Source organism: Zea mays, chromosome 10 (assembly GCF_902167145.1).
Source record: "Zea mays cultivar B73 chromosome 10, Zm-B73-REFERENCE-NAM-5.0, whole genome shotgun sequence".
NCBI classification, from domain to species: Eukaryota; Viridiplantae; Streptophyta; class Magnoliopsida; order Poales; family Poaceae; genus Zea; species Zea mays.
Genome location: NC_050105.1, coordinates 63,139,205 through 63,211,293, shown reverse-complemented (window position 1 = coordinate 63,211,293; position 72,089 = coordinate 63,139,205). Strand labels below are relative to the sequence as shown.

General features: G+C 42.4%; 1 long non-coding RNA gene across 2 annotated transcripts; it reads right to left on the bottom strand.

The window, feature by feature from the left end:
* Positions 1-37,445: 37,445 nt before the first annotated feature.
* On the bottom strand, positions 37,446-40,624 carry LOC103641138 (uncharacterized). 2 transcript variants are annotated; one of them, XR_560134.4, is made up of 4 exons: positions 40,029-40,605; positions 38,077-38,255; positions 37,878-37,998; positions 37,446-37,713 (listed from the first exon to the last, which is right to left on the bottom strand). It is a non-coding gene; the product is annotated as an uncharacterized lncRNA (long non-coding RNA). The 2 variants fall into 2 exon arrangements; XR_560133.4 differs by having other exon boundaries at positions 37,446-37,998; positions 40,029-40,624.
* Between the last annotated feature and the right edge of the window lie 31,465 nt (positions 40,625-72,089).

The window sequence follows — 72,089 nt, the reverse complement described above, 5'->3', positions numbered from 1 at the left end:
TTAGCACTTAAATCATCATTAGTACTTCTTAAGCTAGCCACAGTCTCATGACAAGTAGATAATTAACAAGAAAGCACTTCATTTCTTTTAACTTCTAAAACAAGAGACTTTTGCACACTTACAAATTTATCATGCTCTTCATATAAAAGATCTTCTTGCTTTTCTAAAAGTCTATTCTTTTCATCTAGAGCATCAATCAATTCATTGATCTTTTTTACTTTTGCTCTATCTAGTCCTTTGAATAAACTTGCGTAGTCTACTTCATCATCACTAGATTCATCATCACTTGAAGAAGCATATGCAATAGTATTTCGAGTGCTTACCTTCTTCTCCTTTGCCATGAGGCAGGTGTGATGCTCGTTGGGGAAGAGAGACGATTTGTTGAAGGCCGTGGCGGCGAGTCCTTCGTCGTCGGAGTCGGACGAAGAACAATCCAAGTCCCATTCTTTTCCAAGGTGTGCTTCGCCCTTAGCCTTCTTGTAAACCTTCTTGTTCTCTCTCTTCCCATTCTTTCCTTGTTCCTGGTCACTATCATTATCGGGATAGTTAGCAATAAAGTGACCAATCTTACCACACTTGAAGTAGGAGCGCTTTCCCTTCGTCTTGCTCTTGTTGGGATGCTCCTTGCGACCTTTGAGCGCCGTCTTGAAGCGCTTGATGATGAGGGCCATTTCATCCTCATTTAGCCCGGCCGCCTCAACTTGCGCCACCTTGCTAGGTAGCCCCTCCCTGCTGCTTGTTGCTTTGAGAGCAACAATTTGAGGCTCGTGGATCGGCATTGGGCCATTCAATGCCTCATCAACATATCTTGCCTCCTTGATCATCATTCGACCGCTTACAAAATTTCCGAGTATTTCCTCGGGCGTCATCTTAGTGTACCTAGGATTTTCACGAATAGAGTTTACAAGATGAGGATCAAGGATAGTGAAGGATCTTAGCATAAGCCGGACGACGTCGTGGTCCGTCCATCTCGTGCTTCCATAGCTCCTGATTTTGTTGACCAGAGTCTTGAGCCTGTTGTACGTTTGAGTTGGCTCCTCCCCCCTGATCATTGGGAACCTTCCTAGTTCGCCTTCCACCAACTCCATCTTGGTGATCATGGTGGCGTCGTTCCCCTCATGTGAGATCTTGAGGGTGTCCTAAATTTGCTTGGCATTATCCAAGCCGCCCACCTTATGATACTCTTCCCTGCACAAGGATGCTAAAAGAACAGTGGTAGCTTGTGCATTTTTGTGAATTTGTTCATTGATAAACATGGGATTATCCGTACTATCAAATTGCATTCCATTTTCTACTATCTTCCATATACTTGGATGAAGAGAGAACAAGTGGCTATGCATTTTGTGACTCCAAAATCCGTAGTCCTCTCCATCAAAGTGTGGAGGTTTACCAAGAGGAATGGAAAGCAAATGAGCATTGGAATTTTGCGTAATATGAGAATAATCAAAAGAAAAGTTTGAGTTGACCGTTTTCTTTTTCTCGTCGTCGTCGTCTCTTTGGGAAGAAGAGGACTCGTCGCTGTCATAGTAGACTATCTTCTTGATGCGCCTCTTCTTCTTCCCATCCTTCTTCTTATGACTTGATCCCGAGTCAGTGGGCTTGTCGTCTTTTGGCTCATTGATGAAGGACTCCTTCTCCTTGTCGTTGATCACCATCCCCTTTCCCTTAGAATCCATCCCTTCGGGCGATTAGTCCCTTTCGTGAAGAGAACGACTCTAATACCAATTGAGAGCACCTAGAGGGGGGTGAATAGGTGATCCTGTAAAAACTTAAAACTTATAGCCACAAAACTTGGTTAAGTGTTAGCACAATGAAAACAAGTGGCTAAGGACCGAGCTCTTGTGAAACACAATAGTCACAATGAGAACAAGCACAAGAGACTCGATGATTTATCCCGTGGTTCAGCCAAGTATAACATTTGCCTACTCCACGTTGTGGCGTCCCAATGGATGAGAGTTGCACTCAACTCCTCTCAAGTGATCCAATGATCAACTTGAATACCACGGTGTTCTTCTTTCTTTACTCTTTTCCGTTTGCGAGGAATCTCCACAACTTGGAGTCTCTCGCCCTTAAAATAAGGATCAAAGTGAAAGCACTAGAGTAAGGGAGGGAAGCAACACACATAAATCCGCAGCAATACACACACACAGCCAAGACTTGAGCTCAAATGAATAGCACAAAGTTCACCACTAGAACGGAGCTCAAATCACTAAGAAATTCAATCAAGTGCGCGAAGACGGAGTGTGAATGATTAAGAATGCTCAAAGTATGCTTGGATGACTCCTCCATGTGCCTAGGGGTCCCTTTTATAGCCCCAAGGCAGCTAGAAGCCGTTGGAGGCATTCTTGGAAGGCAATTCTTGCCTTCTGTCGGGTGGCGCACCGGATAGTCCGGTGCACCACCGGACATCCCCTGTTCACTGTCCGGTGCAGATCGCCTTCCTAAATTGGTGCAGCCGACCGTTGAAGACTTGGAGCCATTGGCGCACCAGACACTGTCCGGTGCACACCGGACAGTCCGGTGCCCCCATCAGACCGTTGGCTCGGCCACGCGTCACGCGCGGATTGCGCGGCCGACCGTTGGCTCACCGGACAGTCCGGTGCACCACCAGACAGTCCGGTGAATTTTAGTCGTATGCCACCGATGAATTCCTGAGAGTGACCAGTTGACCAGACGCCAGCCTGGCGCACCAGACACTGTCTGGTGCACCACCGGACAGTCCGGTGTACCCAGACTGCACAGAGTCTTGGCTGTTCCAGCCAAGTCTTTTTCCTTCTGTATTTTCTCTGATTCTAGCACTTAGACAAATATGTTAGTACACAAAAACCAATGTACTAAGTCTAGAAACATACCTTTGTGTTGATTTGCACTTCATCCACCATTTGGCACAATTTAATACTTGAACCATTTGTGTTGGGCACTTAATCACCAAAATATTTAGAAATGGCCCAAGGGCACATTTCCCTTTCAGTTTCTAGTCCTAGAGGTGCTTTGCCTCAGGTTGCTAGGCCTCAAGTAGCAAAACCACATGATTGTCGAGCTCAATGGGTTGTTAGTCATGTGCCATATGACCAAGTACCTTGTGGTAGAGGCTTTGGTTCCCACCAATTAGCAAACAACGACTTCCCTCTCATGGAACTCGCTACCCTCCTTTGGAACTAGGGATGTTTCACGTTTTATCTAATGCTTTTTAGGGGCAAATGCTATGACACTTGTAATCTTCATAGTTAACTAACCCCAGTGTTGTGCCATTTGATCACCCCATATTCTTATCTTGATGTAGGATAGAGGCCTAGAGAACATATGGCTCACAGACTTTGGTTGTTCACGCCACATGACCGAAAACTTAATATGGTTCTCTAGTCTTTACTTTATGATCTTAAATGAGTACATCACTATTGGGGACAATTCCAAAGGTAAGGTTATCTCTTGTGGCACCATTCGAGTTAATAAGATGTTTCTTCTCAAGGATGTTGAATTGGTTTCTAATTTGCATTTTATTTTTGTGACACTATAAAAATCATTAAATAAAAATAATGCAATTAGTTTATTAATATGGTAATAAATTTTTCATTGAAGTGTCTATTATTTATTTCATTTGGAATAATTTTTGATTGCGCATGATTGATTTTCTGATATTTAATAGCATTTCGTCTTAAATGAAAATACTAGTAAATAATATATAATAATATTAGTCCAAAAATAAATATTTTATTTATAAATAATTTTGGTCTAATTATTATGATTTTTAGGGTTATTAAAAATGTATTTCAAATTTGGAAAAGGGAATAGAAAAAAAGAAAAAAACAAAAACCTAACCTAATCGGCCCATTAGGCCCAGCTAGGAGCCGCGCCCCTGCTCCCAGCCAAGCGCCACCACCTTCTCTCTCCTCCCCTTGCTTTCTCTTTCCATTTCCCCTGCTCTCTCTGCCACACACCGAGACGCCAGCCGTGCGCGCGCCCAGTCGCCCCTCTCTTCCCTTCCCTGCCCGCACCGCCAGAAGCCAGGCGCGCCCCGACCGGCGCCCAAGAACCCGCGCCTTGTGCCCAGGCGCCCAGCCACCCGACGCTCCAGCTGCCTCGCGCACCGGCGACCCCGAGGACCGAGCATCCCTGCACGCAAGCCATCCGATCGAGCTAGAAGCCGTGCACCGAGCGCCTGACCGAGCAGCCGAACCGCCTGCGACCTCGACCGCTCGTCCGTTTCTCTCCTGCGTTATGAAACTTCAATGCCTCCGTTTCTTCCCCATTACTCCATGAACCGACGCCGTTGATGACAGCCTTGAAGACCCCGATCGACCTTTGCTCTTCCTGCCTCTCCTATATAAAATCTGACACCAAGCTCCTCTCTTCTCCCTCCCACAGCCGAGCTCGCCTCTCTCTCTCTCTCACTCTGTTGCTCCCCGTCAAACGTCATCGCTGGAGTCTATGGAGCCTCGCCGGAGTTCGTGCTCACCATCCGTGTTCCCCACCGGAGCTTCGCCGTCCACGCAGCACCCCGGCCGGACCTCGCGCCCGTTCCCTACCCGCCAAACCACTCCCCCTCGTCGACGTTCGTACGAGCGAACCCAAGGTTGAAGACAACCCCAACCCGTTAATTTATTGTCTAAATCATGTGTTGAATTAATTTATGAATTTGTGAATTATCGTTGTAATATTATGCGACTTGGCGATTCATGCATGATTTTAGAGATTCCGATGTATACGTGTATCCAAAATCGAACCACGCGACAATATTTTAAAATGCGTGTGAGTTTATAATTCTAAAAATGAACACGATCACTATTCACTACTTCAGTGATTTCATACTAGAAATGTTTATAATTAATTTCGCTTTAGTGTCTGGAGCGATAATCGATTAGTATTGATATAAGTATAATTTTAGTGGTATAAGAAATTGAAATAGAAATTTAGCCACGTATTTCCGGTCAAATGAAAAAATATATATTTTACTAGTCATGATAAATGTATTCATAAGTATGACACTTAATTACTTAGAATTAGTAAGATATTTATTTATATCATAATAACCATGAATATGTAATTAAAAGTCTCATTTAGTAATTTACAATTACTCCTTAGAATATTAATGTTATAAGAATTAAGTAAACAATTTTAGTTATACGTATAAATTCTATTTAGAAAAGAAAGGAGAAAACCGAAATAGTAGAATTTTATAATAATAACTAAAATAACTTAATTAGGCACTCATGCTTTCCTAATAAAGAAATTGATAGTTATGTTGGTAAATATAGGTTTCTTACTAAAGAATTGGATAATTTGTTTCTAGTTTAAAATGACCTTTTAATAGATATCATGTTTTTGATTTAATAAGGTTCGTTATAGATGTTTAAGAATAGCCGTATTAAATAGAAACTTAAAAGAATATGTAGACCATATGTTTCTTATTAAAAATAGAAGATAAATATATGTCCAATTAATAGATTATTTATATTTTCTTAATTAAAAGATAACAAGTGTCATTGCATTTATAAACTAAAATGATAGCTTATACATAATTTCCTTTCTAATAAATTAAATCATTTAGATCATTTGTTCCTATAATAGAATTAAAGATGATTAATAGATTAATTATCCTTTATCATAATTTATTAATTAAACCGATAGTCAATTTATTGTTAACTAGATTTATGGTATGATTAATGATTTCATAGAACTTAGTCCACATTATATACAAATCACTTAGCTTTTCCTAAAGGATAAAATAAAGTAATAAGAGTTTAAGTTTCTTTATAACTTAAAATTTTATTTAATATTGACTTCAAATATAATAATATAGGCTATATGTTTTCTAATGAAAATAAAAGATAGTTATTTGTTTATTATCTTTTGCATAAAAATCCACTTAAGGCCCATAACCTAACTCGTCTTAAATAGGTGGTTAATAATATAACTATGATCTTTTCACATAAAAAGCTGTTTAAGCTATCTATGAGCTTGTTATAAAAGTAATGTTTAATAATGTGTTTTATAACTCATTAACCTTAGATATATAACATATATTTTCTCTAGAAAGTTAAAAAGGTTTAATATTGTTATTACATGTTTTATCGTCTTATAAACCCTTAATCTTAGACATATCACATATGACGATTTATAAAAGATTAATTTGGTGAAGCTAATAGTTGTATATTTTAATTAAGATTAAGATATTTTAAGCTTATGTCTTGTTTTATAAAGTATCGATCACACATTTTTGAAAAAAGAATACCTTTTAGCTTTGCCTGTGGTGAATATTATATGTTATTGAGTGGTGTTTGTTCCTTCTTGTTTGTTTATGTGATGTTCAGTGATTGATCAAGTAGTTAAGAATCAAGATCTATTCTATGGAAGAATCTCAAGTTTTCTATAAGCAAGGCAAGTGGACTTCTCCCTCTGCGTATTCTATTTGATCCCAAACAATACATTTAATAAAGTTTATTCTTGGATATATATGTGCATAATTTGATGGGATACCTATTTAGATACCCCTAACCTTTCCAACCTTATTCCTTGATCAAACCTGGATATTATACTTTACCTTCGTAGCTATGTTATTGCTACAACTTAACTTTATGCAGTCACTCCTGTTGTGATATTAATGTTCCAAATGGTAAGTTTACATTATTGTTGTTAACCCGATGGTTAAACAAGATTATTGCATATTAATTGGAACATGGAGTGACCACCCGAGAAAACAGTGCTACCATGAGAACTATCATGGCTCTGGTCTTGGCTAAATAACTAGGGAAGTCTTATGTTGGGTGCTGGTCGTGGTCGACCGGAACCGGGGCATCTGGCAAGCGCTTATAGTTCCGGCTCAGGCAGATTGGATATGGGCATAGTTCCTAAAGCTTTACCCTGTAGTCTGGGCTATAAGTTGGTTACGGTAGGTGTACCTTATGCAGTTGACCATTTCCAGCATTTGCTTAATGAGGACTCTAGGGAGAAGCCTCGTAGTGAGACCCTGGCCATTCACCTCAGAAGTGAATACGGGTCTAGCTAACCCGGGCTAGAAGGGAATCTCGACTCATAGGTAAAGAAGCGCCACCTCTGTAGAGTGTAAAACTAATATATCAGCCGTGCTCATGGTTATGAGCAGCCTGGACTCCTCACATGATAATTGAACTTGAAGATGGAAATAAATCGAGATCCGATGATCTGCCAATGGTTTTGCTTAAGTGGTTTCACTCAAGTGTCCTTGATATATGCTTATACCTTTGTTTAATGGGAATACTTGGGATTCACACTTATTAGTAAGACAAGTGTTGTTAATAAAATGTTGACCAACTAAAATGCTTACTGCTCAACCTTAGCCTCACCTTGTTAAACCCGGATTAGTTTTTCCCCCACTTGCTGAGCCCCGACCATAAGTGAGCTCACCCTTGTTTAATTTTGATCAGAAGTTGCAGATGAAGATATGATGCTGAACTCCATGGATGCTAGTCTAGTGATACCCCCAGTCATCTTCCGGTGGATGGATGTCCATGTTCGCTGTACTTTGATGAATAAAGGTTAATACATTATGTCTGTTCGAAGTGTAATATGTTAATATAATCATTATTTACGCTTTTATGCATTGTTCTTTTGTTATATTACACTTGTGACGTCAACATATGTGTGGAAATAGATCCTGGCACACATATGCGATGCACCCGGCTCTGCCCTTAGAACCGGGTGTGACAGAAGTGGTATCAAAGCAATGTGACCGTAGATCGCTAGATTAGTTAGAAATGGAAGGCCCAGTCAGTCTTCAAAGCCTGATATATTTTTCTCCATAAAAACTTACTTTATATCAAAACTCGTCTCTTTTATGTTCAACCCTTCTTGTCTGATTCTTCATCTATCAGAAGGTTCTAATGAGAAGCATTGCAAGATCATCAAGCTAGGATTGCGGAACTTGAAGCGAAGTTTGCCAGAAGAAACCCTTTCGAAGCTATTGACGATGCCCTATTCTCTGTCTTATCCCCACTCCGCAAGAAGTTTTGTTATGGATCCCCTGGATCTATTATTTGACTTCTTGGCTAAGGTGATAGGATTGTTCTTTAGCATTAAGATTTTAAACTAGTTCGGTAAGGGCGATATTATATCATAGTGGTTTTCTAATCTCTAATATTGCTATATAACCCTTGACTTCTTATACTTTTTGTTTTCTTGCCATTGTATTGCCACCCTTGCGCAATATCTACCTTGATATATTATACTTTTGCCTCTCTACTTTTCTCCTTGATAATGCTTTCTCCCTATTGAATTCTTATACTTTTGCTTTCGTGCCATTGTATTGCGACCCTGGCGCAATATCTACCTTGATATATTAAACATTTGCCTCTCTACTTTTCTCCTTGATAACGCTTTCTCCCTAACTCACTTTATAACCTTGGTTGTATCATTTATCCTCACTTTAATAGTTCATGGTTACCTTATTTCACTCTTGGCCACCAACAAATATGTCTTGTCTAACTCCTTGATAATTCTTACCCAACTCCTTGATGTTATAATATCTTTCTTATTCCAAACCCTATCTCACCTTTTGTTTTGGTTGAATGAGTAGAATTGGATTGTGTTGTGCTGGTATGCTTAAGTTCATTGTCCTTTGTGTTCATGTTTGATTTGCTTCTTTGAAATGATTTTTGGTGTATTGTGTGACTTTTGTCCACAATGACGTCAATTAGCTAGGTAAAACCTTAGATAGATGGGTTCTCTTTGCTCTCTAAAATCTGTCTTTGCTCAACCCTTTCGTCCCTTCGATTCTTCCATACCCATCTAGATGTCAGACCTTGAAATGTCAACTACATGTGATGTCACTAAATGCAAAGAATGCGGTGTGTTGGCAAGTCAAAACAACACTCTAAATAAAACAGCTGATGAACAGACATTGAAGACACAAAAGGATGCACAACCAAACCAACAGACAAGTGACCTTGGAAAATGTTGTTGTTGTGAGTACTACAGAATTCCTTGTTGCTAGATCAGTACAAACGAAAGTGAAACTACAAAAAAGTAGAACTAGATTTTATTTTCTGGCATTAAAAGACAGATGTCTCCCCCTGAACAACTAATAGCAGAGTCTCTCATACCTAATGCACTGTCAGTTGATGAATTGCGAAGTATTCCAAAAAGGAAACATCACAAGGATGCCTAGCCCCAAGAAGAAACACATGAGTGTTACACTGATGGATGGACTATCACCTGCACACAGTTTCAGCCTCGTTGTCGCATCAGGTCCAAGAAACAAAAAGGGAAACATGGAAAAAGTCAAGAAATAACTTCAAGAAAAGCTTGCTATCAATGTGGACGTGAAGGTCATTACTTCTGTAACTGTCCTGAGAAGAGTTCACTACATATCACCTCCGAGATGAAGCTATCTCAGTCTTTAGACATGGAATATGAACAAAAATTCACAGAAACTTTTACCAACAACGTAAAGACAACTCCACCATGTAACTTATCAAGTCGTGCTTGCTTTGGCTGTGGTGATACCGGCTATCTTGTTAATGGTTGTCCTAAGAAGGATGTGGAGACCAATAAGGTCCAAAAGAAAAGACAAACACCCTCAAACCCATGCATCAACAAAGAATAAACAACGGAAAGAGACCATAGGAAAGATAAGTTATGCGGTGACAGGAACCATTCCTTATGAAAATGCAGTAATTTTTGGAACACTAGTCATTCACATAACCATCGCCACCGTGTTGTATGATCCTCGTACAACACATTCTTTTATCAGTGCCCAGTTTGCAACAAAGTATGGTATCTTTAAGTGTCCCTTGAGATCAAGGAAGGCCATCAGTGCACCTGAAAGGAAAATGTTAGTGAACTACATATGTCCAAAAGTAAGTATTAAAATCAATGGGATAGATTTTCCAGTTGATCTTATAGTGATAGAATCAATGGGAAAGGATGTGATTCTTGGAAAGAATTGGTTACAAAGAACTAAGGCAGTAATTCAACATACTGAGAGAACCATATGTTTGGAAACTCCATCTGGAGAAAAGAATAGTAGTTGAAGACAATCGACCTCCAGCTCTGATTGGTGCATCTGACAAGGAAGAATAATATATCATTTAGCTAGAAGAAGGAGTATGTCTCATGAAAAAAATTATCAAAGTGTTGCCCCTTTCAATCTTTGTAATTGTGCTAAGTGATATATGAATAAATTTGGAGAATCTCTCGCACCTATTGTGTTTTGCCTCTTTATAAAGAAAATAAAGTATGGTGTCATCTGCTATATACAAACAATGTGATACTCTAGTTGCCCTAAAATCCCGCTCAAGTCTTTCTCCCAATTTGTGCTCAAAGAAATATTGTTGGATCAGAAAGATGATTTGGATATCATGCTCTGAAATCTATAAAGTTCAAAAGATCTATGTTAAGGATTATAACACTTGTACGCTCTTGTAGTATGATGAAGCTAGGCGGAAATCTGAAACCATCCTTGTTCCTTAACTAATCTTATATTGGAAATCAAAATGGTGCTCTTTATCTTAATGTCATGCAAGCCTCTTATGCAGTCTGTCTCACTAACTCTTTTACCCTCTGACTAGATGATGAACCCCAATGGAAATGAAGTAAATGATGCCAACGACAATATTCCTACCTTAACAATTATGAACGAGAAAAATGAGTCACCGAGATATTCAATGAATGGAATGAAGAACAACAAAAGGAATAGAAAAATGTTTGGATACATGATTAGTTCACCTCAACCACAAGCAAAAGCCACAAAACATATGGATACCCAAACTGAAGAATCAAGTCAGGCTCAGCTATATGAGATACAGACACCCAATCAACCCTCACCCCCTGTTGGTCAAGCAAAGTTGACTCGCAAAGAACTCAAAGCAAGAGGTGCTTGCTACTACTGCAAAAATGAAGAACATATTATTCGCGAATGCCCCAAGAAGCGCCGAGACCAACTAAAGAAGTAGACGGTGAAGCAAGACCCAAGCCATAATCCAGAAGACCAACCCATTTATAAGTACGATGATTAGTATATATTGCAGAATGAAGAAACAATAACTTCCTTATATTTAGATGAGTTAAAGCGTGAACCAAGAACCTACGAGTAACCATATATCACCATTGTTTTCTTGCTAGCCTTTTCTAATCTCGAGGACGAGATTCTTTTTAAGAGGGGTAGATTTGTGACACTATAAAAATCATTAAATAAATATAATGCAGTTAGTTTATTAATATGGTAATAAATTTTTCATTGAAGTGTCTATTATTTATTTCATTTGGAATAATTTTTGATTGCGCATGATTGATTTTCGGATACTTAATAGCATTTCGTCTTAAATGAAAATACTAGTAAATAATATATAATAATATTAGTCCAAAAATAAATATTTTATTTATAAATAATTTTGGTTTAATTATTATGATTTTTAGGTTTATTAAAAATGTATTTCAAATTTGGAAAAGGGAATAGAAAAAATAAAAAAAAATAAAAACCTAACCTAATCGGCCCATTCGGCCCAGCTAGGAGCTGCGCCCCTGCTCCCAGCCAAGCGCTGCCACCTTCTCTCTCCTCCCCTTGCTTTCTCTTTCCCTCTCCCCTGCTCTCTCTGTCGCACCCGAGACGCCAGCCGTGCGCGCGCCCAGCCACCCCTCGCTTCCCTTCCCTGCCCGCACCGCCAGAAGCCAAGCGCGCCCCGACCGACGCCCAAGAACCCGCGCCTTGCGCCCAGGCGCCCAGCCACCCGACGCTCCAGCTGCCTCGCGTACCGGCGACCCAAACGGCCGAGCGTCCCTGCACGCAAGCCATCCGACCGCGCCAGAAGTCGTGCACCGAGCGCCCGACCGGGCAGCCGAACCGCCCGCGACCTCGACCGCTCGTCCATTTCTCTCCTGCGTTATGAAACTTCAATGCCTCCGTTTCTTCCCCATTACTCCATGAATCGACGCCGTTGATGACAGCCTCGAAGACCCCGACCGACCTTTGCTCTTCCTGCCTCTCCTCTATAAAATTCGATGCCAAGCTCCTCTCTTCTCCCTCCCACAACCGAGCTCGCCTCTCTCTCTCACTCTGTTGCTCGTCGTCGAACGTCGTCGCCGGAGTCCGTGGAGCCTCGCTGGAGTTCGTGCTCACCATCCGTGTTACCCGCCGGAGCTTCGCCGTCCATGTAGCACCCCGGTCGGACCTTGCGCCCGTTCCCTACCCGCCAAACCACTCCCCTTCGTCGACGTTCGTATGAGCGAACCCAAGGTTGAAGACAACCCCAACCCGTTAATTTATTGTCTAAATCATGTGTTGAATTAATTTATGAATTTGTGAATTATCGTTGTAATATTATGCGACTTGGTGATTCGTGTATGATTTTATAGATTCCGATGTATACGTGTATCCAAAATCGAACCCCGCGAAAATATTTTAAAATGCGTGTGAGTTTATAATTCTAAAAATGAACACGGTCACTATTCACTACTTTAGTGATTTCATACTAGAAATATTTATAATTAATTTCGCTTTAGTGTGTGGAGCGATAATTGGTTAGTATTGATATAAGTATAATTTTAGTGATATAAGAAATTGAAATAGAAATTTAGCCACGTATTTCCGGTCAAATTAAAATATATATTTTACTAGTCATGTTAAATGTATTCATAAGTATGACACTTAATTACTTAGAATTAGTAAGATATTTATTTATGTTATAATAACCATGAATATGTAATTAAAAGTCTCATTTAGTAATTTACAATTACTCCTTAGAATATTAATGTTATAAGAATTAACTAAACAATTTTAGTTATACGTATAAATTCTATTTAGAAAAGAAAGGAGAAAACTGAAATAGTAGAATTTTACTCTTGTTGTGATATTAAAATCACTTATGGTCTTGGCTAAATAAATAGGAAAGTCTTATGTTGGGTGCTGGTCGTGGTCGACCGGAACGGGGGCATCTAGCAAGCGCTTATAGTTCCGGCTCAGGCAGATTGGATACGGGCATAGTTCCCAAAGCTTTACCCTGTAGTCTGGGCTATAAGTTGGTTACGGTAGGTGTACCTTATGCAGTTGACCATTTCCAGCATTTGCGTAATGAGGACTCTAGGGAGAAGCCTCGTAGTGAGACCCTGGCCATTCACCTCAGAATTGAATACGGGTCTAGCTAAACCGGGCTAGAAGGGAATCTCGACTCATGGGTAAAGATGCGCCACCTCTGCAGAGTGTAAAACTGATATATCAGTCGTGCTCACGGTTATGAGCAGCCTGGACTCCTCACGTAATAATTGAACTTGAAGATGGAAATAAATCGAGATCCGATGATATGCCAATGGTTTTGCTTAAGTGGTTTCACTTAAGTGTCCTTGATATATGCGTATACCTTTGTTTAATGGGAATACTTGGGATTCACAATTATTAGTAAGACATGTGTTGTTAATAAAATGTTGACCAACTAAAATGCTTACTGCTCAACCTTAGCCTCACCTTGTTAAACCTGCATTAGTTTTTCCCCCACTTACTGAGCCCCGACCATAAGTGAGCTCACCCTTGCTTAATTTTGATCAGAAGTTGCAGATGAAGATATGATGCTGAACTCCATGGATGCTAGTCTAGTGATACCCCCGGTCATCTTCCGGTGGATGGATGTCCATGTTCGCTGTACTTTGATGAATAAAGGTTAAGACATTATGTCTGTTCGAAGTGTAATATGTTAATATAATCATTATTTACGCTTTTATGCATTGTTCTTTTGATATATTACACTTGTGACGTCAACATATGTGTGGAAATAGATCCTGGCACACATATGCGATGCACCCGGCTCTGCCCTTAGAACCGGGTGTGACAATTTTTCTTTATGTTTAATAACTCCTTGAGGATGGTTTTGTGGTGCACTTTAAGAAGAGCCATTTTCGTATTTTGGGTTTCAGGGAAATCTTGTTTGTCATATTATTCCTTATTTGAACAAGTTTTGTTAGTTGATTTTCCCATTCTTTTGGCCTTTTCAATGTCTTGTGGTAGGATCTTCCTTTTAGATTTAAAAGTGGCATAAGAGGTCAAGACATATGGGCTTTGATCTTTTGGCTCAATTAAGCTCACTTGGGCTTATCCAAGGATCGTGTTTGTCACCCTTGTCATCATAGAAAAATGGTTGTCGTGTCATATTGCCCAATCACCAAGCTGACGCCTAAGCAACCCGACGAGATGCTACACATGGACATAGTTGGTCTTTTTGGGTAAGTGGTATGTTTTGGTGATTGCTTATGAATTTTCTTGCTACTCTTGTGTTGTGGTTTGGGTTGTTAGCCCATTTAATCGTGAACTCAAGGTTGACTTGTCCCTTGTATTTTGGGTTGATGAGGAGTGATTGTCAATGGGTAATGCTTTTTTGTGAGTCTTGGAATAACTAGAGCACAAGAGCTTGTGTTGTGCAACCATGTCTATTGACTTGTCATGTGCAGGTCTAGAGCACAGGACAATGGTCGATGGTGAAGGTGACTAGCCATGGTGGCTGACACTTAGGACATGCATGGCCATGAGGACGTGGCAGAGCGGATCATGTCTAGGTAGTGTGGTACACGAATGGGGTGCACTACTCACGTCGGTTTCAATGGTTTAGCCTCAAAACCACCTAGCTGCTGGTTTTGCTGAGTTTGGGCTTCAAAACTCGGCAATGTGGTTTCGGCAAGAATCAAAGCCAGCACGTGGCATCATCGTGAAGGGTGCGTCGAGGCAAAGAAACTTCGTGTGGAGCGCATGGTCGTCACATAAAAATCTTACGAGTTGGTCCATTTCGCCACCGGCTAAGTAGATAGGATCTATGTATCTAGAGGTAGTTTAGACTAGTGAAATAACCTATATAAATAGATGGGTGGACTATTGTGGACAACCATCTGTTTGGCTACCACTCTAGTATTTTTTTTAGAATACCCTAGTTTTTAAGTTCAGTCTAGAACCAAAGGTGTTTTGGTCTCATCTATGTGCTTGTAATTTTCAACTATGCATCCAAAGGACAGGTGGCCAGATCCATCCACAGAGTAGTTTGAATCGTGTACTCAGTTTTATTTGTCTGCAATTTTATTCAAATTTGTCTCCATTCTCATTTCCTCCCCTCTTGTTTGAGAAAATCTCATTTCCTAAACCCTAAACCCTAACCATCTGGTTTGAGTAGTTTTTGGTTGTGATCGAATCTGAACTCGTTTTGAAAACCCCAACTAAACCCTAGTCTAACCTGTGTTTTCTGATCTGCGATTGATTTACAAATCCGTTTGAGTTAAGAATTTGTGGAGACCTTGGAAACTCTTGTTTAAAATTTTAGGTCAATTGGAGTCTGTTTGGATCTGTTTTGTACCTAAAAACGGAATTTCGAGCTGCTGAAAACAACACTAGATATCGACACGATTTTCGACCGATTCAGACTTTTTGCTGTCTGATTATTGATCTATTCATTTTATTGGTCTCATGTGAGTTTTAGAAACATTTTGGAATCATGAGATCACTGGTTGGCTAATGTGATTTTGGTTTGATCATTTTCTTCATCTCAATTGAAGTTAAATAATCAATTTTTGTTCGTAGCAGCAAAATTTGTTTGGCTCTCATTCATCCCCCCTTTGGTCGCCTCACTGGTCCTTCAATTGGTATCGAAGCTGGTTAAGGATCTCTCCACCTTAATCGGTTTAGATCCTCATAAGGCGACATGGAATGAGGCAGGAAAACCTCTGTTCTTTGATGGGATGAACTACCCATACTAGAAGATTAACATGTCTACGTATCTTTAGATTATTAGGTATCATGTTTGGGAGATTTGCCTCGATGTTACTTTCGAGGCCAAGGTGATTGGATTACACATCTATAGATAAAGGCGCATGATTTGAACAACACGGCCTGAAATGCCTTGTTCTCATGTCTCTCGCTTGCTAAGTTTGAGCGAGTTGGACATTTGGCTACGGCTCACGAGATCTAGTCCACCCTCGACAAATTCCATGAGGGGAATGATCAGGTTAAGATCAGACTCTTTGAGAAGTACCGACAAGACTACGAGAACTTTGTCTAGTTGGCTAGAGAGACCATAGACACTATGTTTTCTCGGTTCCAGTCGATTGTGAACAAGATGTGTGCCAACAAGGCGTGAATTCCCTATGATGATCATGAGAGAGCACTTAAGCTTTTACATGCTCTGGATCGGAGGGTTTGCAAGGTGAAAGTCTCGTCGATTATCGAGTCACCCAATTATAGGACTCTCACTGTGGATGAGCTTTTCAGCAAGCTCAAGTCCACCTAGATTGACCACCAGACCCTAGCCAAGATTGAGAACCCTAGTGCACCCACCATGTCCCTGGTCTCTTTAGGTTGTTCTGCTTCTAACCCCTCAACTGCTTTATTTGATCTATCCTCTTCTTTGTCTATCATAGAGGAGAAGGTGGAGTCTCTTGGGGATGAGGAGCTGGCACTTGTTGCTAGTCGGTTCACGCAATTTTACAACAACTGCCAGAACTAGCGGTGTGGTAGGTCCAAGGATGTATGCTTTAACTACAATGACCTCGACCACTTCATCGCCAGTTTCCCTAAGAAGGGAAAGTCTCAAGCTGACCTACGTGACCACAACTCTGGTCTGTGCAAAGGCAAGCAGGAGTACACCTCGGGAAAGCACAAGTCTAGGGGGAGGTTTGATAATGAGGCACTTAAGAAGAAGTACCTCTAGAAGGCAAATATCAAGAAGCGTGCCTTCCTTGTCTCCTAGAGTGACCTTGACCATGACTCCGATGAGTCGGTCTCATCTTCGGGCGACAAGGAGCCTGAGAGAAGCATTGAGGACAAGCTCAATAGGCTGTGCTTCAACGCCAACACCACTGGTGACCTCTGCACCATGACACTTGGTGAGGAAGCGGTGGGCGACGATGGCAAGGACATCAGCGATGATTCCACCTCTGAGGTGTCACACTGCACCGATGATCTTGCTACTGAGATAGAGAAACTGATAGCTACTTTGGCTAGTTAGTATAAGCCGCTTAGGCTTGCTGCTCATGAGAGGAAATATTTCAAATTTAAGTATGAGAGCACGCTTAAGGATCTTGAGTCTGCTAGAGCTTCTATCATGGTGTTCGATGAGATAGAGTGTGATGAGTGCTCTCTTCATGTTGAACATCACCATATTGTAGACCAAGTACACCACCCTGCTAGATGAGTACGATGAGTTAAGATCTAGGTATAGCTTGTTGGGTGCGTGTTAGACTTGTCCGGACTTGCAGACTAAACTAGCAGAGAGAAACACTAAGATAGCCTCGCTCGAGAAGGCTTGCACAGTGAGTGTACATGCATCTGCATAGTGTAATACTCAAATTTGTATACAAAGAATATAGAGAGGTCTCCTCATTTTATGTGCCATATATGCAACATAAAAAGAGCACACATATAATTGAGAGTGATTAATTAAAACCAATTATACCAAAATAAAAGAAAATGCATCATGTGGAGTTTATATGTTTGTGCATTAAATAAAATAATAATAAGATAATAAATACTATAAATTGGATTAAACCCTAATTTGAAATTAGGCTTTGGAAAATAAGAACAAAAAAGAGAAGGGATACAAAAAATAATAATATAATATTTTTAAATAAATATTCTCAAACTTAGTACTTTTAGTGCACAAATAATTTTGTAAATGATGAGCCACAAAAGTTTGAATCTAAATTGAAATTAAAATTAGGATTTAAAAGTAAAAGAGAAAAAGAAATATAAAAGAAAAAGAAAAGAAAAGATAAGATAAGAAGAAAAGAATAAAAAGCTACCTAGGCCGCGGAGCACCAATATGGCCCAATACCCATTCTCTCTTCTCTACCTCGTGCAGCCCACTCTTCCATGGACGCTGACAAACGGGCCCCGCCCGTCAGGCTATAACTCGTGCGCCTTACCCTGGACACTGCACGCCGACAACAGGCCCAACGGATCAGTCTCCTGCTCGCACACTCATGCACGTCGTCGGCCTGACAGACGGAGCCCACTAGGCGGCCTTACACTGCGTTCGTGGGACCCACATGCCAGAGTCCTCATATGTGCGCGCGCCTGTAGAACCTTGCCCACGCCGCCATGACACGACCTCCCCCGAACGCCAGCCGCTAATCTCGCCACCAGCGGGGAAGTAATGGGTTCCCTAACCAACTCGCCTCGGTCATATAAGGTCTCGCGCGCCATCACCCCCCCTTATCGCCATTCATCTGCGCACCCACGACCATAACCGAGAGAACGTGAGGGCATAGGAGTCGCCTGCTTCAAATTAGTGAGCCTCGTTGACGTCATGTCCTCGAATTCATGCTCGGGTGATCCGTCGTGCCAAGAGGAACGTGCCGGTGGCCTCGCTGCTGCGGATCGGAGAAGGGGGGCCCCGGAATTTGTCACCGGAGCGTAGTCTTCACCACGGGCGCGCCTACCATCATGGCTGAGCGTCAACAATCGGGTAATCGAAGGTAATATCTTTCTCATCCGATTCAGTAGGCTGTGAATTGCGCGTAGAAAGTTTGGGGAGGGATTTGAGTTTGTGATCGGTGGAAAATCCCTCGCCGGAGGACCGCCGACGTAGGTAGCTGGCGTGGTGGCGCTCAGGTTAGGTGGAGACGACGATCGAATGATCGTTAGATCGGATTGAGTGGCCAGGATTAAATCTGGAGTCCCCCTGGGTCGGGAAGTCCGAGACCCTCCGATGGCAATCGTGGGGTCGAGATTAGATCTCAGCATTTTAAATCGAGACCGACGAATCGACCGCTGACGGTTAGGATTAGAGTTTTGATACCGCTTTGATCAATAGAAGCTCAATCGTTCGATCCGCATCTAGCGGACGAGATTAAATCCTGGGCGCGTTGCTTCGCGTACTTGATCTGGGCCAACGATCCTCGATCGGACGGTACCTGTTCCTTTCCTGTTCACACCACTGCGGATCTAATGAGGCGCGTAGAATTCTGATCTGGCGGTCAGGATTTCCCGATACCCGTTCGCGGGTTAGTTTTACACATGTGCCCCTGTGTTTTTCCTATATAGAACCCGCCGTCCACATACATTGTTCACTGAGTCTAGGATTTTATGCGAGCAGCCCCCTGACCTTTCTGGAAAATGAGGCCGAGTCTAGAGGACAGAGAAACCGTAGAAAATAAAATAGAAATTGATTTTTAATTCATAAATAAATGTTAGAATCTATTAAATTCCTAGAAAACTCATACTTGCTCCAAATTAATCCATTCCACTTCCTATAATTTTGTAATTTTATTCTCTATCAAATTGTGCCACTGTTTTGACATGAAAGACAATTTAAAATTTATCTATCACTTAATCCTGTATTAAGGGCCTGTTTGTTTACCCCTCAGATTATATAATCTGGATTAAATAATCCTAAGAGGCAAACAAACAGTCCAGCTTATTTGCCGAGATTATATAATCTAACCCCTTGGATTATGATAATCCATAAGCAAGTGAGGAGGTGCTTATTTCAGATTATTTTTTTTCCACTTCCCCACTACCCTTTCAAGTTTCCTAGAAATTACCCATCATTGCCATTATAACCCACCATTGGCATTCTTGTCTTCCTCGTACAAAAGAATTCTATTAACAACTCAAATAATTTGGGTAAACAAACAGGACTACTCAGATTATATAATCCAGATTATATAATCTAGATTATATAATCCTTAAAAAATAATCTAGATTATATAATCCATGAGGGTAAACAAACAGGCCCTAAATACATAAAACCTTGGAAAATTCATATCTTAAAATATATAACTCCAAATTTAATGATTCTAGTTCCAATGATCTTATTTTAATGTCTAGAATATTATTGTGTATTTTTAATTACATGTTTGGTGTGATGTTAATTTTTGATATACTATGTATGTATTGTGTTGATGCGAGTAGACGAGCAAGGCACTGTGGATTCTGAGGTTCAGCAAGTAGAAGTAGCTGAGCAGGTGTCACACCCGGGTTTCGGGGCACCAAGACCCGGGCGCGAACATAATCACCAGGTGTGGTGGGACCAAGTCTCACACATATGATGAATCATGGCATAGGATCGAATGTCACATCTTTACTAAATAACAGGAGTTCTATACAAAATAAATAAATAATTACATTATAAGGAGACAATGGTCCAGCAACCTAAAGTTGACTAGGAGACGACGGCCTAGACCTCTCACGAACACATCGCAGCATCCTCCATGCGCCTCGTCCTGTGGTACCTGTTCTTGACCTGTGGGGGGTGTGAGACAGCAAGAGTGAGCTCACATACGTTCATCGCTCAACAAGTTGTGGGGAATAATGTGCATGAACTCGCCAAAGGTAGGAGCTCACGTGATGTGTAAGACTTACCAAAGAGGATGGTTAGAGCTGAGCATTGCTTTTAAAGTTGGTCAAAATTTTATTAGCAATTACTTAGTATAAGTAAATACCAACCCAATTAAGTAGTAGAACAAAAGTAACAACATCACATGCGATGCAATGCATATGACAAATTGAGTTTAAGTTCGAGTTGCTCATGACCGTGAGCACGGCTAGTATACCAGTTTTACACTCTGCAGAGGTTGCGCATCTTTACCCACAAGTCATGTTACCCATCTGCCAAGAGACGGCCAATCCCATACACCTCTACCGAGGAGGCGAGGCAGGGTAACACTACGAGGCCTTTACAAAGTTCCACTAGCTTCAGAAAACCCGCTACAGTTTATAGGAAGCTCCAGTGCAGGAGTCCCTCGACTGACTGCCATCGCAGCAAAATCAACCAAGGACCTCCCTACACTGACCACTCCCCTACTGCCCTTGCCCCTTTCGGGTAAGGTAATCATCCACTAGCTTTCCTAGTTAATCAGCCAAGGGCGTCCATAAACCCTTGTGGTAGCACTGTTTTCCCGGGTGGTTCTCCATGTTCCAATTAACATAATGATTTTAACATGAACAATAAATAACAACTGATAACAAAAGTATAATCGTGAATAGTGTAATCTTCATACCCAAAACCACATAAAGCAATAGCAGGTACTACCCAAAAAGTTTAGTGGAGTCAAGGTATAAAGATAATCAAACTAGGGTAACCTGTTGGGTCCCATCAAAATTAACCTATGCAGATCATTATGATTAATCAGAACATGACTGGGTAAAAAGAAGTGATCAAGGGCACAACTTGCCTGGGACTTGAGATTCCAAGTACCAACTTGCTTTTCAGATGACTCGTGACCTCGCGCTAGTCGTAGCAATACAAACAAATATGGTATAGGCAAAATTAACATTACACCAAACATATATGCAAAATACATATTAATAATCTACATATTGAAATAAGATCACATGAACAGAGATTATTAATTTTGGAGTTATAGATTTTAAGTTATGGATTTCTAAAGATTCTAGGTGTTTTGTACAAGATTAATTAGCATATCAAAATTAATATGGCTTTCATGTCAAAACAGTGACACAAAATGATAAAAAATAATATTACAAAATTATAGGAATTGGAATGGATTAATTTGGATTTCATATGAATTTTCTATGAATTAATCAAGTTATGGAATTCTTTTTATATTGGAAATTCATTTTCTAAATTCATTTCTCCTATTTTCTCTAAGTCCTGGGCTGTGCACACAATAATAGAGAACCAAGGGTCTCACTCATAAAATCGCTTAAGACACGGTTTTCCCCCCGCACAGGATGACGGGTTTATTTTAAAGTTAGCGAGGGTCTCTTATGCAAAACATGCGCACCGAAAGGGTATCTGTCCATCTAATCCATAGGATCAAAATCTTGCGCCCACGATCAAACAAGGGTTTTGATAAAGCGGTACGCATTCCAGCCACCGGATCCTGATCCAAGGAACCAGAATCGCTGAAGCGAAATGGTTTACGAGGCCCCGATCTGAGTCGTCCACTAATTGATCAATGGTCACGATGAGACATGAGCGTGCTGGCTCACTAGATTGAATCTAGGTCGCCCATCATCTGATGAACGGCCACCGGCAATCTCCTACCTCAATCCACGCAGAGCAACGGTGGCCAGTCCCAACCGCGACAGCGCCATTGGCCGCGAACGGGGTTTCACGCGTCCATGCCCAAAACTGTTACCCGATTGGTTACAAGTGATGCGGGGGTGACGGCGGACATCAAGGTAATGATCTTACTGCTATTAGTGAAGTACATACGACTACTGTTGGTGGTGTACGGACCCGCAGTAGAGTAGGTACTCTGGCGAGTAGTTCTGTGATCTCCCACCGTTCATCATAATTTGATGGTCACCGAGGTTATCTCCCACCTTCCCATCTGTGCACGACGGCGCGGCCAGATCCATGGCGGTGGCAACACCCTCCCCCATACACCGGCCAAGCGCGTAGGCACACGCCCAGCGGGCGCCACGACAAGGGGGCAGCAGCGCGCACCGAGGGGAGGGCGTGCCGAGCAGAGGCACCAACATGACAGAGATGCCTGGGCGGCTCTCGCCGCCAGATCGAGCCAACGATCTAGGCCCAGGCGCTGTCCAGTGGACAGAATGCTGGGGTGGGGCGGCACGGCCACCAGAGGGCGACCATGGCCAATGGCCAAGGGAAGGAGTGCTCCCCTGCGCTAGCAGAGGAAGAGGGGTGTCCAGCAGAGCTGGAAAAAGTCGTGGAGGGGGAAGATGCCATGGATCCAAGGGAGCTTGTATACGAGGGAGGCTGGGTGTTGTTTTGGTCCATGGGCACCGTTGACATGGGCGGCGAGGCGGGTGAGCTAGAGGCTGCCAGGGTACGATGGAGGAGCCCAACCGCTGTGGGGTGCTCGCCATGGGGAGGCTGTTGGGGAGGGGGCTCGACTTTATAGCTACCGAGTGAGCTGACGATCGATCGGTTCGCGGACGGATTCCTCGCGCCGACCGCGGCGGAGTTTGTTGCGCGTTCTGTTTGAGGTAGGAGAAGCCCCTGACGATAGGGTCCCACACGTAGGTGACACCGGTGTGGGCATCAGTGACTTACACGGACGACCCACCGGTCAGTGGGACAGGGCGTGCTGGGCTCCGGCTCTAGGCGCGCGTGGAACTGGGCCGGGTAGATTTGGCCCATTCGGCCAAGGGGAGTGTTTTTTTCTTCTTCTTTTATATTTTTCACTTTCTAATCCCCTATTTTGTTTTCTGTTTTAATTTTTTTAAATTTTGTGAATCTCCAAATTCAAATTTTCATTCAAACATTCTCATACAAAACAAAAATTTAGCATGAACTACAATTATATTTTTTTATATTATTTATTTGCTATTTAACTATTTTAATTCTCTTAATTGAGTGTGCACAAAGAAAAGGAAATAATTCCTAAAACACTTTTATATAAATACATGTATTTATTTATTATTATTATTATCCTTATATCAATTTTAGGGCTTTACAAATCCTACCCCCCTTAACAGAAATCTCGTCCTCGAGATTTGTAAGAAAAGGGATGTAGAAAGCCATATGTTTTGGTTGTAGTTTAGCTTCGAGTGTTTTTTGAAGTGGTTTTAAGCACACATGTTTTCATAATAATTTTTTTATAAGGAATTGATTAGGAATGCATGGGTATCTTCTATACCTAGCCACTTATTATGTAGGATAAAGGATAGGTAAGTTAGGGCAAGAATAGCCTGGGGTAAGAAAGTTTAGGGTGAAAAAGGACTCCGTGTTGAGTGGCAATGCAACTGAAGGTTGAGTTTGACTTCTCTCCTTCCTTGACGAGGTTGATCTCTTCTTTTCCGACCTTGGTGTCTTTATCCGAGTTAACGGGAAAAAGAGTTATTAGGTAGCTGATTAGTCAGAATTTGGTTCGGTTGTTTGCTTCTATATTGGTTGGATAAGTTATGTAGCCTGTCATGTAGGTCAAGTTGTCGTGTATGGCCGAGTTGATCTAAGTCACCAATTTAGGCTTAAGTCAATTAGGGTATGGCCATATCCTTTGTACCAGCAATAAGGAACTCTTACTAGATTAAATCATATTAGATTAGATATGATCTAGATTAGATTGGATATAATTAGATTAGACTAGATCATATCTAATTACTTTGGATTAGATCATGATCAGGGTGGGATAAGTCGTGTGGTTTTAGTCAGACAAATATAACTTAGATCTGATATCATTATTTTGGATTAGATCTTGGTTGTTACTTTAGGATAAGATAAATATAATTAGGGCAAGATGAATCCATAAGGATAAGGTAGAATCTTTTGAGGTCAGTTAGATCTATTAGGATGACATAAAATCTTTTCTAGATAAGATGAATCCACTAAGGTAATAGAGTATCCTTTAAGATAAGATGGATCTATTAAGATAAGAGAGAACCTTGTAAGATAAGATGGCCATTAAACTAGATATATTTTAATGGGGGATATTCTTAGTTTGTATAGTCATCTTATGTTTTTATTTATTTATTTATTTATTTATGCCTATACATATATGTAGATGTAATCGTGGACATTACTCCACAACTCATCACAATCAATCAAAGATTCAAATCAGACATGTATCACAAGAACAAACATTCAAGCATATAGATACAAAAAAAAACAGTTTTCTTTTTTTGTTCCTAAGAGTAGGTCTCCTATTCCTAAAAGTCACTTTAGGCACCAGATTTCAAAGTGTGAAATCCACTTTTGTCTTTAGAAGTGAAAAGGTGAGAATAATCAGAGTAAAGCGAAAATAGACGAGAAAAGATTAAGATGAGTTTAGAAAAGAATCAGAGTAAGGAAAGTAAGTATTGGTTGTCCAGTTCTATCTAGGTTTCATCCTACAGTCAACATTCCTCTGATACCACTTCTGTCACACCCGGGTTTCGGGGCACCAAGACCCGGGCGCGAACATAATCACCAGGTGTGCTGGGACCAAGTCTCACACATATGATGAATCATGGCACAGGATCGAATGTCACATCTTTACTAAATAACAGGAGTTCTATACAAAATAAATAAATAAATACATTATAAGGAGACAACGGTCCAGCAACCCAAAGTTGACTAGGAGACGACGACCTAGACCTCTCACGAACACATCGCAGCATCCTCCATGCGCCTCATCCTGTGGTACCTATTCTTGACCTGTGGGGGGTGTGAGACAGCAAGAGTGAGCCCACATACGTTCATCACTCAACAAGTTGTGGGGAATAATGTGCATGAACTCGCCAAAGGTGGGAGCTCACGTGAAGTGTAAGGCTTACCAAAGAGGATGGTTAGAGCTGAGCATTGCTTTTAAAGTTGGTCAAAATTTTATTAGCAATTACTAAGTATAAGTAAATATCAACCCAATTAAGTAGTAGAACAAAAGTAACAACATCACCTGCGATGCAATGCATATGACAAATTGAGTTTAAGTTCCATAAATTAATCATGTGAGTGTCCGAGTTGCTCATGACCGTGAGCACGGCTAGTATACCAGTTTTACACTCTGCAGAGGTTGCGCATCTTTACCCACAAGTCATGTTACCCATCTGCCAAGAGACGGCCAATCCCATACACCTCTACCGAGGAGGCGAGGCAGGGTAACACTACGAGGCCTTTACAAAGTTCCACTAGCTTCAGAAAACCCGCTACAGTTTATAGGAAGCTCCAGTGCAGGAGTCCCTCGACTGACCGCCATCGCAGCAAAATCAACCAAGGACCTCCCTACACTGACCACTCCCCTACTGCCCTTGCCCCTTTCGGGTAAGGTAATCATCCACTAGCTTTCCTAGTTAATCAGCCAAGGACGTCCATAAACCCTTGGGGTAGCACTGTTTTCCTTGGTGGTTCTCGATGTTCCAATTAACAAAATGATCTTAACATGAACAATAAATAACAACTGATAACAAAAGTATAATCATGAATAGTGTAATCTTCATACCCAAAACCACATAAAGCAATAGCAGGTACTACCCAAAAAAGTTTAGTGGAGTCAAGGTATAAAGATAATCAAACTAGGGTAACCTGTTGGGTCCCATCAAAATTAACCTATGCAGATCATTATGATTAATCAGAACATGACTGGGTAAAAAGAAGTGATCAAGGGCACAACTTGCCTGGGACTTGAGATTCCAAGTACCAACTTGCTTTTCAGATGACTCGTGACCTCGCGCTAGTCGTAGCAATACAAACAAATATGGTATAGGCAAAATTAACATTACACCAAACATATATGCAAAATACATATTAATAATCTACATATTGAAATAAGATCACAGGAACAGAGATTATTAATTTTGGAGTTATAGATTTTAAGTTATGGATTTCTAAAGATTCTAGGTGTTTTGTACAAGATTAATTAGCATATCAAATTTAATATGGCTTTCATGTCAAAACAGTGACACAAAATGATAAAAAATAATATTACAAAATTATAGGAATTGGAATGGATTAATTTGGATTTCATATGAATTTTCTATGAATTAATCAAGTTATGGAATTCTTTTTATATTGGAAATTCATTTTCTAAATTCATTTCTCCTATTTTCTCTGAGTCCTGGGCTGTGCACACAATAACAGAGAACCAAGGGTCTAACTCATAAAATCGCTTAAGACACAGTTTTTCCCCCGCACTAGACGGCGGTTTTATTTTAAAGTTAGCGAGGGGCTCTTATGCAAAACATGCGCACCGAAAGGGTATCTGTCCATCTGATCCGTAGGATCGAAATCCTACGCCCATGATCAAACAAGGGTTTTGATAAAGCGGTACGCATTCTAGCCACCGGATCCTGATACAAGGAACCAGAATCGCTGAAGCGAAATGGTTTACGAGGCCCCGATCTGAGTCGTCCACTAATTGATCAATGGTCACGATGATACATTAGCGTGCTGGCTCACCAGATTGAATCTGGGTCGCCCATCATCTGATGAACGGCCACCGGCAATCTCCTACCTCAATCCGCGCATAGCAACGGTGGCCAATCCCAACCGCGACGACACCATGGCCACGAACGGGGTTTTGCGCGTCCATGCCCAAAACTGTTACCCGATTGGTTACAAGTGATGCGAGGGTGACGGCGGACATCAAGGTAACGATCTTACCGCTGTTAGTGAAGTACATACGACTGTTGTTGGTGGTGTACGGACCCGCAGTAGAGTAGGTACTCCGGCGAGTAGTTCTGTGATCTCCCACCGTTCATCATAATTTGACGGTCACCGGGTTATCTCCCATCTTCCCATCCGTGCACGACGGCGCGGCCAGATCCATGGCGGCGGCAACACCCTTTCTCCCTCCATACACCGGCCAAGCGCGTAGGCACACACCCAGCGGGCGCCACGGCAAGGGGGCAGCAGCGCGCACCGAGGGGAGGGTGTGCCGAGCGGAGGCACCGGTGTGACGGAGATGCCTGGGCGGCTCTCGCCGCTAGATCGAGCCAACGATCTAGGCCCAGGAGCTGTCTAGTGGACAGAATGCAGGGGTGGGGCGGCACGGCCACCAGAGGGCGACCACGGCCAAAGGCTAAGGGAAGGAGTGCTCCCCTGCGCTAGCAGAGGAAGAGGGGCGTCCAGCAGAGCTGGAAGAAGTCGTGGAGGGGGAAGATGCCATGGATCCAAGGGAGCTTGTATACGAGGGAGGCTGGGTGCTGTTTTGGTCCATGGGCACCGTTGACATGGGCGGCGAGGCGGGTGAGCTAGAGGCTGCCGGGGTACGATGGAGGAGCCCAGCCGCTGTGGGGTGCTCGCCATGGGGAGGTTGTTGGGGAGGGGGCTCGACTTTATAGCTACCGGGTGAGCTGACGATCGATCGGTTCGCGGACGGATTCCTCGCGCCGATCGCGGCGGAGTTTGTTGCGCGTTCTGTTTGAGGTAGGAGAAGCCCCTGATGATAGGGTCCCACATGTAGGTGACACCGGTGTGGGCATCAGTGACTTACACGGACGACCCACCGGTCAGTGGGACAGGGCATGCTGGGCTGAGGCTGTAGGCGCGCGTGGAACTGGGCCGGGTAGATTTGGCCCATTCGGCCAAGGGGAGTGTTTTTTTTCTTCTTCTTTTATATTTTTCACTTTCTAATCCCCTATTTTGTTTTCTGTTTTAATTTTTTTAAAATTTGTGAATCTCCAAATTCAAATTTTCATTCAAACGTTCTCATACAAAACAAAAATTTAGCATGAACTACAATTATATTTTTTATATTATTTATTTGCTATTTAACTATTTTAATTCCCTTAATTGAGTGTGCACAAAGAAAAGGAAATAATTCCTAAAACACTTTTATATAAATACATGTATTTATTTATTATTATTATTATCCTTATATCAACTTTAGGGCTTTACAGCAGGAGCTCATTGAAGGCAAGTTGTGCCCTTGATCACTTACTTTTTCCCAGCCATTTTCTTATTAATTATAATGATCTGCATAGGTTAATTTTGATGTGATCCTTTAGGTCACCCCAGTTTTGGTTATCTTTATACCTTGTTCACCACTGAAATATTTTTGGGTAGTACCTGCTATTGCTTTATGTAGATTTGGGTATGGAGATACACTATTCATGATTACTCTTTTATCATCTTTTTATTATTACTGTTCATGTTAAGATCATTATGTTAATTTGGACATGGAGCGACCACCCGGGAAAACAGTGCTACCACAAGGGTTTAATGGGATGCCCTAGGCTGATTAACTAGGAAAACTAGTGGATGACTTCCTTACCCGAAAGGGGCAAGGGTAGTAGGGGAGTGGTCAGTGTAGGGAGGTCCTTGGGTTGATTTTGCTGCGATGGCGGTCAGACGAGGGATTTCTGCACTGGAGCTTCCTATAAACTGTAGTGGGATTTCTGAAGGTAGTGGAACTTTGTAAAGGCCTCATAGTGTTACCCTGCCTTGCCTCCTCGGTAGAGGTGTATGGGATTGGCCGTCTCTTGGCATATGGGTAACATGACTTGTGGGTAAAGATGTGTAACCTCTGCAGAGTGTAAAACTGGTATACTAGCCGTGCTCACGGTCATGAGCAGCTCAGACCCTCACATGATTAATTTATGGAACTTAAATTTAATTTGACATTTGCATCACATTTGGGATTATTTTATTATTACATTTCTTTATTATTATTAGTGTTTGGTATTTACTTACACTTAGTAATTGCTAATAAATTTTTGACCAACTTATAAAAGCAATGCTCAGCTTCAGCCCTTACTTTGTTGATCAACCTTACACTTCACATGAATTCCCACCTTTGGTGAGTTCATGCACATTATTCCCCACGATTTGTTGAGCTATGAACGTATGTGACCTCACTCTTGCTGTCTCACACCCCCCCACAGGAGAAGAACAGGTGGTCGAAGAGGAGCCGCCTAACACTGAGGCATTCGGCTTGATCTAGGTGGCGTCTCCCAGTCAGCTTTGTTGCGCCAGGGAATAATATTTAGTTCGCTTTACTTTATCATTTATTTTTGTAAGACTTCCGCTATGTAATAAGTACATTTATGTTATTTATGACATTTATCTCTATGCACTCTGTTATTATGTGTGTTGTTCTTCCTTGGCGCACATATGAGATGCATCCTGATTTGTCACTTAAATCCGGGTGTGACAGAAGTGGTATCAGAGGAAATATTGACTGTAGGACGAAACCTAAATAGAAATGGACAAAACCCTTACCTACTTACCTTATCCTGATTCATTCTATACTTACTTTACTCTGATTCTCTCTATTTTTACCTTGATCCTGTCTCACCTTCTACTGTTCTACTCTGATCATTCTTATCTTTTCTACTCTAAGACAAGATGGATTTCACACCTTGGAATCCTACACTTACGATCTTTTAAGAGATAGGAAACCTAAGACAAAATTAAAACTATTTTCTCTATTAAAAAATGTTGGTTGATTGTGCCGATGATCAATGCCTGATTTGCTTCTTTGATTGATTGAAATAGTATAGACGGGCATCTTAGCATGTACCACCATAAGGTAATGAATTAGCTTTAGTAGGTGACACACTTAGCTAATAAATCCCCAAAGTAACATGCTTCGTAATCACTGCCTTGTCTACAATCCTTTCTTTCGTCCCCTGTGTTTCTAACCTAGATGGGCTACCCCTATAGTGTTAGAAGAGAGCACTATAGACGTGATCCTTGGTATGTCGTGGTTAAGAAAGGTAAAGGCAATTTATACACTGTGCTAAAGGAACCATAGAACTCACCAGTTCCAAAGGAGAAAGATTTGAAGTTGGAATTGCAGTAACTACCGCCACCAAACTATCGGCATTCTTAGTCGATGGGAAGTTTGTTGGTGACAACATCCGTGTGGTTAAGGATTTTCCGGATGTCTTTCCAGAGGAGTTACCAGGGATGCCACCAGATACGGAAGTTGAGTTTGTCATAGATCTCTTACCTGGAACTGCTCCTATTTCTAAACGGCCATATAGGATGTCTGTAGAAGAGTTAAAAGAACTCAAGAAGCAGTTAACGAAATTACAAGAGGCTAGTTACTTACGTCTGAGTTCCTCACCTTGGGGAGCACCGGTACTGTTTGTATAGAAGAAGGATGGATTGCAAAGGATGTGTGTAGAGTATAGGTCCCTTAATGATGTTATCATGAAAAACAAGTATCCGTTGCACCGCGTTGAGAATTTATTTGATCAGAGGAGAGGTGCTAGGATATTCTCGAAGATTGATCTCCGATCGGGTTACTATCAAATGAAGATTAGGCCATCGAATATTCCCAAGACGGATTCCTCGACCCGATGTGGTTTATATGAGTTCACCGTTATGTCATTTGGACTAACTAGTGCACCAACCTATTTTATGGATCTGAAGAATAAGGTGTTCATGATCTGGACAGATTCGTCGTGGTTTTCATCGATGATATTTTTATTTATTCCAAGAGTGATAGTGATCATGAGGAACATCTGAGATGGGTGCTACAGAAGCTACGAGATAATTAAATCTACGCCAAGTACTGTAAATGCGAGTTTTGGTTTGATGAGGTGCCATCCCTTGGACATATCATTTCTAATGGAGGGATATCAGTGGATCCTGCTAAAGTCAAGGAGATAGTGGTGTGGAGCATACCCACTACAGTTACTGAGATTCGAAGTTTCGTGGGACTTGCAGGATATTATCGGAGATTTATTGAAGGATTTTCTAAGGTTGCTAAGCCTATGACCTCACTTTTGGAGAAGGGAAGAGAGTTTAAGTGGGACGAGAAGTGCCAAGACAGCTCTGATCAATTAAAGAAGCGATTGATGTCACCACCGGTGTTGGTTATGCTAGATCCACAGAAGGGATTTGATATTTATTGTGATGCATGTGGCCAAGGCTTGGGATGTGTGCTCATGCAAGAAGGACATGTGATCGCCTACGCGTCTCGTCAATTGCGGAAACATGAGTTAAACTACCCCACTCATGACTTAGAACTGGCAGTCGTAGTGCATGCACTTAAGATTTGGAGACATTATATTATGGGAACCAAGTGTCAAGTGTACACAGATCATAAGAGTTTGAAGTATATATTTACTCAGAAGGATCTCAACCTTAGTCAACGTCGTTGGATGGAGCTTATTAAGGATTATGATTTGGAGATTCACTATCACCTAGGCAAGGCAAATTTGGTTGCAGATGCCTTGAGTCGAAAGGAGCAAGTTCATTCATCTGTTGTTGCCCAGCTACCCGATGAGATTGTTGAGGATTTCACGAGACTTAACCTGGGGATAGTTACTCACATTGAAGGAGTTACTATTGAAGTGGAACCTACTTTGGAGCAACAAATCCGCAAAGGACAAATTGGTGATGCTAAGATACAAGAGATTAAGGATCTGATTACTGAAGGTCGAGGTCCGGAATTCATGAAAGATGAACAAGGCATTGTGTGGTTCAAGGACACGATATCTGTTGCTGAGATTGATAACCTTTGAGAGACTATACTAAAGGAAGCCCATGACTTAGATTATTCTATTCATCCTGGGAGTACCAAGAAGTATGAGGATTTGAAGCTGAAATACCGGTGGTATGGATTGAAGAAAGATGTAGCTGCACATGTGGCTATGTGCGATGTCATGTCAAAGAGTTAAGGCTAAACACCAGAGGCCAGCTGGACTATTGCACCCACTAAAGATACCCGAGTGGAAGTGGGAAGAGATTGGTATGGATTTCATTACTGGATTGCCTTGTACCCGGAAGGATATGATTTGATATGGGTGATTGTGGATAGACAGACCGAAAGGACTAACCAAGTATTGGAAGACATGTTGAGAGCATGAGCTCTTCAACATGGAGGAAGTTGGGATAAAAGTTTACCCTATGCTGAGTTCTCATATAATAATAGTTACCAGGCCAGTCTGAAGATGTCACCGTTCGAGACTCTGTATGGCAGGAAATGCAGGACTCCTCTATATTGGATCAGACTAGGGGAATACAGTTCTTTGGACCTGAACTTATTCAAGAGGCAAAAGAACAAGTTTGTATAATTCGGGAGAATTTGAGGGTAGCTCAGACCAGGCAAAAGAGCTATGCTGATATTAGAAGAAGACCACTGGAATTTGAGGAAGGAGATCATGTGTACCTCAAGGTGTCACCACTACGTGGATTGAGGAGAGTTAAAGTTAAGGGCAAATTGTCCCCTCGCTTTATTGGACCATTCGGAGTTTTTAGGCAAATTGGAGAGATGGTCTATCAACTCGAGCTACCTGATAATCTATCTGATGTGCACAATGTATTCCATGTGTCTCAACTTAAGAAGTGTCTCTGTGTCCCTAAGGAACAGTTACCAATTGGAAGAGCTTAGTGTTCAAGGTGATTTGACTTACACGGAGTATCCTATCAAGATTCTTGATACACTGACTCGAGTTACAAGAAATAAGGTGATAAAGATGTGTAAAGTGTAGTGGAGTCATCACGGAGAAGATGAAGCTACTTGGGAGAGAGAAGAAGAGCTTCACATAGATTTTCCCCATCTTTTCCCTAGACCTTCCTAAATCTCGAGGACGAGATTCTTTGTAAGGGGGGTAGGATTTGTAATACTCAAATTTGTATACAAAGAATATAGAGAGGTCTCCTCATTTTATGTGCCATATATGCATCATAAAAAGAGCACACATATAATTGAGAGTGATTAATTAAAACCAATGATACCAAAATAAAAGAAAATGCATCATGTGGAGTTTATATGTTTGTGCATTAAATAAAATAATAATAATAAGATAATAAATACTAGAAATTGGATTAAACCCTAATTTGAAATTAGGGTTTGGAAAATAAGAACAAAAAGAGAAGGGATATAAAAAATAATAATATAATATTTTTAAATAAATATTCTCAAACTTAGTACTTTTAGTGCACAAATAAAATTTGTAAATGATGAGCCACAAAAGTTTGAATCTAAATTGAAATTAAAATTAGGATTTAAAAGTAAAAGGGAAAAAATATAAAAGAAAAAGAAAAGATAAGATAAGAAGAAAAGAATAAAAAGCTACCTGGGCCGCAGAGCACCAATCTGGCCCAATACCCATTCTCTCTTCTCTACCTCGCACAACCCACTCTTCCATGGACGCTGACATACGGGCCCCGCCCGTCAGGCTATAACCCGTGCGCCTTACCCTGGACACCGCACGCCGACAGCAGGCCCCACGGATCAGTCTCCTGCTCGCACACTCGCGCGCGCCGTCGGCCTGACAGACGGAGCCCACTGGGCAGCCTTACACTGCGTTCGCGGGACCCACATGCCAGAGTCCTCATATGTGCGCGCGCCTGTAGAACCTTGCCCACGCCGCCATGACGCGACCTCCCGCGAACGCTCGTCGCTAATCTCGCCACCAGCGGGGAAGTAGCGGGTTCCCTAACCGACTCGCCTCGGTCATATAAGGTCTCGCGCGCCGTCACCCCCCTTATCGCCATTCATCTACACACCCACGACCATAACCGAGAGAACGTGAGGGCATAGGAGTCGCCTGCTTCAAATTAGTGATCCTCGTCGACGTCGTCTCCTCGAATTCGTGCTCGGGTGATCCGCCGTGCCAAGAGGAACGTGCCGGTGGCCTCGCTGCTGCGGATCGGAGAAGGGGGGCCCCGGAATTTGTCACCGAACCGCAGTCTTCACCATGGGCGTGCCTACCATCGTGGCCGAGTGTCAACAATCGGGTAATCGAAGGTAATATCTTTCTCACCTGATTCAGTAGGTTGTGAATTGCGCGTAGAACGTTTGGGGAGGGATTTGAGTCTGTGATCAGTGGAAAATCCCTCGCTGGAGGACCGCCGACATAGGTAGCTGGCGCGGTGGCGCTCGGGTTAGGTGGAGACGATGGTCGGATGACCGTTAGATCGGATTGAGTGGCCAGGATTAAATCTGGAGACCCCCTGGGTCGGGAAGCCCGGGACCCTCCGATGGCAATTGTGGGGTCGAGATTAGATCTCAGCATTTTAAATCGAGGCCGACGAATCGACCGCGGACGGTTAGGATTAGAGTTTTGATACCGCTTTGATCAATAGAAGCTCAACCGTTCGATCCGCGTCTCGCGGACGAGATTAAATCCTGGGCGTGTTGCTTCGCGTAGTTGATCTAGGCCAACGATCCTCGATCGAACGGTACCTGTTCCTTTCCGGTTCACACCGCTGCGGATCTAATCAGGCGCGTAGAATTCTGATCTGGCGGTCAGCATTTCCCGATACCCGTTCGCGGGTTAGTTTTACACATGTGCCCCTGTGTTTTTCCTATATAGAACCCGCCGTCCACATACATTGTTCACTGAGTCTAGGATTTTATGCGAGCAGCCCCCTGACCTTTCTGGAAAATGAGACCAAGTCTAGAGGACAGAGAAACCATAGAAAATAAAACAAAAACTGATTTTTAATTCATAAATAAATGTTAGAATCTGTTAAATTCCTAGAAAACTCATACTTGCTCCAAATTAATCCATTCCACTTCCTTTAATTTTGTAATTTTATTCTTTATCAAATTGTGCCACTGTTTTGACATGAAAGACAATTTAAAATTTATCTATCACTTAATCCTGTATTAAATACATAAAACCTTGGAAAATTCATATCTTAAAATATATAACTCCAAATTTAATGATTCCAGTTCCAATAATCTTATTTTAATGTCTAGATTATTATTGTGTATTTTTAATTACATGTTTGGTGTGATGTTAATTTTTGCTATACTATGTATGTATTGTGTTGATGCGAGTCGACGAGCAAGCCACTGTGGATTCTGAGGTTCAGCAAGTAGAAGTAGCTAAGCAGGAGCTCATTGAAGGCAAGTTGTGCCCTTGATCACTTACTTTTTCCCAGCCATGTTCTTATTAATTATAATGATCTGCATAGGTTAATTTTGATGGGATCCTTTAGGTCACCCCAGTTTTGGTTATCTTTATACCTTGTTCACCACTGAAATATTTTTGGGTAGTACCTGCTATTGCTTTATGTGGATTTGGGTATGGAAAATTGGAGATACACTATTCATGATTACTCTTTTATTATATTTTTATTATTACTGTTCATGTTAAGATCATTATGTTAATGGGAACATGGAGCGACCATCCCGGGAAAACAGTGCTACCACAAGGGTTTAATGGGACGCCCTTGGCTGATTAACTAGGAAAGCTAGTGGATGACTTCCTTACCCGAAAGGGGCAAGGGCAGTAGGGGAGTGGTCAGTGTACGGAGGTCCTTGGGTTGATTTTGCTGCGATGGCGGTCAGGTGAGGGATTCCTGCACTGGAGCTTCCTATAAACTGTAGCGGGATTTCTGAAGCTAGTGGAACTTTGTAAAGGCCTCGTAGTGTTACCTGCCTCGCCTCCTCAGTAGAGGTGTATGGGATTGGTCGTCTCTTGGCAGATGGGTAACATGACTTGTGGGTAAAGATGTGCAACCTCTGCAGAGTGTAAAACTGGTATACTAGCCGTGCTCCCGGTCATGAGCAGCTCGGACCCTCACATGATTAATTTATGGAACTTAAATTTAATTTGACATTTGCATCGTATTTGGGATTATTTTATTATTACTTTTCTTTATTATTATTATTATTAGTGTTTGGTATTTACTTACACTTAGTAATTGCTAATAAAATTTTGACCAACTTATAAAAGTAATGCTCAGCTTCAGCCCTTACTTTGTTGATCAGCCTTACACTTCACATGAACTCCCACCTTTGGTGAGTTCATGCACATTATTCCCCACGACTTGTTGAGCTATGAACGTATGTGAGCTCACTCTTGCTGTCTCACACACCCCCCACAGGAGAAGAACAGGTGGTCAAAGAGGAGCCGCCTAACACTGAGGCATTCGGCTTGATCTAGGTGGCGTCTCTCAGTCAACTTTGTGGCGCCAGAGAATAATATTTAGTTCGCTTTACTTTATCATTTATTTTTGTAAGACTTCCTCTATGTAATAAGAACATTTATGATATTTATGACATTTATCTCTATGCATTCTGTTATTATGTGTGTTGTTCTTCCTTGGCGCACATATGAGATGCATCCTAATTTATCCCTTAAATCTAGGTGTGACACATAGTGTGCTCTTTGTGAGGGTTTGCAGTCTGCTCTTAAATCTTGCAAACACGACAAGACAAGGATCAAAGAGGAAAACAATACCTTCGATCAGTCTTGAGCTAGGTGTTTAGCAGTGAGCCCCAATTGGGCATGATGGTCAGTCGGAGGGGAACTGTCGGACGGGGTTAGGCTTTGCTGTTAGGGCTAGGAGTGATGCTCGATTTGGCAAGGTTGATGAGTCCAGTGGTTTGAGCCCCTCATAGAAACCTTCAGCCATTCCAAACTTGTCAAAACCACTCCACCCAAATCTGCCACCCCTATTGTGAGAGATGAACTGTTTGTTGAACCTCCAAGAGCCCCTCATTAGAAACAAGTGTGGTGTCCAAACTTTAACCATCTCAGGAACACACTTGACACCCTTCCTAACATCTCTAGTGATCCCTTTCCTAGAGGACCATAGCCACCCAAAAAAGCCCCACTCCCACAAACAGATTCCACCTAACTAAGAGGTGAGTTACCATTGTGAGTATTGTGAGAGTGATGGGCATTTGGCTGCTTTCTGTTTTAGGAGGAAGAGAGATGACTAGAAGGAACATGAACCACCTTTCTCATGGTGTTCATGGTTCTCTTGTTCAGAGGTGTCCTATGAGGCCTAGAGGTGCTTTTCCTCATGCTTCTAGGCCTCAAGCAATGAGACCACGTGGTGGTCATGCCCCGCGGGGTGCTAGTCGTGTGCCATATGGCCAAGGACCCCATACCGAGGCTTTGGTTCTCACTTCTCTAGTGGACCACAGTTTCCTTCTCGTGGTGATCACTATCCCCCTATGGGGCTAATGATGTTTGGTGTTTTCCCTAACACTTTTCAGGGGTAAATGCTGCAGCGCTGGTATTCTTCACAGTTTACTAAGGGCATGTTTGTTTCATATTATAGATTATATAATCTAGATTATAATCTAGATTATATAATCCAGATTATAATTGTCTAGATTATAATCTGTATATATCTGTTTGGTAGTCTGGATTATACAAATGCAGATTATTGTTACCTAACACACAAAGTCAACAATGCCCTTGTTTTTTATTTGATTTATTTTTTGTAGGTATGTCATTCTATCGATTCATATAAATATTTTGAAGATACAAAAATAGAAGTCTGTCAGTTCGTACATCTTATTTATGCACAAGAAAGTATCTATAAATAAAATTACATTCTCCTAGCAAACAATGCATTTGCAATTTGATCTTGAATATTATTCATGTCGACCTCTCCCTCATCATCTCCCAATTGACTTGTACTATCTTGTTGTGTTGGATGAATTGTCATATAGTTCTCATCTCGATCGCACCGATCAAACTCTTCGTCGGCCAGTTTGCTGTCTCGAAAGAAATTATGTAGAGCCATACATGCATGTATTATTTTTGACTGCTTCGACATTGGATAGTTTGGTAAATCTAGTAAAATTCTCCATTTCATCTTCAAAACACCGACGAAACGCTCGATATGATTACGAAGAGAGGAGTGTAATTGGTTGAATACCTCTTTTCTTCCACTTGCCCGTGGTCCCGCTCTAAACTCTGGCAAATGGTATTTCACACCTTTGTATGGAGCTAGATAACCCTTATGGTTTGGATATCTAGAGTCAAGAGGTAAAATTTTCCTACAATTTTATTTCCAACATAAAATTAAAAAACATAGTTTTTAATTCAAAATAAAACATGTGTACAAATAGTCATACCTGGTGGAGAATGAGGAAAGACGGTGGCGCCCTACCCCTCGGGCTTCGACTCCGCGAGGACGGTGGCGCCCTGCCCCTTGGGCTACGACTCCACGAGGACCTTCTTGACCATGACTCCGGGCTTCTCGAACGGCGGTGTGGACTCCCAAGGAGCGGTGGCGGTGTGGACTCCTAGGCAACTGCACAGTAGGGTACGATGGACTTTGAGATACCGATAGGTGAAAAAGAGGGTGGCAGATTATCGTAATTTCAATTCACATAACCATGGGTAGTGGGTCTTTTATCAAAAATAATCTAAGATAAGCTACTCTTGAGGAGATTATGATATTATAATAATCTGGGTATTTGATTATATAATCTGGATCTATAATCTAGGTGTTTGTTTATCCTTTTGATTATTTGCACTAGATTATATAATCTGGCTAAATTATAATTTGAAACAAAGAGGGCCTAACCCTAGTGTTGTGCCATTTGCTCATCCCATGTCTTTCTATTGATACAGGACGGAGGCCCGGAGAACATGTGGTTCATGGATTCCGGTTGTTTACGCCATATGACTAGAAGCTCTAGATGGTTCTCCAGCCTCGATCCCATGATTGGTAAAGAATACATCACATTTGGGGATAAGTCAAGAGGTAAGGTCATCTGTCATGGCACCATTCGGGTGCACGAGAACTTTGTGCTCAAGGATGTTGCTTTGGTTTTGAACTTGCATTTCAATCTACATTTTGTTTCACAATCCCTTGAGGACGACTATGAGGTGCGCTTGAAGAGGGGTCTTTCTCGCATTTTGGATGCAAAGGGAGATCTTGTTTGCTAGTTTTGTCCATTTGGATGACTTTTTTGAGCTAATTTTTCACATTCTTCTAGCCCCTTTCAATGTCTTTTGGTACGATCTTCCTCTTTGATTTGTAAGTGGCATAGGAGTCTAGGTCACTTAAGATTTGATCTTTTGTGTTGTTTGAGCTCACTTGACCTCATCCAAGGATTGCCTAAATTGAAATTTGAGAACGATCTTGTCTATCACCCTTGTTACCACGGTAAGATGGTTGTTGCTTCTCATTCCTCGGTCACCAAGGTGATGACCTCACAACCCGATGGATTGCTCCATATGGACATTGTTTGTCCAACTCGGGTTTGTTCTTTTTAGGGGATGTGGAATGTGCTTGTGGTTGTTGATTACTTTTCTCGCTATTCTTGGGTGTTCTCCATCAAGGCGAAAGATGAGACATATGCTCATGCTCGAGACTTGATTCTTAGGTTGCAAAATGAGTTCCCAAAAATGCCATGAGAGCGATTCACAGTGACAATGGCACAAAATTCAAGAATACTCATTTTTTAGACCTTTTGTCCTTCTTTGGGACTCAAGCATTAGTTTTCCTCTCCGTATGTGCATCGGCAAAATGGCATTGTTGAGCGCAAGATTCAGACCCTTGTTGAGATGGCTAGGACGATGCTCGATGAATATAGGACTCCTAGGTGTTTTTGGGCCGAAGCGATAAACACTTCTTGCCATGTGTTCAATCAATTCTTCGTATTTTTTTGAACAAAACTTCTTATGAGTTACGATTTGAATGGCTTCCAAAGGTTAGCCATTTTAGGGTGATCTAAGGGCTAAAATTAAAAAGGGCAGGTCAGCTTAGTTGAAGAGGTATCAGCCACTGGTGGCCACTCGATCCAAATCCGAGGACCACGACTTAAATGACCGGCTAACTAAACTACATTAAACCCTAAGCGCACAATCCAGATCCGACAGGCCAGAATGCATGACTCAGCTCGCGCGAACAGATCCACAAGCCAACGAGCGGGGGAGGGAGAGGAGGCATGGCGCACGGTGGCACACGGCCAACGACTCGCTAGAGTTGGTCGATACGGAGCTCCGGGAGGCTAGATTGACTGGGGATGGCTTAGGTAGCAGCAAGGGGTAAAGGCAAATGCGACTGAGGCCTTACCAAGGGGGGCTGAGGCGGTGGGGACGGCTGACAATGAGGAACGACGGCCGGTGGGGCTCCAGTGAGGTCGAAGCGATGCTGTAGGGCTGGACCGAGTCGGGGAAGATGCGGAGAAGCAGCAACAATCTTTGGGCTCCACCACAGTAGCCTTAGCGTGGGTAGAGAAGCTTCAAAGGCACTTGGCCACGAGCAATGGCGGTGCGGCGGCGATGGTGAGCATGAGCAGAGGGCAGGAGAGCACGGGAGAGGGTGTCAATGCGTGTGATCGACGATGGGGGATTGGGTGGTTCTTATAGGGACAAAGCTGGGGCGAATCGACTCTAGAACAACGGATATCTCCGATGATTGAAGATCCAGCCACCTACCATAGACAGCGCTCGTGAATGGGGAAAGAAATTCGCATCGGGTGGAGGAAAGGATCGAGGGCAATTGCAGAGAAAAGGAAGGGGGTCTTGGCATGCTCCACTTCGGGCAAGGAATCGACCGACAGTGGCTTGGCGCGGGAAGCACAACACGGCGAGGTCCGGCGCTGGTGCGAGCGAGCGGAGGAAGGAGAACAGGAATGACTGATAGCGGGACCCAGACGTCAGAGAGAGGGAGGGAAAGGAAAGGGGGCGCGGGGGTGGGCCAGTTGAGCCGAAAGATGCCGCCGACCAGTGGAGAGGAATAAAGCCCCTTTTCCTTTTTCTTCTCATTTTGAAACTCTTTTCTTTTTCCTTTTCATTTTCATGCTCATATACACTTGAAATATGTTTTAAAACTTTATAAAATTCATGAGACATTTAGAAATAGGATATCTTATTTCAGGATTAAAAATAGTTGGAGTATCAAATAATCCTTGCAATTATTTATCATGCAAAATCCATGCTCCAAAAATGAATGCATTAAAAAAAGAGTCCAACTCTTTTTGTATGAAAAATATATCTCTTCTCTAATGGTTTCATACTCAACTCAACTACTTCTAAGAGATGGATTGAGGTGTTACAAAACCTACCCCCTAAAAAGAATATCGTCCTCGAGATTAAGGAACTTCTGCAAAAAGTTGGGGGAATTTTGCTCTAAGCTCATCTTCTCTTTCCGAAGTTGCTTCATCTTTCGAGTGGTGACTCCACTGGACTTTGCACATGTTAATCAGTTTACTTTGAGTGATTCTAAGTGATGTTTCCAATATTTTCATTGGGTATTCTGAATATGTTAAGTCTTCTTTGACATCAAGCTCTTCTAAGGGTAACTGTTCCTTGGGTACTCTTAAGCACTTCTTAAGTTGTGATATGTGAAACACATCATGAACATATGATAACTAAGCAGGTAGTTCCAACTAATAGGCTACCTCACCTTTTGTTTCCAAGACCTGGAATGGTCCAATGTAATGAGGAGATAACTTTCCTTTGACCTTGAATCTTCTTAGACCTCTCATAGGGGAACCTTGAGATAAACATAGTCCCCGACTTCAAAGGTCAACTCTCCTTCTATTGTCGGCATAACTCTTTTGTCTAAGCTAGGCTGTTTTGAGATTCTCTATGATGATTTGTACTTGGTTTTCTGCCTCTTGGAGAATTTTTGGTCTCAAAACTTGACTTGCTCCTCTTTGAATCAAATAAATGGGTGTTCAGCACTTTATTCCATAAAGGGCTTCGAATGGGGCCATTTTGAGACTCGCTTGATAGCTATTGTTATAAGAGAACTCTGCATAGGGCAAACTCTTGTCCCAACTTCCACTATGTTTAAGAGTGCAAGCTCAAAACATATCCTCTAGAATCTGATTTGTCCTCTCAGTCTGACCATCTGCCTGCGAATGATATACTGAACTGAAGTTGAGTTTGGTATCCATTGACTCGTGTAACTTTTCCCAAAAACGTGAGGTAAAATGAGTTCCTCGGTTTGACACAATCTTCTTAGGGACTCCATGTAAACACGCAATCCTGGCCATATACAGTTCTTCCAACTTGGCTCCAGAATAGGTGGTCTTAACTGGTATAAATTGTGCAACTTTTGTCAGTCTATCCACAATAACCCAAATAGAGTCATAGCCATCTATGGTATGGGATAATCCAACTACGAAGTCCATACCGATTTCCTCCCATTTCCATTCGGACACCTTTAGAGGTTGAAGTAAACCTACTGGCCTATGATGCTCTACTTTTACTCTCTAGCCTACGTCACAAAGAGCTACATGAGTGGCTACACCTCTTTACAAGCCATACCACCAGTACTTCTCCTTTAAGTCCTGGTACATCTTGGTAGTACCGAGGTGTATAGTATAAGTTGAGTCATGTGCTTCCTTTAAGACCAACTACTGAAGGTGGTCATCCTCAGGCACATAGATTCTATTCCTAAACCGAACGGTACCTTGGTCAACCTCTATAAACTCTGAAGATTTTCCCACACTAATCATGGTTTTGATTTCCTTAATCTTTTCATTTGACTCATGACCCTTACGAATTTCTTACTCTAGTGTTGATTCCGCTTCCATAATCGTTGCCTCTATATGTGGGAGCATACCAAAGTTGAGTCATTTCATTTCCCAACATAATTCTTGTGGCATCAAATGAGCAATAATTGTGTTGCCTTGACTCTTACAGCTTAAAGCATCGGCCAGGACATTTGCTTTACCAGGGTGATACTGAATGTCCAAGTCATAATCCTTGATTAGTTCAAGACATCTTCGTTGTCACAGGTTCAGATCCTTTTTTGTGAATATATACTTCAGACTCTTGTGATCCTTAAAGATTTTGCACTTGTTTCCAATCATATGTTGCCTCCAAAACTTTAGAGCGTGCACTATGGCAGCTCACTCCAAGTCATGGGTTGGATAATTCTTCTCATGCTTCCTTAACTACATTGAAGCATATGCTATCACTTTACCTTCTTGCATTAGAACACATGCAAGTCCTAAATGTGATGTACCACAATAGACATCGAATCCCTTATGGATATCTGGCAAGACCATCACTAGCGCAATTGTTAGCCTCTCCTTGAGTTCTTTGAAGCATTTCTAATAAGCTTAATCCCATTTAAACTCTACCATTCTCAAGAAGAGAGGTGAGAGGTTTCATTATCTTGGAGAATCCTTCAATAAACCTTCCGTAATAACCAACTAATCCAAGTAAACTCCTAATTTTTGACACATCATTCGGTTATTGCCAGTTTAATATTTCAAAACTCTTGCCTGGATCCACTTTTCTTCCACGATCAGTGATAATGTGTCATAGGAAAGAAACTTCCTTTAGCCAAAAATCACACTTCGTGAATTTTGCATGCAGTCAATTGTTACGAAGTTTGTAGAGAACTAGCCTTAGATGATCCTCATGTGTTTCTTCATTCTGAGCATATACAAGTATGTCATTGATGAACATGACCACACACTTGTTGAGGTATTCCATGAATACTTTATTCATAAAGTTCATAAAGTATGCAGGGGCATTAGTCAGTTCAAATGACATGACAAAAAAACTCATATAACTCATATCTTGTGGTGAATACCGCCTTGGGGACATCTTCAGGTCGAATCTTTAGTTGATGGTAACCTTATCTTAGATCCACTTTCGAGAATACCTTGGCTCCCCTCATCTGATCAAACAGATCTTCAATCTGAGATAGTGGGTACTTATTCTTAATGGTCACTTTATTCAAATCTCTATAATTGATGCACATCCTAGACATCCTTTTTATCCATAAAAAGTATGGGGGTTCCCCATGGTGTTGATCTAGGCTAGATAAAACCTTTCTATAGTAGTTCTTCTATTTGCTTCTTCAGTTCACCTAAATCCTTAACATCCATCCTATATGGCCTTTTAGATATAGGTGCGGTGCCGGGTTTTAGCTCGATGGAGAATTCAACATCTTGATTAGGTGGCATACCTGGTAGTTCCTCCGAGAATATGTCTCGGTACTCACTAACCACTCTGATGTTCTCTAGAGACTTCTCTTCCACTTGATTTATCATGGCATCTGCTTCTGCTGGCATGCTGACACTGACATCAATTCTTTCTCCTTGCGGGGTTGTCAAAGTGACTGCTCTCTTGGCACATGATATTACTTTGTCGCAACTCTTCAACTAGTCGGATCCAAGAATCACATCAATTCCACTAGACCTTAGGACAACTATGTTTACTAGGAAATCAATCCACATAATCTTAAGGTTAACCTGAGGGCATGAGTGTGTGGCCCTCATTTCACCTCTAGATGAACTAATTAATAACTTCCTCTTTAATGGATAACTCGGTATTCTATGCTTTTCCATTAATTGTTCTGTTATGACATAATGAGATGCTCTAGTATCAAATAAGTCTGATGGAGGTATGGAGTTGATAAGAAACATAATGAGTGCCACATTTGTGCCTTCTGGGACCGACTCCACAGTTACATGATTGATTCCGCCCTTGTTTTGGCTCTACTGGCCCTTGCCTTGAGATTTGTGTGCGGGTGCGCTCTAGGCTAACCTTTGATTGTTATTAGTCTGTGCTGTCTAGAAATTTCTCTTGGGATAGGCATAGGCATAGGCATAGTGCCCAACCTCTCTACACTTGAAACAGCCATTGGGGTGCACTAGGGAAACTAGGTTGCTAGTCTTTGTTGGGGTGTTCGTGGCAATTCCTTGACGATTCTGCTGACTTCCACCAGTCCTCTGCCCTTGCCGGTTGTACTTCTAGGTCTACTGGCCTGAGCGTTTAATCTGGTTTTGATAGCTCCCACTCTGACCTACGAAGCGAGAATGAGAGCTCCGGATGCTCTACAAGTAACAAACATTCCTGCTAGACTGGCCTTGATACTAGGACTTCCTCTTATGGTCAATCAACTCCTTCATCTTACTCTCAAGGCTGATAGCTTTGTTGAGCAGAGTATTGAAATTTGGAACGTTGTGGTTCTACAGTTGAGAGGTGCAATCAAAGCTTCCAAGAAACGCTCTTGGCGCTTCTCATCAATGTCCACATCCTCAGGAGCATAACGAGAAAATTGAGTGAATTTATCTCTATACTAATTGATAGACATGTGACTCTGGGTGAGTGACAGGACCTCCTTCTTCAACTTCATAATGCTGGAATGGATGTGGTGAGCATGAAAGCTATTGTGGAATTCTTGCCAAGTGATGTTGTTAGCATCAGCGTGAGCTGCTGTGTATGCATCCCACCAGTTTGAGGTTGCTCCTTCAAGCCTTTCAAATGCATACAAGACTTTCTCGTGATTGAAAGTTGTTGCTCTGAATCATCATCCAAGATCACAACTTTCGGTATCATTGGTCTGCAGGCAACTTAGGCTGAGCCTCCTATAGAAACTTAGAATCCAAATCCCACTATTGTGGATCATCAATACTGCTCAACCTCCAATTCTTGGTCTTCAGTCTCCTCATCAAAGCCTTCAGTAATGTCATCCACTGTGATGCGAGAAGGTCCAGCCTCAAGTGGCCAAGGTGGGGGAAAGACTTTGGTGTTGATGCAGATGCGCCCATCGGTGCTCTTGCATGCAGCCTTCCTGGTGATATCCATTTGACTGATCGAGAAACAAGTTTTAGATGAGTAAATTCAAGAGAGATAAACCAGTATACAAAGTAAATTTTTATGAGAGAAAATTGGACAAGTTTTGAATAGACATGGATTTCCATTTCTAACAAATCTAGCGACCTAGGGTCAACATAGATCTAATACCACTTCTGGCACATCCAGTTTTAGAGGCAAAACTGAATGCATAGCACATGTGTGCCAGGATCCATTTTCCACATATATGTTGACGTCACAAGTGTAAAATAACAAAAGACAATTCTCAAACCATAAATAAGAGTAGAGTAATTTATTACAACTCAAATAACATAAGTGTCTTAAACATTATTCCATCACAGCACAACAGTTCTCATGGGTAATCTTCCACAGGAAGATGACTAGCGCATCGCTAGATCTAGACATCATTGATGTCTTCGCAAATTCTTCTTCTTCACATCCTTCTGATCAAAATATTTGCAACAGTGAGTACACTTATGGTTGGTACTCAACAAGTGGGAAAAAGATGCAAAGCTTAACAAGAATAGGCTAGGGTTCATGCTATTAGCATTTTGGTTGGTCAACTTTATTAGCAACATCTACTTACTAAGTGTAAGTATTTACCAAACCCAATTAATCATAAACAATATTCATCACCTCAAAACCACTTAAGCAAAACAATTAAGTGAACCACTTGAATCCAAAAGGGATCACGATTTAATCTCCATCTTCATGTTTGATTATGATGTGAGGGTCCAGGCCGCTCATAATCGTGAGAACATCTGATATATCAACTTTTACACTCTACAGAGGTGGTACAACTTTACCCACAAGTTGTTTTTCCCCTCTAGCCTAGTTTCGCGTGTCCCGAATTCACATCTAAGGTGAATGGCTCGGGATCCACTATGAGGCTTTCCCCAAACATACCTAGTACGAAGCAACCCTCAAGGATTCTAAGCTGGTGAGTAGGGCCTCTGGGTGAGGTAGCTTAGCCAAGACTATGTCCCCATGTTAACGTGAACTGCCACCATCGACCACTGCCCCTTTTGCCCATATTTTAGGTAAGGTTACTAGGCACTAAGCATATTTGGTTAGTTGCCAAAGCCAGAGCCATGATAGCACTCGTGGTTGCACTGTTTTCCTAGGTGGTCACTCCATATTACAATCCAACACATATGATCTTGTTGATTATTGAATTAACAATAATAGTAGTGTAACACCCCAGGTGTTACCTAGGTTTTTCCCTCCACACCCACATTTGTAAACATTATCACATGTAAATGTAATTGAGCAAATGGCACCAAATTGAAAAGCAAAAACTTAAACATGTATTTTTCATCTCAAGAAACATACCATAAACACATCATGCACCTCAAGTGAGCAAAATATTCAAAACCCTAGTACTACCCTAATTAAGTCATTTGAACACAAAAAAGGGAATTTAGTGAAAAGACTATGAAAAACATAAAATCATAATTTGGACCAAGTAACAAAGTTATAGTACACTAAATAAGCTACAAAATATAGTAAGGAAGTTTAATCAAAATGGTTTTGCTAAATTCCCAAAACAGCCACTTAAGTGAAGACTCAATTGGAAATTCAGAAAATTCAAAAATCTGAAATCTGACCTCTTCATAAAGATCGATCGTGTTCTCTAAGTTCCAAAACTCAAACCTGCGAGGTCCAAATATCAAATTGGCACCAAATTACCTTGAATACACCCTGGCAAAGTTTGAAAACAAATCTCAGCTGTTTGACATGTTTTGGCATGGATTTACCTCGGGACGCGGTAGCCAGACGCTCAAAACTTGGCGACGCGACAACTCACTATACACGGCCGAAAACCCCTCAGCTCCCACACATAAACGTCAAAGCATACACCAGGGAACATATCTTACACAGCGATCTTGCCCAAATTCGCGAAGATATGAAGCCTATCAGCATTAGAACAGGAGCAGAAGCGATGTGCCACATGCTCGACCGCGGCTGACGCGCCGGTGCACGCCAGCCCGCGCGCCCGCACCGGTCCACGCCCGACCGTGCACCGCGCTCGCGCCTATAAGAGCAGCACAGCCTCGGTCGTACTCCCTCCGCACCGCGCCTAGCTCCCTAGAGCCAGCCCGCAGCTCCGGCGACCTCCCCGCGACCCGCCACCACCGCCAGAGCTCGGCCACCATGGCCAGGCCTCTTCCCGGCCACCTCCAACCGATCTAGTGCAACGACTAGCTTCCCCAGAGCCCTGTAAAGCTTCCCGAAGCAAGAAACCGAGCGCACCCTCACCGGAGACGTCGTTCCACCTTCTCGGAGTTGTTTCTTCCGTCGGCGCATGTGGCCACGACTCACCGGTAAGCTATAGTTCGATTACTCGCGCCCATGTCTTCCCTGACACTCAGTGAAGCTCGTTGCACGGTTTAATTGAACTATACCACCATGGCTAGGCCAGAACACTCACCGCCAACGAGCTCCCCCGCCTGCGCACGAAGACCGACCGACTCCGACCACCGCCAGCGTCGAGCTGACCATCGACGTGACCGCCGTGACCTCCCCGACCTCCTTGGACACCTTACCGGAGCTAGATCGCCGCCGGTAAGCCTCGCCGCCCTTTTCTCTGCTGCGGTTACTATTTCAGTGAGGACAGGAGCGCGGGTTAGATTTAGGTTAACCCTTTGGGGTTGTCTACAATGTCAGTGACTCAGTTGAATAGTAGACCGAGGATTAGTCTATAAGAAAAGGGGGGAAAATATACCAGGGACCGAATATTAAGTTATTTAAATCTGCATAGATTTGATAAAAGCATAACTTGAGTATTATTCATCCAAAAATTGTCAAACCAATTTTGCTAGGCTCTGCATAATGTAATCTGTCAAATAAAAATAGTAAACCCCATGTTTTCTGTACTAAATTTTTGAGTTTTGAATTAAATTTGAAAACTGCCCAAACCTTAATAATATAGGGAAAAATAGAAATACTTCTATACTGGACTTGAGAAAAATTGTGGAGACACTCACCTAATAGATACACCGTTTAAAAATAATAAACACCACAGTATACAAGACTAAGTCACATACATCCATTAAAAACTATTTCTACCCAAACTTTAGGAAAATAAAAAAGGGGATAGAAAATGGAAACCAGAGGGTGAGCACATTTTTCCTAGTATGCCTAAGTGATATAGATCATAGAAAAAAATATATGGAACCCTGGTCCAGTACTGATCTAAGGTTATAATTTTATTTAGGTGCTAAGAAGTTGATAAAGGCCATGATTAAAAATATAAGAGCACATACAATAATGGCGAGAAAAATTTAGTAGACCCCCGACCATTGCTATACCACTGCAAAAAATGGTAAACACCCTAAACCATCACAGTAAGTGAGTTAAACAAATAGAACTTGGATTTGGTCAATATTTCAAATAAATCAAAAGAAAGACTAAAAATGGGAAACAGTGAGCAACTCAATTTTTACCTAAGTACTTATGATGTAAACTACCAGAGAAAAATATAAGTCTAAGATAAAAATATGACGTAATACACCTCACCCCCTGCCCCATGAAAAAGACAATATATTCTAATAAATTTTACAACCCCTTCCCTATGAGCAAAGTTAACCAACTTAAAGAATGATTGTTGTTGCGCAAAGAAGAAGATAGGAAAATTTAGAAATCTGTTGTTTGAAAATTTTCAAATATAGTAGTAGAAAGCACCACTAAGCCCTAAAGCTTTGGAAAATCCCCCTAAAATAACCAATAAGTATCTTTGGCTAAAATTTGGCGTAAGGTCATAATATTATACCTAGATACCAGCAAAAAGAACCCTTAAGATAAAATCCACTCCTAGAAGAGAGTTGTAGTTCAAAGCACCCCCTGTGCCCTAAATTTTAATATTTTTGTGCAGAGAAAACTAGTCCCATTCTAGGTCTAAATTTTGAGAATAGAATATATACACTAGTGAGAAGCCACTGTAATTTTTATAGAATTTTTAGAAATTTTTCAAACTATGTTGTAGTTCAAACCTACTCTAAAAAGCATGAGTAAAAAGGGAAAAAGAGAGAATTAACAGAAATGATAAATCTTAACCCTAACAACTTCAACAAAGACCTTGTTAAACTTTTCACTAAGACATTAAAGGTTAGTGGAGTACTAAATTAATCCAACCTCCACACCTTGGCCACACCCCATTTCAAATGGCTAAGTATACCACTAAAACCTCTAGTAGTAAGATTAAGCCTTATCTTATTGACTTAATCATTTCACCATACATCATAATTAATAAATTGCATATCATGTCATACATGTATCTTATTCATTGCATCTATTTAGATTGCAACCTCGCTGACGGAGAGTACGTGCTCATCCCCGAGCAAGGAGTTGCCCAAGAGGAAGTCCAGGAGCCAGCTCCAGACCCTGCCACCGAGAATCTCCCCGCAGCCTTAGCTTTTGAAGGCAAGCCCCGGTTTTATGCATAACCATTAATATATGCTACTTTACTACACTTAATGTTTGTAGGTTTGTAATGTGCACTTAAGTGTAGGAGTTGCTTGAAACCCTTAGTTGCATGAATTCAGGATTCCTTTTTGAGATGGATACTAGTATGCTAGGTCGAGTAGCTGCTTTGCTAATTAGGGATCTTGGTAGAAGTTGAGTGATTTTTCTAGCACTCACGCGAGGTCAGGAATTGATTGTATTCATCTTGATAATGGGATCTATGATGGTCTATGGACTTGGATCCAGGGTGGATGCCTCGTCTATGAGACGGAAATGGAATTAAGGATTAATGTGTGTGTTGGTCCTTGTTCTCGGATGCTATACACCAAGAACAAAGCAACACAATTGTTAATGATTAGAGACCTTCGTCCTTCAAAGCATTATTTCCCATGGGATATAATGTTCTTCAGACGAAGGTCAAGAAGTGCATACTTTCATTACTTTAGTGGGTAAAGATATGAATAGAGACATACGAAACATGAAAAGAGTATAAACAATTGTACCTAGTCCTTAGATTATTTATATTCTTATTCTCATAAACATGAATAAATATAAATGATATTTATATTACATTTGTACCTTTAGCTTAACAAAAGATAGAAAAGTGAAGGTGACGCAAGAGTGATTACAATTCAGCGTGAACAGTACGGTGTTACTGTTCATCTATTTATAGGCACAGGACGCAGCCTGGATGAAATTACATTCATGTCCTTGACATTCACTGTTGACCATAAGGCAAACTGTCGAGGACTAAGCAGTCTTTTCCCCTTAAGTCGGTTTCTCCTTCACCATCGTTAATGTGCTAAGCCAAAGCTCCTTGAGCCACATCTTCGGAGCTAGCTTGTCCTTTATTCAGATCGCACCTTCATACCACGCACACCTTCATCTTAAAGTCAAAGCTTCCTGAGACAGTATATTATACTGGAAAACATGTTAGTTATGTTTTTGAGGACCTTTAGAAGAGGAAGGCCCCCAACAGTAGCCCCTCGCAGTATTAATTTGTTTTTGCATTTAACAAATTCAGACTGCAACGTGAACGAAGGCCTTTAGCTGAAGGTCCGAAAACACCTTCCCTTTGCTAGAATAGCGAAAGTCAGTGACATGTAGGGCCCGCCAAGTTGCAATACGCTGGGCATATAAATAGGAACCCGCAGCGATAGCATTTGTTATGCCTTTCAATTTCTTGTGCTATTGTTTCAGGCTTGAAATTTCTTGCTGTCAGATTTCATTTGATTTGTGAGCTTCGTCATTTACACAAGTGCTCGTTAGGTGCCTGAAGAGAAGATGTCTGAGGAGAAGAAGGTTGTGGACCCTGCTCTAGCTGGGTTTTACGAAGCTATGGAAAAGACAAACACAGAAAAGATTACGAATGAAATATTAGCTGCGTTGTCCGAGGATTCTGATGATAGCGAGAACTTTTATGTGGATAGTGGGAACGAAGATGCCGAAGATCGGCCCTGGCGGCCAAGTCATACTATCTTCGGAAAGTCGTCCATCAAACAGAGTCAGATTGATGCCATGAAGGGAAGATATTTTCGAGATATGTCCATTGTGAGAGCTGGAGGGGATAGTGCCGCCCCTGCTCCCGAAGAAGATAAAGTGGTTGTTTAAAGGAGCTTCATGAATGCAGGGCTTCGGTTCCCGTTAAGCAAATTCCTGGTTGAAGTGCTGAAGACCTTCGAAATTTTCCTTCATCAGATTACCCCTAAAGCCATTATCAGGATATGGGTTTTTGTTTGGGCGGTGAGGAGCCAAGGGCTAGAACCAAGCGCAAAGTGCTTTTGTAACATGCATGAGCTACTGTACGAGATGAAGGCCATTGGCAAGGAGCAATATCACAACAATTTCGGTTGCTATGGTTTCGTTCCTCGTTCTGATGTAAGTTATCCAATTCTAACATTTCGAAAAAGGTGTCCCAGGGCCTGGATGGATGAATGGTTTTATGTAAAGAATAATCTGATTGAAAGGAAAGACATAAAAGGGATTATCCAATGCCCTATTTGGTCTCACTTTGGCATCAGAAGACCGGCTACTACGCTTGGGAACGATATCGAAGCCTGCCAGAAGGCTTTCAACAATGTTTGTGCCTTTATTGGCACAAGAGACCTAGTTCAGGAGCACATAGCCTACAGAGTGTGGCCTCTTGTGAATGACTGGGAGATGCCGAAGGAGACTGCTGCCGGGTCCAGTCAAGGTGGTTTGGTTTACTTGAAATACACCTTCAGATATAGAGACACAGTTTGACGAGCCGAATGATGACTGACTGACCTGTGTTGAGGCGACTAGCGATGAGTTGCTTGGGGCGTACACGAGAGCCGAAGATGATGCCATGACCTTAGCCTTCGAAGGACGAGGCAAGAAAAGGTTGAACAGAGTTTTCGACGTTATCGGCTTCGTGTACCCGGACTACACTTACCCCTCGTGAAAGCAGGGAAAGAAAAGGAAAACTGCCGCTTCGGCTATCTCTGTTGTGCCGAAAGGCAAAAAGTTTAAGGTTTTAACACACCGACCTAGGTATATTGAAATGGCCACGGTGCCGAAGCTTGGTGAAGGGACATCTTCCATCGTGGAGCTAGGACAGTCTGCTCCTGTCGGTCGAAGCGCCGAAGAATCGACTGAAGTGCCAAAGGTTCCTGCAACCGGATCGGCCGAAGCACTGAAACATACTACCGAAGCTAAAGGAAAGGCAGTTGAAGAGCTACACCGAGAGGAATCGGTAGGACCACCAAAAATCTTAAGTCCGCCACCGGAGCCAAAATTGCTGAAGGTGTCAAAAGCTCCTGCAATAACTCCCAAGAGGAGGAGGATGGCAAGCGTGCTAGACGCTATCATGGAGTCAACAAGGGCATTAACTCCTGTCCCTACAAAGAAGGTTGCCGAAGCTGCTACAGCTCGCGTTGAAGCCGAAGCTTGGCCCTCAGTGCCCACTGAGGCAGAGCCTGCTGGAACTGAGCAGAGAACTGAACAAGAATCTTCAGATGCTGGCTTGGCTCTGGAGAAGAAAGACATGCCCGAAAAAGTTAAATCTCCTACTCCCGAAGCACCCTCCGAGGATCTTGACTTTATTATATGACATGCTTCAGGTAAAAGGTTGTCTGAAGAAGAAATCACGGAAGCCAAACACTACGCCCGGGAATTGAAGTACCTGAAGGGGGCCCTAGTGTACAATGGCACCAACAAAGATGATTTTCTATACTGTCTCCCGAACAACAAGGAAATATCTGTCTGCCGGGAGATGGCAAAAAACATGGGATTTCCGAAGCTTGAAGTTGGCCTCTCTGCCATGTCAAAGGATGACCTCGCCGATAGCCTTGCGTACAACAGTCTGAAGGTACGAAAGTTATGGAATTATAAATAAATTATCCTTTGTCTTTTATTCTCGTGTTGATCCTTTATCTCCCTTCTTTTTGAAGGGCTTAATTTTTAGCAACGCTTTGAGGGCGCAGAAAAATGCTAAGGATGAAAGTTGTCAGATAGCTCTTAGCAACCTTCGGTTGGAGGTTATCAGACTAAGGAACGAAGCTACAAAAAGACAAAATTCTGCTTTCCTTTGTGGACAGAGTGAAGAAAGACGAGGCAAAATTCAATGCTCAATCTTAAGTCCATAAAGCCGAAGTTGAGAACCTTCAGGAAAAACTTGCCGAAGCTAATGAAAATTTTGAGCTTGCAAAAGTAAATCAAGAAATAAGTGAATGGTCGAATGCCAGGCTGGAAAAGAATGTTGAGGAGCTTCATGAATCCAAAGAAAGATGCTTTGAGAAATCCTTGGATTGTGTAAGAAAACTAAAAATTAGCTTTGCCAAGGTGGGTGCGTACTCTTTGGATGAATAGTTCATTCGAGGTGACCCCGAAGGAGTCATTTATTGGATAGGTGAAGAAGCCGAAGCATTTGAAGAGATCATTAGTGATTGCGGGGACATTTGTGCCTTTACCAGCGCCCGAGGGGTTGCAACAATTCTGGAGAAAGCTGGTTGTGACCATATTAAAGCTTCTTTGGTGGGCTAGAAATTGTATTCCGATGTCTGGCTGAACGATGGCCGAGAAATGGCCAACGAAATTATAAATAAAAATGAAAAAGAAACCCATGATGCTCGAGAAGAAGCTAAGTGAGCCGAAGAAGCTGCAGAGCGCGCAAGACGTATAGGTATTATTATTGAATTCTTGTTTCGATGTTTGTTTTCTGGCTTCGGACTAACGATTTGCTTACTGCAGCTGAACTTTCACGGCTACCTGAGCCGTACGACCCCCAGGCCGATCCCGTTATGAAAGAGGCTCTGGATGTGATGATTGTTGCCAATACCATCATCGACGAAGTCGTCGATAGACTGCTGAATGAGGCCACCGAGAAAATTCAGAAAGAAGACTAGGCTTTTGTTGTGATGATACAATGTAACGTTTATGTATGAAACAATTATCAAACATGTATATTAATGTAATATATTTCTTTGCGATGCATGAAATTTACGCACATACCATTTTTGAGCCTTCGGCGAAAAAACACCTTCCCTTCTTTTCATGCTTCGTAAAGAAAAACCCTTTTATAGCAAAGCTGTTGTGCGACACTGTTGTCAACGGGCTTTCCAGGTAAGATTGCATTTGTCTAAGGTTTGCTTCGTGCCTCAGTACACTTTCATTCATCAAGTTATTGCACGAAGATTAGCTTCGTGCCCAATCTTTGTTGTCGATGCGATATGATGTATGATGTGATGCTATGCAGAATGATGCAATGATATGATGCATCGTGATGTTTATGCTGGATACACACACCCACACTGAAACACTCAAGACTATGCATCCCCTTGGGGACGTCTTTGGAGTCTTTAAGTTCTGCATCCCCTTAGGAACGACTTTGGAGATTCTTCACCTTATATTTCGGTGGTATTTAAGCTCTGCATCCCCTTAGGAACGACTTTGGAGCTTCTTCACCTTCTATTTCGATGGTATTTAAGCTCTGCATCGCCTTAGGAACGACTTTGGAGCTTCTTCACCTATATTTCGGTGGAATTTTTGGCTCTGCATTCCCTTAGGAACGACTTTTGAGCTTCAGAACTTACTCTGCGCTCCCTTAGGAACGACTTTTTGTAGCTTCAGAACTTACTCTACGCTCCCTTAGGAACGGCTTTTGTAGCTTCGGAAGTTTGTTAGGAGGAAGCATTTTACTCAATGATACAGGCACAATTATTACATGAAATCAGAATTCAGTTCTTCATGACTTGTTTTTCATACAAGAAAAATAAAATGACAGAAAAGATAAAGATACACCAAGGGTAGGATATTCTTTAGTAGATGTGCTTGGATTTAGGCACAATACTATTGACTGTGCGAGCTTCGGACTCCTCCCGAAAATCGCACTGTTGTTGAGTGTGCTGGTGCCCTTCTGGCTGCTGGCTTCGGGGCCGAGTGGTGGTAGCGGTGGTGGTGGTGGTAGCTGGGCCCAAGAAGCTTGAGAGTGGCTTGCGGAAGCGACAGAAGTCGTAGGCTGTTGATTACCTACATACTTTAGGACATAGGGAGAATAGCACGAAGCAGTATGTAGGACCTGCTTCGGCTGATTCGGGTTAGAATTATGGATCGACCTGACGTGCCTGGGGTGAATTCTTCCTTCGAAGCCCCTGGTCATCTCGGAAAACCTATATGCTTCTTCCCTTCTTTGGCGGAAATCATTGTCGGCCCGGATATACTCATCCATCTTTTGAAGAAGCTTCTCCAAGGTTTGTGGGGGCTTCCTGGCGAAATATTGAGCCATAGGTCCTGGTCGAAGCCCCTTGATCATGGCCTCAATGACAATTTCATTGGGCACTATAGGCGCTTGTGCTCTTAGATGCAGGAACCTTTGGACATATGCCTAAAGGTACTCCTCATGGTATTGCGTGCACTGAAACAAAGCCTGAGCAGTGACTGGCTTCATTTGAAAACCCTGGAAGCTAGTGATTAGCATATCCTTGAGCTTCTGCCATGATGTAATTGTCCCCGGCCGGAGAGAAGAGTACCAAGTTTGTGCTACGCTTTTGACTGCCATGACGAAGGATTTCGCCATGACTGCAACCATATGAAGATATGGTTGCTTCGTAGCTCATCAAAAACTGCTTAGGGTCTGAATGCCCATCATACATAGGAAGTTGAGGTGGCTTGTATGATGGGGGCCATGGGGTAGCCTGCGACTCTGCTGCCAAAGGAGAAGCATCATCAAAAGCAAAATTGCCATAATGAAAATCACCATACCATTCATCATCATTGTATGAATTCTCTTACCGAAGCTCCCTGTGATGGGGCCTTCGGTCTTGGTCTTCCTCGGTGAGATGGCGCATTTCTTCGGCGGCCTCATCAATCTTTCTCTAGAGATCGGCGAGCCAAAGCATTTTCTCTCTCTTCTTTTGAACCTGTTGATGGATAGCTTCAAGTTCCCTGACCTCTTGGTCCAGTTCCTCCTCCTGAGGTGTTGGGCTGGTAGCCTTCCTCTTCTGGCTCCTAGCTTCGCGTAGCGTCTCCTGATTAACATCCAGTGGCTGTAGTGCAGCCCCCTAGCCCAGATGTCTTCTTCGGCGGCATGAGGAAGGTTGATGCTTGTCGAAGGTGGTCGGATGAGTTCACCGGAGGTGGGCGCCAATGTTGGTCCTTGTTCTCGGATGCTATACACCAAGAACAAAGCAACACAATTGTTAATGATTAGAGTCCTTCGTCCTTCGAAGCATTATTTCCCCTGGGATATAATGTTCTTCAGATGAAGGTCAAGAAGGGCATACTTTCATTACTTTAGTGGGTAAAGATATGAATAGAGACATACGAAACATGAAAAAAATATAAACAATCGTACCCAGTCCTTAGATTATTTATATTCTTATCATAAACATGAATAAATATCAATGATATTTATATTACATTTGTACCTTTGGCTTAACAGAAGATAGAAAAGTGAAGGTGACGCAAGAGTGATTACAATTCAGCGTGAATAGTACGGTGTTACTGTTCATCTATTTATAGGCACAGGACGCAACCTGGATGAAATTACATTCATGTCCTTGACATTCACTGTTGACCATAAGGCAAACTGTCGAGGACTAAGAGTCTTTTCCCCTTAAGTCGGTTTCTCCTTCACCATCGTTAATGTGCTAAGCCGAAGCTCCTTCAGCCACATCTTTGGAGCTAGCTTGTCCTTTGTTCAGACCGCACCTTCATACCACGCACACCTTCATCTTAAAGCTGAAGCTTCCTGAGATAGTATATTATACTGGAAAACATGTTAGTTATGTTTTTGAGGACCTTCAGAAGAGGAAGGCCCCCAACAGTATGGATACCTAAGTCAAGCGTTTGAAAGTACTAGACACATGTGGGAAATATGGTAACCGATAAGCCTAGTACCTGATTGAACCTGTCCGCAGACTTTACTCCTCACTGGACCTCAGACAGGTTCTCCCATGCTAGCTATGGTGGGTACAAGTGCGGCCGTTGCATGGCGACAGCCGGGGACAATTGGAGCATTGTACGCCAAGGCCGTGAGCCCTGTTCTGTTGCCAGGGAATCGATGGGGACGGTTGACGTGTGTGGGGATGGAGTGCCCCTACATGTCATGTGTTTATGTTTACCTTGCAAGGTTAAAACTCGATTCAAATCATCTGCTTCTCGCAGCTAATGAGACTACTTGACCCCTTGTACTGCATTGAGTAAAAAGTGAAATGAGGTTCTACTTGAGATAACATGTTGATTGTACTAAATGATTGTTACCATGTCTGCTTAGAAAGGAGCAAACCTAGTTAAATTAAAATGCTAGAACTGGAAAAAGCTAAAATTGTTTTTAAACTCAGCTAGTGCTTTTGGCAAGCCAAACCCCTTAGCCAAACAACTGCATGGTCTAGAGGTAGAGGAGTAGACTCCTCACACCGGGTAAGTCTAGCTGAGTATTAGTATACTCAGCCTTGCTTGTGACATATTTTTTCAGGTACGCTACAAGATATGGTTGATGGTGTGACTTGGCCTTCCACCCTACCACCGGGTTGGATGGTCGAGTGGGATGCTGTCTCAACAGGAGAGGACCAGGAGGAGTAGTGGGCTAGGCCTTTCCCTATTCCTCAGTATCGTCGTTATTGATTATTTGCTGCATTTTATTAAGAACTTGTTATCTTTTGTAAAAACTCTGATTTATATAATAACTCCAGTACTTTAATTTGTGGTTTCATGTTTATTGTATTCTCTCTGTGCCTCACAATCGTGTGAGCTAATGGTATTCGATCCTTGGTAAGTGGCTTTATCGGAGTAGATCTGAGGGACTGACGTCTGACGGGTTATTCCGATTTAAGTGTGTTGTTGCCTCCAAGGCGTGACTCGGGCACTTAAGCTAGAATAATTCGGGCGGTTTTGCCACAAATAGCACAAGATTTATCTTTGGAACATTAGCATCATAAGAGGAGTGACATCATTAAGCTGAGTTAAAGCATTAGCAACTAATAAGAAAAGTATAAAACCCATGTTTAATCAGAGTTCGGGTTGGTAAGGACTAGTAATTCTATATTGGTAATCCCGTCAAAATTATGCATATCAAAAAGTGTAAACTTAGTTATCATGATGATTTAGGATCAGATAGAAATGCTGGGGAAGATGTCCACTTGCTTTCCTCACAAAGGTCCTGAGGTTTGTCTTGGAACTGTTCCAGATTTTCTATCACATAATCATCTTCTAAAAGCACACATGCAAAATGAAAGAGAAATGGCCTTAACCATTTTCTATAATTGATTTTGGTGCTTGACAACCATCAAAAGTCTTATGAACTAACTAGTTTGCCAAGTTGATTATTTCTCAGGTGCATAAGTTCATCTATATCAATTCTAAGTCGACTGCCCTGAATATCGTAGATTATTTCGGACTGGAGAAGCTTTTTGGAAAGTTCACCTATGCACGGACTGTCCGGGCATTTCCGGCAAACCGTCTGTGATACCAAGGTGAGCCTCGGACAGGAACTATGCAAAACACACATTTACACTATGGATTGTTCGTAGAAGAAGAGAGCACCGTGCCACCGTCTAGGACCAAGCTCGGACCGTCCGGCCTCAAGCGCGGACGGTCCGCTCGTTGAAAAACCAGAAAAAACCTGAAGATGTTCGGTAAATTGCAATTTTGGCGTCCTGATGGACCGTCTCGGGTGCACGGCTGGACAGTCCACGGTCAGACAGTCTGTGATAAATTTAATGCACTTGTAGCCATTGATATAGCCATTACTGCTGATCGTTGCGATATCAGTCGTTGATGTGTAGGGGCGGACCGTCCGGACCAGGGGCGCAGACCGTCCGCGGTTGGCAGAAAGGAGGCAACGACTATGAAGTGGTTGGTGGCTATAAATACAACCCCAACCACCTCCATTCAATCCATTCAAGCATTCTACTCACTCACATTCAATACAAGAGCAAGCAATTCATCCCAAGACACCTTCAAAGCTTCGAAACCTCTCTAGGTGCCATAATTGCAACTAGTGATCATTAGAGATTAGTGGCTTGAGAGAGTGTGATCCGATGTTTCATTTGTTGCTCTTGTTGCTTGGCTTTTAATCATGCTTTCATCATCTCCTTCTAAACTCTCTAGTGACTTGTAAAGCTAGCAAGAGACACTTAAGTGTTTGGTGGTTCTTGAGGGGTCTAAGTGATCCTTGAGATTAAGAAGAAGCACTCAACCGGAGTAAGTGATCGATTGAGAGAGGGAAAGTGTTGAAAAAGACCCAGCCTTAGTGGCCTCCTCAACGGGGAGTAGGTTCATTGGAATTGAACCTCGGCAAACAAATCGTTGTGTTCATTTGTGTTGATCATTACCTTACGATTTGATTCTTCTCCCCTCTCTCTAAGTTATCTTGCTCACAATCTTTTGAGTAAGCTCCCAAAGTCATTTGTATTGATTGAGCAACTCATAGCAAGAAGACCTCTCTTCTGCACTCCGATTTTGTTATTACTTATTTCTAATCCTAACCCCGGGTGAAGTTCGTGTTCAAAGTTTATAATTTTCAGGTTTCTCCTATTCACTCCCCCTCTAGGTGACTTTCAATTCGTATCAAAGCTAGGTTCTTCATTAGAGTCTAACAACTGGAAGAAATGTTGAGAGAACACGCCAAAAAGGAGTTGATCACCGGGGAAAAGCCTGGATCTTCGGGGAAGAAGAATGAAGGAAAGACTCCATCAAAGGAGGCCATCAACAAGCACAAAGAGGATGAGGAAGAATCCACCAGCTCCATCAAATCACATAAGAAGGGCGACAAGAAGAAAAAGAAGATGAAGAAGGTGGTCTACTACGAGACCAACTCATCCACGCCCTGAACCTCCAACGGCCGAGTCGACATCTTCAAAGCGCCAAGAGCGTAAGAAGTATAGTAAGATCCCTCTTCGCTATCCTCGCATTCCTAAACGTGCTCCTTTACTTTCTGTTCCCTTAGGCAAACCACCATACTTTGATGGTGAAGATTATTGTATGTGGAGTGATAAAATGAGGCACCTCTAACCTCACTCCAAAAAAGCCTTTGGGATATTGTTGAGTTTGGAGCACAGGCACCACAAGTGGGTGATGAGGACTATGACTCCAATGAGGCCGCCTAAATGAGGCACTTCAACTCCCCAGCCACCTCCATATTCCTCGCTTCCTTGTGTAGAGAGGAGTACAACAAGGTGCAAGGGTTGAAAAGTGCCAAAGAAATTTGGGATGTTCTCAAGACGGTGCACAAAGGGGTGAAGTAACCAAGATCACCAAGCGGGAAACAATCGAGGGAGAACTCGGTCAGTTCGTCCTCAACGAAGGAGAAGAGCCACAAGCCATGTACAACCGGCTCAAGACTATGGTGAATCAAGTTTGCAACCTCAGGAGCACCAAGTGGGATGACCATGAAATGGTTAAGGTTATTCTAAGATCTCTTGTTTTTTGTAACCCCACTCAAGTGCAATTAATTCGTGAGAATCCTAGGTATAAGCAAATCTCTCCCTAGAAGGTGATTGGCAAGTTTGTGAGCTTTGAATTTATGGCCAAACACTATAGGAAAACACTTAATTCCCGTTGGCTAGGAACCGACGCGAATAAGTAATTCCCGTCGATTTAGGGCTTATTCCCGTCGGTTGTAAGCCGACAGGCGTCAAATGTCGGGGATAAGATTATTCCCGTCGGCCACTAACGGGAATAGTGAATCCCCGTCGGCCACTTACAAGCCGACGAGAGTTATTCTTAATCCCCGTCGGCCAGGCCAACCGACAGGAGTTACTAATTAATCCCCGTCGGCCCTACCTGGCCGACGGGAGTTACTGATTAATCCCCGTCGACCCTACCTGGCCGACGGGAGTTACTGGGCCGACGGGAATTAATTGTTAATTCCCGTCGGTTCGACCATAGCCGACGGGAATTAACTGGGCCGACGAGAATTACCCTATACTGCTACAAAACCAGCACTAAATTAGGTCACTATTTCTGCACAATTGCACACATAACATATATATCACACAGAAAAGACACATTATAAACACATGCATTCATAATCAATTCACGCATTACAAACATAAAATCCACCAACATAGTTTATACAAACATTTCAAATAGAAAGTACGACATTAGTTCAAGTGTTTAGTTCGCGAAAAACATAGAGTCAGCGAGTTACTAATTAATTGTTCAAGTGTTTAGAGATAACCACCACTTGGGTGGTTAGAGCTTTGACCGCTGCCGCCACCACCACCAGGAGGAGGGAACGCGAAGAGGGAGTCAACAAATCCAGTCACTGCTGTGGGATCAGACCCACTACCACCCGCTTCGGGCATAACCTATGCAAGTTAGCAAATATCAACACGTTAAATGCAAATATCAAAAAGTATACAAGTGTATAAATTCATCGAGAGTTATCAAATGTACCCTATCTCCAGGTGCAGGTATATATGTCGGAGGGGTGTTGAACTGTGGTGGCGGAGCTGGTGTGGATGCAAACTGGCTCCATTGTGGTGGCGGTGGAATATTTGGTGTCATGCCCTGTTGCTGCATTAACAGTTAAACATATGTGTTACTATTGAAGATGTTGTATTGAAATATAATAATTTAGAGTTCGGATTATGTGTACTCACTTGATACATCGCTTGGTTATGTGCATTGCAAGCCTCCATAAATTCGCGTTGTTGTCTCATCTCTTCATGCATCCTCATAATCTCCAACTCCTGCTCGTTCGGTCGACGAGAGCATGAGCTACGGAAAGACGAACCCGTCCTCGGAGATCTCACCGACGATGAGTCAATGAATCCGTCGAAGGGTGCGTATCTATAGGTGATTCAAAAATTGTGATTACTGCATAATTTAGTGTCAACCATATAATTTCATAAGTTAGAGCTTACCGTCCATGCGCTTTGCCACCACCACTTGCGTACACCACCGAGGGATCCACCGGTTCATGGCGCCAGTCGAAGTCAGGGCCATAGCGACGAACCATCTCCTCCCCATATGCCGCCTATACATCATTCACAACCTTACAAATGCAGGAATTTCTATACTTTGAACGTTTGTACTTTTGGGCCAAAACTCACCAGCCGATCTGTGGCTGTCTAGCTACAGAGCTGGTCAGGGTTGTTAGGGTCTGGTCCTTTGTGGCCCTCCTGGTAGACCTTAATGTCACTAGGCTTTTGGCCACTCGTAGCTTCCTGTATAAACAAAAAACATTCATAAGCAATCGTACTATTTGCTGATCGACATAGCTAGATCAAACTTACCATTCTTTTAGCTTTTCGTAGTACGTCGTCACCCTGAAACTTGTGGTTAGGATTGGTTCCTCGACATTGCCTATGATGCGCTGACACTTTCTGGAAGCCTTCGGAAGCCCAATATCGACACCAAGCATAGTACGCATCAGGCACGGGCGCCATCCATGGAACCATCACCTGCACACACAATGTTACATATTATATCAATCACAACAATCAATAAAAAGGGTAAAACAAATTGAATACTAACCTCATGATATTGATCCTTAGTCAAATATATCTTTGAGGACCCTTCCTTTTTATTCAAGGGGCCTGCTTCTTCCGGATGCTTTTGAAAATACAGGTTTGTAGCCTGAATTCTCGCATAGTATATGGCATCCTTCACCAGCTTCTTTGCATTATTTTGGAACACACATTTAGCGTGCCCCATGTAATCCTCTCAGTCAGGCAACCGATATCGAAGCTACAACATAAGAATACAAATACAATGGTATAAGTCATAGAATTACAATATTAAGAAACATAACAAAAACAATAAAGAATTCATACCCAAAAGTCATTATGCACAAGTCCCTGTCTGTCGGTGTGGTTTCGTTCCTTTTTAAACTTGTACTCGTCCCAGGTACTGACGAGCACCTCATCCTCGGTATCACCGTTTGACACCTTCACTATACTAGGGTAAGGTTAACCTGAGTGTGGTGTCCCTTGCCGTCAAAGGACGGGTCCTCCCTATTCCTGCATTACACAAAAACATTAACAATACACATAATAGTTATATGAGATAAGTTAATATATTACACTCACTGATCTCCATGTGGCATTATTAAGATCCTATCAACCTCTCGCTCTATCGCGTGACGAGGCTTTACTGAGTGGCTTTTTCTTGAGCGACGTGTGTGTGTCGCTGAAGAGCCTCCTGAGCCATCATCCATCGGGTTGTCAGCCAGTTCGGCCTGTTGGCCCCACTGGTCCCACGCCTGTTGCTGCTCTCTCTGGTGGTCCCACTGGTCCCATGGCTGGTGATGCTGCGCGGCCTGGTCCCATGTCGCGTGCTCCACCTCCTCATTGTGCTCCACCTCCTCATTGTGCTGCTCAGCCTCATTGTGCTGCTCCTCCTCATTGTGCTGCTCCTCAGTGTGCTGCTCATCCTGGTACATACAACTCAAGATTTATTTATAAATATGTAAACAAATTTATTTGTACAAGATATGTTACCTCATCTCCATGTACAGCGCTCAACAGCTCTCGACGTCTGCTGCTGCTCGAAGAACTGCCCTGAAAAAGGCCCAGGCCCTTGAACAGCCCCTTCACTGACTTCTTTGATTTTGGCGGCATCCTGCATCAAAAATAAGAAATTATTCATTAGTGCAAAAAATGACATAATCCTTAAAAAATAGAAACAAATGAAATAACAAAACAACTTTACTTGTTAAATATCATCAAAATCAGGATCTATTTATTCTCTTCTATGCAGAGGTCGCCATGTAACTTTTCTCCTAACAGGTTATCTTCTCCGTCTCTCGGAAAAGTTAAGTCGTTAACGTCTGCAACTAGTGAATCTAATGTCGGTGCAGGATCAATATGAAAACTAGTTGGCAACTCTTCTTCTTAAAACACCTCATCAACCTGCTCAAGGTGACCAATTTGATATTCGTCCTCACCAGGAGTGTATAGGCGTTCGCGGGGATTTACATTGTACACAACCCTCCATTTAGACAACTTTTTGCATGGATATGTCGAGAAATAAACTTGGTCTGCTTGATGGGGAAGGATATACGTGTCGTGTCCTTGAAGCAATTTTTCAGGTTGGATCTGTGTCATCCCAAATTCGGTCCTATAATACTTCGGGTCATACCATTTACACTCAAAGAAAACTAGCGCTAAAGGCTTATTTCCAGCAAATGTAATCTCGATTATATTTTTGATTTTCCCGTAATAGCAGGCTTCGTGTCCTTCCATGTCGGTTGCCCCAGTAATGACTCCACTATTTTGAGTGGCGGCCATAGGATGACTTGATTCGAAAATGCTTGAACGAAAGCGATATCCATTAACGTCGTAACGTCCATAGCTTTTGGCAGTTACACTTCCAATAGATAACTGACAATTATGCCACAAAGCATTAGCAAATTCTGTAATATTAGTTAACTAAAATTAGGTCTCGGAGCCACATAATTAAGACTTACACGGTCCCGAAGCCACATAATGAAATTAGGTTGCCCATGCATACCATCGCGTCGCAATTTGTCTATGTCTCTCGTTGTTGGCCTACCGAGAAACCTCATGTTTTGTTCATCAAACTCGCTGTCAAATATTATTGTATGACATGAGATATTTGATAATATAAACTAATTCACATATGAACAATTTAAGGAAATAATTCTTACACAAAGTATTTCTCCACCTTAGGCATATTCGTGAACATGTACAGTAAAGCAGACTTCCGTTCTTCCATAGTGAGGTGATATGCCTTGGGTGGACCAACGGCTTTACCGTTTGTCTGAAAAATCGAAAGATCACTACACGGAGGCATCTCTCGTTCATCATCATGGTACCTTTTCTTTCGAGCAAATACATTATGTTCTTATGCAAAGTAACAACTTGTGAAGTGTGCTACCTCCTTCAGTTTAAATTGTTCTACAATACATCCTTCAACTCTTGCCTTATTGCCCACCATTGCTCTAAGCTTCTTTAATGCTCTTTTTATATGAAACATCCACCTGTACTGAACAGGACCACCGACCTTAGCCTCATATGGAAGATGTATAAAGAGATGCTGCATAGGATTGAAGAAACCCGATGGAAATATTTTTTCCAATTTGCACAAAAGCGTCGGTGCCTCTTTCTCCAACTGTTCCATCACATCTCTTCTGATTTCTTTAGCACACAACTGTTTGTAGAAATAGCTAACTTCAACTAATGTTTTCCACACAGCATCGGAAATGTACCCACGAAACATTACAGACATGAGCCTTTCCATAATTATGTGGAAGTCATGGCTCTTGAGTCCATTCATCTTCATTGTCTTCAAGTTCACAGATCTTCTAAAACCAGCGGCATAACCATCGGGGAATTTAATATCCTTCATCCACTTCATCACTTCCTTCCGTTGCTTATGTTTCAGACAATAGTCAGCTTTTGGTTTGCCTCCGTTTTCTCTAAGGACTTGGGTTGGACGATCACAAATCACGGTAAGTCCATGCGTGCCTTGTCATTGTCTTTCGTTTTATCAGGGAAATCCATGCATGTATTTATGAGGGCTTGGCAAAAGTTACTCTGTTGATGCATGACATTGATGTTGTGCATCAAAATCAATGACTTAGCATAAGGAAGCTCCCACAAACCATCAGTTGCCAAGCTGATACGAACGTTTCTTGGATCGCTGTCAAAATCTGGATCAAAGTTGTTAAGAGACTTCCATGCATCACCATCTGACGGGTGCACCATTAACCCATCTTGTCTGTCCGTACAATCTTTATGCCACCTCATGTGCATAGCGGTCTTCCTCGAGAGAAACAAACGTTTCACTCTAGGAGTGAGAGGCATGTATCGAAGCTGTTTATGTGCAACCTTTGTCACCACCTTCTCCCCTTCTTCATTTACAAGCTCCACGTACCTCGACTTCCCACATTTTAAGCATTTATGCTTGAAAGTCGCCTAGAGGGGGGGTGAATAGGGCGAAACTGAAATTCTCAAAAATAATCACAACTACAAGTCGTGTTAGCGTTAGAAATATAATAGAGTCCACGAGAGAGGGTGCAAAACAAATCGCAAGCGAATAATGAAGTGAGACACGCGGATTTGTTTACCGAGGTTCGGTTCTCTCAAACCTACTCCCCGTTGAGGAGGCCACAAAGGCCGGGTCTCTTTCAACCCTTACCCTCTCTCAAACGGTCCCTCGAACCGAGTGAGCTTTCTCTTCTCAATCACTTGGAACACAAAGTTCCCACAAGGACCACCACAAGTTTGGTGTCTCTTGCCTCAATTACAAGTGAGTTTGATCGCAATGAAAGAATCAAGAAAGAAGAAAGCAATCCAAGCGCAAGAGCTCGAAAGAACACAAGCAAATCTCTCTCTCTAATCACTAGGGCGTTGTGTGGAATTTGGACAGGATTTGATCTCTTTGGTGTGTCTAGAATTGAATGTTAGAGCTCTTGTAAGTAGTTGGGAAGTAGAAAACTTGGATACTTGAATGTGGGGTGGTTGGGGGTATTTATAGCCCCAACCACCAAACTAGCCGTTTGGTGAGGCTGTCTGTTCGATGGCGCACCGGACAGTCCGGTGCACACCGGACATGTCCGGTGCGACAGCCACGTCACCAAAGCCGTTGCGTTCCGACCGTTGGAGCTCTGACCTCTAGGCCCGCCTGGATGTCCGGTGGCGCACCGGACATGCACTGTAGATTGTCCGGTGCGCCAGTATGGGCGTGCCTGACCTCTGCGCGCGCAGCGCGCGCATTTAATGCGTCGCAGGTAGCCGTTGCCCCGCTGTTACACCGGACAGTCCGGTGAATTTTAGCGGAGCAGCTGAAGTGAATTCCCGAGGCTGACGAGTTCCGGAGGCCACCCTTCCTTGGAGCACCGGACATGTCCGGTGTACACCGGACAGTCCGGTGAATTATAGTGGAGTCGCCTCTGGAATTTCCCGAAGGTGACGAGTTTGGAGTCGGAGTCCGGTGGCACACCGGACAGTCCGGTGCGCCAGACCAGAGGTGCCTTCGGTTGACCCTTGCTCCTTTATTTGAACCCAATACTTGGTCTTTTTATTGGCTAAGTGTGAACCTTTGGCACCTGTATAACTTATGCACTAGAGCAAACTAGTTAGTCCAATATTTGTGTTGGGCAATTTAACCACCAAAATTAATTAGGGACTAGGTGTAAGCCTAATTCCCTTTCAATCTCCCCCTTTTTGGTGATTGATGCCAACACAAACCAAAGCAAATATAAATGTGCATAAATGAACTAGTTTGCATAATGTAAGTGCAAAGGTTACTTAGAATTGAGCCAATATAAATACTTACATGATATGCATGGATTGTTTCTTTATTTTTAATATATTGGACCACGCTTGCACCACAAGTTTTGTTTTTGCAAACTCTTTTGTAAATTCTTTTCAAAGTCCTTTTGCAAGATAGTCAAAGGTAAATGAATAAGATTGTTGCGAAGCATTTTCAAGATATGAAATTTGTCCCCTTGTTCAAATGCTTTTCCTTTGACTGAACAAAACTCCCCCTCAAATAAATTCTCCTCTTAGTGTTCAAGAGGGTTTTAAGATATCAAGTTTTGAAAATACTAGTTGCTCCCCCTTTAGAACACAAAGAGATACTAATTTGAAATATTCAATTGAAAACCATTAATTTTAAAATTAGGGTGGTGGTGCGGTCCTTTTGCTTTGGGCTCATACTTTCTCCCCCTTTGGCATGAATCGCCAAAAACGGATACTTTGAGTGAGATATAAGCCCTTTCCTAACTATTTTTCTCCCCTTTGGCAAATAAAACATATGAGTGAGGATCATACCAAAAATGGAGAGTGATGCGGAGCGACGGCGAAGGATGAGTAGTAGAGTGGAGTGGAAGCCTTTGTCTTCGCCGAAGACTCTAATTCCCTTTCAATATACCTATGACTTGGTTTGAAATACACTTGAAAACACATTAGTCATAGCATATATCAAAGAGACATGATCAAAGGTATATTTATAAGCTATGTGTGCAAGTTTTAGCAAAAGAAATTCCTAGAATCAAGAATATTGAGCTCATGCCTAAGTTTGGTAAAAGTTTGTTCATCAAGAGGCTTGGTAAAGATATCGGCTAATTGATCTTTAGTGTTAATGTATGAAATCTCGATATCCCCCTTTTGTTGGTGATCCCGAAGAAAATGATACCGAATGGCTATGTGTTTAGTGCGGCTATGCTCAACGGGATTATCCGCCATGCAGATTGCACTCTCATTATCACATAGAAGAGGAACTTTGGTTAGTTTGTGACCGTAGTCCCGCAGGGTTTGCCTCATCCAAAGCAATTGCGCGCAACAATGGCCTGCGGCAATATACTCGGCTTCGGCGGTAGAAAGAGCGACCGAATTTTGCTTCTTTGAAGCCCAAGACACCAAGGATCTTCCCAAGAACTGGCAAGTCCCCGATGTGCTCTTCCTATTAATCTTACACCCCGCCCAATCGGCATCCGAATAACCAATCAAATCAAATGTGGATCCCCGAGGGTACCAAAGCCCAAACTTAGGAGTATAAGCCAAATATCTCAAGATTCGTTTTACGGCCGTAAGGTGGGATTCCTTAGGGTCGGATTGGAATCTTGCACACATGCAAACGGAAAGCATAATGTCCGGTCGAGATGCACATAAATAAAGCAATGAACCAATCATCGACCGGTATACCTTTTGATCCACGGACTTACCTCCCGTGTCGAGGTCGAGATGCCCATTTGTTCCCATGGGAGTCTTGATGGGCTTGGCATCCTTCATTCCAAACTTGCTTAGAATGTCTTGAGTATACTTCGTTTGGCTAATGAAGGTGCCCTCTTGGAGTTGCTTGACTTGGAATCCTAGAAAATACTTCAACTCCCCCATCATAGACATCTCGAATTTTTGTGTCATGATCCTACTAAATTCTTCACAAGTAGATTCGTTAGTAGACCCAAATATGATATCATCAACATAAATTTGGCATATAAACAAATAATTGTCAAGAGTTTTAGTGAATAAAGTAGGATCGGCCTTGCCGACTTTGAAGCCATTAGCAATAAGGAAATCTCTAAGGCATTCATACCATGCTCTTGGGGCTTGCTTGAGCCCATAAAGCGCCTTAGAGAGCCTATAGACATGGTTAGGGTACTCACTATCTTCAAAGCCGGGAGGTTGCTCAACATAGACCTCCTCCTTGATTGGTCCGTTGAGGAAGGCACTCTTCACGTCCATTTGGTAAAGCTTGAAGCCATGGTAAGTAGCATAGGCCAATAATATACGAATTGACTCAAGCCTAGCTACGGGTGCATAGGTTTCACCAAAATCCAAACCTTCGACTTGTGAATACCCCTTGGCCACGAGTCGAGCTTTGTTCCTTGTCACCACACCATGCTCGTCTTGCTTGTTGCGGAAGACCCACTTGGTTCCTACAACATTTTGATTAGGACGTGGAACTAAATGCCATACCTCGTTCCTCGTGAAGTTGTTGAGCTCCTCTTGCATCGCCATCACCCAATCCGAATCTTGTAGTGCTTCCTCTACCCTGTGTGGCTCAATAGAGGAAACAAAAGAGTAATGCTCACAAAAATGTGCAACACGAGATCGAGTAGTTACCCCCTTATGAATGTCGCCGAGGATGGTGTCGACGGGGTGATCTCGTTGGATTGCTTGGTGGACTCTTGGGTGTGGCGGCCTTGGTTCTTCATCCTCCTTGTCTTCATCATTTGCATCTCCCCCTTAATCATTGCCGTCATCTTGAGGTGGCTTATCTCTTGGATTTTCTCCTTCATCAACTTGAGCCTCATCCTCATTTTGGGTTGGTGGAGATGTTTGCGTGGAGGAGGATGGTTGATCTTGTGCATGTGGAGGCTCTTCGGATTCCTTAGGACACACATCTCCAATGGACATGTTCCTTAGCGCTATGCATGGAGCCTGTTCTTCACCTATCTCATCAAGATCAACTTGCTCTACTTGAGAGCCGTTAGTCTCATCAAACACAACGTCACAAGAAACTTCAACAAGTCCTGAGGACTTGTTAAAGACTCTATATGCCCTTGTGTTTGAGTCATATCCTAGTAAAAAGCCTTCTACAGTTTTAGGAGCAAATTTAGATTTTCTACCTCTTTTGACAAGAATAAAACATTTGCTACCAAAAACTCTAAAATATGAAATGTTTGGCTTTTTACCGATTAGGAGTTCATAGGATGTCTTCTTGAGGATTCGGTGTAGATATAACCGGTTGATGGCGTAGCAGGCGGTGTTGACCGCCTCGGCCCAAAACCGATCCGGTGTCTTGTATTCATCAAGCATGGTTCTTGCCATGTCCAAGAGAGTTCGATTCTTCCTCTCCACTACACCATTTTGTTGTGGAGTGTAGGGAGAAGAGAACTCATGCTTGATGCCCTCTTCCTCAAGAAAGCCTTCAATTTGAGAGTTCTTGAACTCCGTCCCGTTGTCGCTTCTAATTTTCTTGATCCTTAAGCCGAACTCATTTTGAGCTCGTCTCAAGAATCCCTTTAAGGTCTCTTGGGTATGAGATTTTTCCTGCAAAAAGAACACCCAAGTGAAGTGAGAATAATCATCCACAATAACTAGACAGTACTTACTCCCGCCGATGCTTATGTAAGCGATCGGGCCAAATAGGTCCATGTGTAGGAGCTCCAGTGGCCTGTCACTAGTCATGATGTTCTTGTGTGGATGATGAGTGCCAACTTGCTTCCCGGCTTGACATGCGCTACAAACCCTGTCTTTCTCAAAATGAACATTGGTTAATCCTAAAATGTGCTCTCCCTTTAGAAGCTTATGAAGATTCTTCATCCCAACGTGGGCTAGTCGGCGATGCCAGAGCCAAACCATGTTAGTCTTAGCAATTAAGCATGTGTCGAGTTCAGCTCTATCAAAATCTACCAAGTATAGCTGACCCTCTAACACACCCTTAAATGCTATTGAATCATCACTTCTTCTAAAGACAGTGACACCTACATCAGTAAAGAGACAGTTGTAGCCCATTTGACATAATTGAGATACAGAAAGCAAATTGTAATCTAAAGAATCTACAAGAAAAACATTGGAAATAGTATGGTCAGGTGATATAGCAATTTTACCCAATCCTTTGACCAAACCTTGATTTCCATCCCCGAATGTGATAGCTCGTTGGGGATCTTGGTTTTTCTCATATGAGGAGAACATCTTCTTCTCCCCTGTCATGTGGTTTGTGCACCCGCTGTCGAGTATCCAACTTGAGCCCCCGGATGCATAAACCTACAAAACAATTTTAGTTCTTGACTTTAGGTACCCAAACGGTTTTGGGTCCTTTGGCATTAGAAACAAGAACTTTGGGTACCCAAACACAAGTCTTGGAACCCTTGTGTTTGCCCCCAACAAACTTGGCAACTACCTTGCCGGATTTGTTAGTAAGCACATAAGATGCATCAAAAGTTTTAAATGAAATGCTATGATCATTTGATGCAATAGGAGTTTTCCTTTTAGGCAACTTGGCACGGGTTGGTTGCCTAGAGCTAGATGTCTCACCCTTATACATAAAAGCATGGTTAGGGCCAGAGTGAGACTTCCTAGAATGAATTTTCTTAATTTTGCTCTCGGGATAGCCGGCAGGGTACAAAATGTAACCCTCGTTATCCTGAGGCATGGGAGCCTTGCCCTTAACAAAGTTAGACAAGTTTTTAGGAGGGGCATCAAGTTTGACATTGTCTCTC